General features: G+C 44.5%; 1 protein-coding gene across 4 annotated transcripts; it reads left to right on the top strand.

Moving 5' to 3' along the window:
• The first annotated feature begins 15,830 nt into the window (after nt 1-15,830).
• On the top strand, nt 15,831-70,387 carry ANKRD29 (ankyrin repeat domain 29). 4 transcript variants are annotated; one of them, XM_040264734.1, is made up of 10 exons: nt 15,831-15,944; nt 30,971-31,081; nt 33,975-34,073; nt 36,475-36,591; nt 41,146-41,244; nt 44,481-44,579; nt 54,981-55,079; nt 56,224-56,319; nt 61,845-61,943; nt 69,316-70,387. In XM_040264734.1, exons 1-10 carry the CDS (start codon nt 15,924-15,926, stop codon nt 69,397-69,399), a joined length of 924 nt encoding a protein of 307 aa, XP_040120668.1. In that variant the 5' UTR covers nt 15,831-15,923; the 3' UTR covers nt 69,400-70,387. The 4 variants fall into 4 exon arrangements, with proteins under 4 accessions (XP_040120668.1, XP_040120669.1, XP_040120670.1 ...); XM_040264735.1 differs by having other exon boundaries at nt 15,834-15,944; nt 36,493-36,591; XM_040264736.1 differs by lacking the exon at nt 30,971-31,081 and having other exon boundaries at nt 15,835-15,944.
• Nucleotides 70,388-72,089: the final 1,702 nt, after the last annotated feature.

The raw sequence follows: 72,089 nt of genomic DNA, 5'->3' as shown, positions 1-72,089 counted from the left end.
ACCTTCTGATTCTCTGTTCCTGTTCCTCAAGGACTCTGGGGGGAACCCCATGTGAGGTGTGAAACCTGCAGAAGTATCCCGAGTGCAGGAGGAGATATTGGTTTACCTAGGTCTAGAGGGGTGGGTGTGAGAGACATGCATAGAAGTGGGTAAACAAACCCGAACTAACACAGTGAATTTGGGGTTTGGCTGACCTCCTAATACTTCAGAAGTGATTCATGCATAGCTATGTCCCTCAGATCTTAACTTAGAAATGCGACTTGCCATGCCATTGTTGCAAAATATTTCCCTAGTATCAACAAAGAAGACTGCAAGTGTGGTAAAGGCACTGTTCACCAAGGGCATAATCAAACTGGACCATGTTCTGTTAGTTCCATTATGGGCCTAACATTATACTTATGACTGGCGCTCCTTTAGGTGAAAGCATGGATTTTCTTCTTCTCCTTCCTCCCCGCCCCCACCCCCAATATGGCAGCCCTTTTCCTTTTGCCCTGCCAAGTCATCCTAGGAATATGAACTGGGATTATAAATCCCAGGTCCTGCTTATTATTAATATTACTATTCTTCTTAAAATTGTATTGTTAAACTATACCTTACCATTGGCTTGGTTTCATTTTAAAAACAAGTTGGGACTTCCCTGGCAGTCCAGTGGTTAAGAATCCACCTTTCAAAGCAGGGGACTCGTGTTCTATCCCTGGTTGGGGAACCAAGATCCCACATATGTGGGGCAACTAAGTCCTGGAGCCGCAACAAAAGATCCTGCAGCAACTAAGACCCAACGCAGCCAAATAAATAAATATACTTTTTTTTTTTTAAGTTACACTTTCCCACTTTTATCATCACTTCATAGAAAATACAATGACATCTTTCTAAGCCAATAGCAGTATGTGGGTTACAGCCAACAGCAGTATGTGGGTTACCGCCAACAGCAGTGAAAAGAATATAAACAAAATAGAAAAACAGATGGCATTACTGCTGCTTGCAAAACTACACACCTGCCGAGGCCTCCCCTTGAAAACCAGAGGGAACTAGATGATGAGGAAAATTTTGCTGTGCAACTGGTCAGCCTGACTGCAAACCCAAAAATGGAGAGTATCCTTTGCAATCCAATCATTCTATCATAAAATATAGGAATATAAGGGTATATATGAATATCCTTTTATTATACTTTTCCCATGACCTTCTGCTTTGAAAGAATATCACTACCTATATTTCCTAAATATTTTCCATGTTATCAAAGATCTATATAACTGCCAGTATAGGCTTTGGCTTAGCATGAAGTCATTAACATGACCACGCTGAGCTTTAATCATTCCAGCTCAAAGTGGAGAAAGGGCGAGGGTCCATTATTCTATGTTGTTAAACAAAGGCAGGGTTTCTGCTGGTCATTTTGAAAACTGAGAATTGCCCCTAGGCCCCTAGGCTTTGGAAAACACAAATAGAATACCACCCACTCGTAATTTATAGATAAGAGGTCAAAGTTAAGGGCTTGACCAAGTCCTCATCACCACGAAATGGTGTCCAGAACACAGCCTGTGCCTGCAGGATTACAGCACATCTCACCCCCACTGCCTTTCATGGTGAGCCTCCTGCCTTAGGCCTCTAATCTAATGTGTGTGTGTTACTCAGTCATGTCTGACTCCTTGTGACCCCATGGACTGTAGCCCGCCAGGTTCCTCTATCCATGGGATTCTCCAGGCAAGAATACTGGAGTAAGTTGTTATTTCCTTCTCCACCTAATCTCATGGCTTCTTATAAAGTAGTGATCCTCCCTTGGCACGTGGCCTGGGTCTGGCTCATAATCTCAGCTCAGAAACCCCGGTGTTCACCAAACCGATTGGAATTCTCAGTATCCAACATTTCTACTCACTGCAAGCAGATCCCAGCTTCAGCTGGAACCTTGACATTAGTACTGGGCATTAGGGCACTCCCTGGTAGTCAGCTCTGCCAAAGACCCTATGAAGCACTCACATTCCAACTGCATAAATTTCCTCTCCAGCTCTTGTTTCACACACTCCAGTTTGGCCTTTATATGAAGTATGCAGTTGGGCAGAGCAGGTAATTTTATACATTTATACATTACTAAGGAGAATTCCTTTTTCCTCGCCAGCTGTATGTTACTAGAAGCAATGGGGCTAGGATAAAAGAAAGTCTGTACCTAGGTAATAAGTACCTTTTCTTAACAATGAAATTTTTCCCTGTCAGCCCAGAGCTCACCCTGAAAGGTAAGTGGGCAGAAGTCATTATTCTCATTTTGTGGATGAGTGAAAATAAGGTAATGAGTAATTAGACCATCTGGCTCAGGCGTAGTGGAAATTTAAGAAATGGAGCCTTCATTCTCTTGACATGAAGACTAAGTAATTTATCCGGCGGAGATTTTGAGTGAAAGTTAGAAAGCAGCCTCTAAATTATCCCCTTAAGTCATTTTCTCATTTTTCCCCTTTTGTGCCACCCTAAATTTAAGGATTTGAACCCAGTTGAATGATTTCTGTGACCACAAAATGTATCCAACTGGCAATGTTCAGCCACACTGCAGTTTGTTTCCATGTCAAAAATACCTCACGTCAGAGACATGCATTTTGGTAAGAATTTGTCCAACAGGTCTAATAGAGGGTTGGTTCACAATAAAATATGAAAACTTTTGTGAACAGAGACTGGCCCAAAGACTTTTTTTGTCTCTTTTGAGATCTCTATAGAAGTGAGTTATACCAAGCAGCAGATTGGTAAATACTTGTCAAAATTCAGATTGAATTAATATTACTTAAATACTAGAACATAGAGTTAATAGGTAATTTTGTAAACCATATAATCACTGAAATCTCTCATCACTTAATGCTCTTTAATAACCATCTTAGTGCTGAGCAGTTCACAGAACAAATGAGGGTGTTAATTTCAATACTTCTTTATTTAATTGAAAGAAAGTAAAAGTGAAGTCGCTCAGTCCTGTCCGACTCTTTGCGATCCAATAGACTGTAGCCTACCGGGCTCCTTCATCCACGGGATTTTCCAGGCAAGAGTACTGGAGTGGGTTGTCATTTCCTTCTTTAGGGGATCTTCCCAACCCAGGGATCAAACCTGAGTCTCCCACATTATAGGCAGACGCTTTACCGTCTGAGCCACAAGGAAAGTCCTCTTTTTTTTAAATTAATTAATTTTAATTGGAGGCTAATTACTTTACAATATTGTAATGGTTTTTGCCATACATTGACATGAATCAGCCATGGGTGTACATGTGTTCCCCATCCTGAAGCCCCTCCCACTTCCCTCCCCATCCCATCCCTCAGGGTCATCTCAGTACACCAGCCCTGAGCACCTTGTCTCATGCATCAAACCTGGAAAGCCCTCTTTATTTAATTGAAGTATAGTTAATTTATAATGTTGTGTTAGTTTCAAGTGTACAGCAAAGTGATTAGGTTATACATGCATATCTATTCTTGTTCAGATTATTTTCCATTATAAGTTATTATAAGACATTGAGTATAATTCCCTGTGCTACACAGTAGGTCCTTATTGCTAACCTATTAGGTATATAATAGTGTGTATATGTTAATCCCAAACTCCTAATTAACTCTCTCCTGTTCCCCACTATCCCCTTTGATAGCCATAAGTTTGTTTTCTATGTCTGTGAGTCTATTTGTCTTGTAAATAATTTTTTGTATCATTTTTTAGGTTCCACATATTAAGTGATATTGTTAGGGGAAGGACACTCACTGAAACCGCCCATCCTGGCCAGGCCCTTTAGTAACCATTTTCATGAGCTGTTTTACAACAGGAGGTCCTGGTAAGGAACACGGAACTAATAAGCCACCACCAACCTGAAGAGTTCAGGAAAGGTCAAAAGGAGACACCACATATCCGACCACCTCCCACAGTCCTTCTCTTTGGCATCCATCTTGGCTGAACAAGGCGTGCACCACCAGGAAGGACTCTGAGTCAGAATAATTGGCCAAAGACCACCCGGAAACTAATCCCATCACCATAAAACCTGAGAGTGCGAGCCACGGGGCAGAGCTGTTCTCCTGGGTTCCCTTTCCCTACTGCTCTCCAGACAATTGCCCTTTCCCAGTAAAATCGCTTGCTTTGTCAGCACATGTGTCTCCTCAGACAATTCATTTCCGAGTGTTAGACAAGAGCCCAGTTTGGCCCTGGAAGAGGTCACCCTTCCTACAACAATATCATATAACACATTACTTTTTAAGAAAGTGTAGATTCAACTTTCTCATTTCTCTATTTTTTTAATCTAGATTTATAATAGAGTTCCAAATGATGCTTATGGGACTCACAAACTATTTCCTTATCTCATACAGTGAGCTCTTCATGGAAGTAAATTCCAAAGATGATTCTGAGTGGCTGGTTAGACAGCCAGGCCTATAAATCAACCAGAAAATATGAGTATAACTTCATTAGTGACCCTGAGGAGGTGGGAGGAGGTGAGAGAGGGACAGAGTCAATAGTATGTAAATAATATGAAGAGATGAGGAAAAGACATACCCAAAAGTCATGGGAACTCTTAACATAATCTATGCAGGAGACAGAAATGACTAGCTGCCTACCAAGGCTTGGTTCTCCCCTTCCAGAGTATAAAATTGTTCTGGAAAGTGGCTGCTGGCCCCAGGAATACATTTCCCACCCTACTTGCATCTAGGTGGGGTCATTAACTGATTTTGAGCCAATTGAAAAGTGAGAGGTGATCCATAAAAACCTTTTGCATGATCCTTCACATTTTGCCTCTTTTCCTACCTGGACGCTCAGGGCTCCAATGCCCTGGGAGCTGATTATATTCTGTCCTACACTGTTTCCAACATTAAATATTATTTGTATTCAGCTCCATTGTAGGTTCCCTGGCTGCAAGAAAAGATGTCTCTTACACCACCTTGCAGAGTGGTGATGACTTAATAGGTGCTCAATAAATACGTATGACTTGATCAGTTGGTTTGGTTGGTGTAATCTGGTGTAATTTTATAGCTCTTCATGCCATTAATTGTGTGCCACATGTTCAGTTGTGCCTGACTCTTTGCAACCTCATGGACTGCAGTCTGCCAAGGTTCTATGTCCATGGGAATTTTCCAGGCAAGTATACTGGAATGGGTTGCCATTTCCTCCTTCAAGGGATCTTCCTGACCCAGGGATCAAACCCACATCTCCTGCATTTAAATTCTTTACTAATCGGATCCTTTACCCACTGAGCCATCAGGGAAGCTCCAGAGCATTCCCAAATACTGATGCCATCTTCCAATCTTTAGAACATCAGCTCTATTTTCCAAATATCATAATTCTGCCTTATTCAGAAAAAAATAGAATATGTATAACTTTTAAGCACAATTAGCTAATTTCTTTTAAAATTTTATTATTATTACATTGGTGGCCCTCCAGTGAACCACATCTCTCAGAACTTCTGTCCTTGTGTTGTTCCTTCCCATCCTTAGTCTGAGTTTGGTCTGATGACTTGCTTTGATAAATGAGATATTAGCAAGTTTGAAGCAAACAGAAACTTGACAAGGGTTTGCCATCTTAGAATTCTTCTTCTTAGAACACAGACCAACCAATCTGCTGGAGAAAGAATGTATAGAGAGGTCCTGGAATATGTGAGACCATGCTAAGCATTGTGAGTAAAGCCAGCTTGGTCTTAAAAGCCCCATTCAAGGCATCAGTCAGCTCAAGCCACTGGCAAGAGAGATCCCAGGTGAGACCAACAGACCCATCTAGCTGATTCCAGCCTAGGCTGCTGAATCATGAACAATTGAAAAGTTGTTTTAAGCCACTGGCTTTAGTAGTGTTAGTCGCTCAGTGGTGTCCGACTCTTTACGACCCCTTGGACCGTGGCCTGCCGGGCTCCTCTGTCCATAGGATTCTCCAGGCAAGAATACTGGAGTGGATTGCCATTCCCTTCTCCAGAGGATCTTTCCAACCCAGGGATCAAACTGGGTCTCCTGCATTGCAGGCAGATTCTTTACCATCTAAGCTACAGGGAAGATCCCACTGGCTTTAGGGTGGTCTATTACACAATAGCAGATAACCACAATAGTCAGAATCTCATTTCTTATTCGTCAATATGCACATTCTAGTCTTAAATGCCTTGAGTTAGCATTAACAGTAAAATATATCAATAGAATACTCTTCCCAATTAGAGTGAGGAAGTTTTTTTTCTAGACACTTCTGGGAAACAGATTTTAGAAACTGATTTTTGCATATAGATTTTTTTTTCTATGTAGTTGATGTCTTGAAGACAAATAAAGTTTATCTCTACTTATTTTTTTCCTGGCTTTTTACCCCTGGGTAAGCATCTAGGGAAATGAAAAATTTGATCTCATGAATTTTATGCCCTGTTTTTTGCTCTTGCCAAAATGCTCTGCTACTTCATTCCAAGTTAAAAAAAAAAAGTTCTTGTAAATATGCTATCTGCCACGGCACCAAGAGGAATGCCAGAAAGGACAATTCTATAAAAATAGATTTCTTCATTCTGTATCTATGTGATTCCACACAGTCAGAGACTCTGTTAGTAGCTATCTTTCGAGTCATAGTTTTCCTCTGAAAATAGGATTTTTACCGTTTGTGAGACTTTGGCCTCTTTTTTTCCCCCAACTTGTGTTGGTGTTGTACATTTCCTTCTTTCCTTCTTCATGTACCTTTCATAGGTTGGTCTCTAAAGGAAGTATTTCTCCCTTATCTTTCAGTTAGGAAAAGTGTAGTTTGCCTTGAGAAAGAGTTTCTTTCATAAGTTCATCAAGCATTGGAAAATTCAAGAACACGGTAAGAAAAAGTATTTTAAAACTGAAAGAAAAAGCAGCAAAAACTAGTTTTTCAGTTGTTGAGATGGTTTTAGAATGATCAGGCCTCGTTTAAATCACTGCTAATCAAAGTGTGGTCTGCGGACCCTGCTAGTCCCTACACTGTCATTGCAAAGAGAAAAATACAAAAACTGAGTGTTTATAAATATTTTTAGCAATTTGATATTCCCATGACATCCAACCATGTGATCATTTTTCTCATAACCTAGTTTTATTTTATATTACAAAATTCTGGTTAACAGTCGATTGGAATGTTTAAAAACAGTCTTTCTTCATTGCTTAAAAAGCACTAGTGTAAATGATCTCTCCAAATTATCTTCCAGCCTCAGACCTAGAAAAGTGTGGAACCCAGAGTCGGTAGGTAAAAAACATTTGTTGATTGATTGCTAATGACTTGATAGGCAGTTTCTAGTCCCATGATGCTCTAATAGTAAGTTAAATCTTTACCATTCACTAAACAATACATACAGCAAACATAAAAAAAGTCAGAGTTTCACCAAGTTTTTTTTTTTAAGGGCATGAAATAACCTGCCTAATTCTCTTGGCTTCGTATGAGTAATTAATTATACCCACATTTAGAGAGCTCAAAAGAAATGACACATATGCTAAAGGTAAAATTAGCTTTCCCTTACTCCATAATAGCACCGACTGATTCAGCTGTCTTTGAGCAAACAGAGATGGTGTAAGGTGTTGAGCTCAACGTAAGGACAAAACCCATGACTCATTCCTTAGGAAGAATAAATGCATCATTGGGTTAAATCAGGTGAAAGCCACTCCTTACACTTAGTACAGGAAATCAGACTCCTTGAAGTTATGTGTCTTCAAAATTGCTTTCTATCCTAGAACACCTTTATTAACTCAGATTCCAGATTAAGAAGGCTGAATATACGCTAACTACTACGGTGTTTATCTGTAGGTCTCTTCCTGCCCCACAGCACCACAGCTTCAGGGCAATCTTGCTGTGGGTTCTGCTCTGACCTCTGCCCTAGTCCCATTAATTGGGTGATGGCCTCCTTCCTGTAGGGCTTCCCTGTTGGCTCAGTGGTAAAAGAATCCTCCTGCAACGCAGGAGACGTGGGTTCCATCCCTGGGTAACCCACTGCATTATTCTGGCCTGAGAAATCCCATGGACAGAGGAGCCTGGTAGACTACAGTCCATGGAGTGACAAAAGCGTCTGACATGATTTAGCAATTAAACCATCACCACCACCTCCTTCCTATGTGATTGTACGCAAGCCAGTTAGTCTTTATATGCTTCAGATCACTCATTGGGGAAAAAAATACAACTTTTCAAATAAGGACAAGGACACTGTGAAGAGTAATTGACATAAGGTGTGAACATGTCTGTGATAGCACTGGATGGGCCCCAGTTGGGGTTCACCATCCTTCTCCCTTCACCTTGCCCTTGCTCCCCTGACCAAGCTTTCACCATGTAAGGCAGTGAAGTAGTTAAGCCCACAGACTTCAGTGTCCTAGACTTGGGTTTAAATCTCAGCTCCCCCATCTGCTAGCTTCTGTGACTCCCTGACTTTGGGCAATTTACTGAAGCTCTGTAAATCTCAATTCCTTCATCTGAAAATTTTTACCCCTGGCAAGAGATTTGTGACTGTGGAATGAAGACCTTCTTAAGGGTTGAAAGCAATGCTAGCACAAAGCACGCCTCCGATTAGGCCAGCTATTGTTCTTTTCCATCCAGTTCCAGCAACAAGCTTCGATCCATTGTGTCCTCATTTCTGGCCTGGGGCCTGCCTAGGATCCCGATTACTCAGAATCTGGAAGCTTTCTTTGCTCCTGCCTTTAAACACCAGCTCTTAATGACTGACTTTCTGTTTCTACCTGCTGACCCCCTCTGCTGCTGCACTTTGTATCTCACCAGAGCTCCAGCAACCTAGAAGGCTGCCAGGTATCCTATGGAAGCTCTCATTGCCTTAGGATCCCCCGGTCAGCTGTTCTACCTTGCCCACCACCTACTTTGTGCTCCTAGACCCTCCAGGACACTGCTGTCACCCCCAAGCTTCTCCACTTTCTGTTGGTAGCTCCTGGATCCCTGCCTCTCCGTGAGCCCAACCTGCCCAGGGATTGAGCCAGAGGGGCCTAAGCCCCGGTTCTGCCAGCACTTGCTGTGGAACAAGTCAGGGCATGGATCCCATCCTGAGACTGGTACATCACCAGGGGGTCAGAATGCCAGCACCAGACTGAAGGCAGACGTTACCAGAACTGTTTTGTCTAAAAACCATGTTCGATTATGGCTCTTCTGGGAGCTTCTGCTGACATTTCTCTTTGCAATGAAATCCTTTAAATTTTTCCATATACATTTTTCCTTGTACTTTTGTTTAAGTTTCCTTCTGCTGCCCCATCCCACTTCTGGGGGAACTGAGACTCCCATACCTGCATAAAAGTCATCGAAGCGAGGAGTGGTCAGTGACCTAAGCATTCATTGAGCTGCACCTCTGCAGAGATGAGGATGGTGGTTCCGTACACCATGAGGTCTCTCATTCAACTCAAAATTCTAGAGTGCGTGTGTGTGCATGCGCGCTTGTATACAGAGGGCGTGCACACACATTCATAGAGTATTAGTTAATTTTAACACACATGCTGCTAAGTCGCTTCAGTTGTGTCCGACTCTGTGTGACCCTGTAGACGGCAGCCTACCAGGCTCCTCCATTCTAGGGATTCTCCAGGCAAGAACGCTGGAGTGGGTTGCCATTTCCTTCTCCAATGCATGAAAGTGAAAAGTGAAAGTGAAGTCGCTCAGTCGTGTCTGACTCTTCGCGACCCCATGGATTGCAGCCTACCAGGCTCCTCCGTCCATGGGAGTTTCCAGGCAAGAGTACTGGAGTGGGTTGCCATTGCCTTCACATAGAAACACACAAAGATGAAGTCACAACCCCTTAGCAATCACTTTCAGGCCCCTCAGGCACATTTCAGCTCCATTTTGGGGCTGAGTGATGACTTGAGGTATGGGGTGGGGTAGCTCTGCTTTAAGTAAAATCATGATGGTTGTTTTACCAGGCAGTAGCCCTAGTGCAAAAATAGGATTTTTTTTTTAACTGCCCAATGGCCTCCCTTATAGGCTAGTATCTACATGCCTTAGATTCCTGAGTAAGAGAAGAAATTCATCAACACAGACTCCAAATCTCATTAGAGAAAAGTGCATCAGAAGCTTTGGTTTCCGGTCTGAGAAGCTCGTGGATCCTCAGATAACCTGAGAGAATTCATTCGTTCATTCAGAAATACTCAGTGAGAACCTGCTGTGTCCTAGGATCTGGACTTCTCATTGGAGCTGCAGAGATTGAGGCAGATACCACTTCTGATTTAATGTGACCATATGGCTCATGGTCTAATATTCAGTCTCAGTGAAGTTCCTATAACCCAACACTGCCTTGCAGTGTAATCCTAGACTTACCTGTAGGCTGTAGGAGGTCAGTCAAAACATCTTCACTTGAGGCTCCTGCCACACTTGAAACCTGCCACTTTTAAGACACAGTTCGATCCCTGGGTTGGGAAGATCCCCTGGAGGAGGAAATGGCACCACACCCCAGTATTCTTGCCTGGGAAATCCCTTGGACAGAGAGCCTGGTGGGCTACAGTCCATGGGGTCACAAAAGAGTCAGACACGACTTAGTGACCAAACAACACAGTTACATTACCAAACAAGGGTTCCAAAAGTCAGTCTGTTATCGCCACAAACAAAATTAAACTTGAAGTCCACTCTTGCTCCCATGCTAGACTGTGAGAGAATTTCCATAGCAAAGAAGTCTTCCAGCCCATCTTCCCTAAGGATTGAACTCAACTTTTTTGGTTTCTCTCAAACAGTTTCGGTTCAATTAAACATTAAGTGAAACCAGTCCCGACTTTGCTAATGATTTAGACTGTGGGCACGTGTCTACTGCACTTTTACCCCTGCGAGTTTAACAACTTGGTAATAAAATGTAAGGACTGAGAGTTCAGCTGGTTAGCATTCAGGATCCTCAATTCATTAAAAAATAATAATAATAATAAAGTTCTTACATGGATACTCCAAAGCCTCAGTGGGATGCTTAAGGCAGATTCACTAAGGATGTACCTCTGCTGGGCCCATCCATAATAGCTGCTCTTATTCCCAAGGGCCAGATTACCAGCCCAGTGAGAGAGTACTTTCCAGTTATTAACCGAGACTCCTCAAACAAATGTTGGAAATTGAGGCAGCTGATAGAGTTGCACAAAAATGCTAGACATCCAAATAAAAATCAAACACTGCAGAAAACATCTGGACATCTTACCAATGGATGAAGACTCTGGAGCTGGTATTTTGACCCCAGTGCTTAGCCCGCTGGATCAGAGTAGCATTGAATAGGGGAAGGAAGCCTGGGTCTTTAAAGTCCATGTCAATGGCATGAGATGTGGGCCCTGAAAAGACAGCATGACCTTGGCAAGGTGACTCTCTGCAGTTGAGGCAACCCACTCCAGTGTTCTTGCCTAGAGAATCCCAGGGATGGGGGAGCCTGGTGGGCTGCCATCTATGGGGTCGCACAGAGTCTTATGAAGCGACTTAGCAGCAGCAGCAGCAAGGGGCGAGCAGCTCAGAGTTATCTGCCAACAGCACTTGAATAACTAGGGTGACACATCACAGCCCTGACTACTGCCTCTCGTCTCAGGACTCCAACAAATGCTTCTCCACTCCTCGAGTACCTGTTCCAGAGTCTCCTCATCCTCAGCCAGCATAGCTGCCCATCTTACCTGGTGCAATGACCCAGGTCCTTGTCCCTGAGGAGTGCAAGCCCTGGTCACCATGTGCTTCTCAGGCTGGAGTTTCATCCATGGTCCATTTAACATCAACAGGGGTCAAGAGGCACCAAGTAAAGTGGGGCTTCCATAAGAACTCCCCCTGCTCCCTCTGCTCCACAGCAGCCTCCCTTCCTCCTTATGATCAGGGCCAACTACACTTGCCAAGACGGTGACTCCCCTTCTCCCCTGCTGCTCCTGGAAACGAAGAACCTAAAGTGCCCAGGCCCTGGCCATAGTTAATAGCTCAGTGGAACTATTATTACGCCCACTGGTGGAAGTGTTTTCCCTTTTGGAAACCAGGGCTTGTAAACTGGCTGAGCCTAGAGTTACTGGGACAGGAAACACAAGTGGGTCACTGAGAGTCATGGTAAGTGGGGCCACTCCAGCTCCCACCCCCTGGTCTGCAGCCCCGCGTATTCTTCCTATGGGACACAGCGCCACAGACAGCTCTTTGACTTAAACTGTATATTGTGTCCTAGAAGACAGCACCCTATGCTCATACAATATCATCTCCAGATTAGTGTTTCAGCTACGCAACCCCAACACTCAAGTGATTGTCAGCTTTGGAAAATATGAATGCCACGGTCTTCAGCCCATAAGTGCACCTCTTTTGCTATAAAGTGGGTTTGACCTAACATTACTCTAGATTCTGTGCCAGTCCACTAATCCAACAAACACTCCACAAGCTCCCAGATAGCGGTGCTGGCTGACGCCCCACAGACAGGAATGGCAAACCCACACCTGGAATGTGTCTATTCCTGGCAAAAGAAATCATTGGTTTTCTAGGATGAAATGTATCCAATAGAGTCAATGTGCCACCAAATGACCCGGTGACCTCCTCCAGGGATGATGGCATATTGGTCACTTAGTATTGAGGCTTATTATTGGTCATGTACTGGCCAGAGTAGCTAGATCAGGCTTGGTACATGGGAGCCCCTGCTCTAGGGCCCATTCACTGAACTTCATCCCTCCCAGCATGGCTGCATCACTCACAAGCCCACCATGCCAGCACTGGGGGAGTCCAATGACAGAGGCTGGTTAATGTCAACTGGTAAGTCATTCTGTCTATTTTGTTATTTAGGGCCTTTCTTGTTGAGCATTAATATATATTAATTTTTAAAATTAATGCTCAACAAGAAAGTCACTAGATGATAAAATAGACACAATGCCTTACCAGTTGACATTAACCAGCCTAACATATATTACACAAAGAGGGAGAAGCCTCAGTAAACCAGTCTGACCCACTTCACAGTACTGTCTAGAGCAAGTCCTGCTGCGGCATAAACTGGGACAGTGCAAAGTCGAGAACAAACACATTACAGTCTGTGCTTGTGTAAACCGCAGTGATAACAAATATGGCCTCATTTGAAATGAACACAGATGTCTATGTTTCTGTGTTGTGGGTGTCTGTGGAGGAGTGGTGGGTTTTCTAACAGTATAAAGAACAAAATTCCTGAGTCTATTCAATCAATGATTAATACATTTTGACCACCTACTGTATCTCCAGCTGAAACTAGCCCTTGAAGAAGAGAAAAGACATAAGACTAAGAGTTTGGCTTTGAAGATTTGAAACTCCGCTGGAGGAGTCAGAAGTAGAAGCAAGGTCTAGAGAAATGCAGATCACAAGCTAAGGGATATGGTGCAGAGAGGGATTACAGAAGGAACTCAGCAAAGCTGGGAGAGGGGCAGCTCTGACTGAGGGGCAGAGTTCGGGAAAGGGCTTGACCTGGGAGCAACTCTGCTAGGTCGGGACTGGGGTTAGGGCAGACCAAGAGGGGAGACATAAGAGAGCTATGGGGATGGGAGGGAGGGTGGTAACAAGGCGAATCCTCTGACAAGCGTGGAGCCCTTCTGTTGGAGGAAGAGAAAGTTTTTGAATATGGGGATGGGGCCACAGGGCTTCAAGTTCCTGTGTGAGGGCTGGTGGATCCCTGGAGCAAGCTGTTTTAGAAGGAGGTGCCTGGCCGTGAGTAGGAGAGTTTTGCTCTGTTTGGGGGCTTCTTCATGAGGATGAACTGAGCCAGGCGTGCCAGAGGGTGTACAGGCACACTCTTTCCTGTGACTTTGACAAGAATTCCATCAGCAGCCTGGCCAGAGATGATGTTCAAAACAACTCTGAGTGGCAAGTGCAGTTGTGGAAAGGAAACAGGTGTTGGAGTCTGAAAGTCTTCAAGTTCTAGTCTGATCGCTCATGAGCAGGTGACTTCATCTTTCAGAACCTTAGTTTTTCCAACTATGGAATGGGCATAACACCCATCTCATAGCATTCTTACAAAGGAAGCACATTAGCACTCAAAGTACTCTATAGCACTCAAAATATTACTTCTTCTCATTCTCTCTTTTTATCAAAACTTCTGATGTTTGATCTTATATAGTAATGTCATGTCAAAACTGTCTCATCAACTTCAAAACTATCTCATCCATAGAGACCAAATGCAGGGTAAAAGTTTTGAGTCATTCTTAATTTTTTTTAATTTCATTATTCTTGGCCACACCACATGGCATGCCAGATCTTAGTTCTCTGACTAGGGATTAAACCCAGGACCCCTGCAGTGGAAGTGCAGAGTCTTAACCACAGGCCCACCAGGGAAGTCCCTCTTTCTTGATTTAAAAAATTAGAAGTTCCTATCAAATTATGGAACACTGTTTCTTAAAATCGTTTTAAACACAAAGTAATACAATTTATCCACCATATGTATACAAGATAAACATTTTATGTCTTTTATGATCTTGAACTTGAAGCTATTTTTTTAACTTTTAAATTAAAAATTCATTACAAATTTATTTGAGGAAAAGGAAGAGGCTCAAACAGAGATGACAGGGAGAATGAATGGATTCCTGTAGTAGGAGGGTGTGAGATGTCCATTTTTTACTTTAGCATTCAGATTTTCTAGAAAGGCTATTACTGCTTTTTATACTTTAAAAATAATATATTTTTAACTTTTAAGAAATATGACTCTTCCACTTTTATTTCCCTCAAATCAGTCCTGGGCAATCAGCCAGCAGTTTGTATGAGGGAGTGGACAATGCCTGCCATACATACTGTGGGTGTGCAGGAAAGGTCAAGAGGAGGAGCTGACTGTGTGATAAAAAAAAGTGGAGGAATATGTGTATATTTCAAATTGTGCCCTTCCCCATCAGAAAGGAAAATACCATTTATCACTCATTCAATCAAAAGGCTTTTTTCCCATCTCTTTTCTGCAAGAGGAACAAAACTCAGATTATTAGAAAACAAAAAGAAGAAAATGAAAACCTAGAAGGACAGAAAATAGCCATTTGAAAGAGTTGTGAGATGATGGGTGAAGTTTTTTTCTCATGTTTCATTTCCATCATCATCATATTTGTGCTGTAATGAAGGTTGAGAGTCACCTGCTGCAGACTGTGCCCTACTGGAGGCTTTGTGTGTGTGTGTGTGTTTGTGTGTGGATGTGTGTGTAGTGTGTATACATGGATGTGTGTGGATCTATGTATTGATTGTGAACCTGTGTGTGTGCGCGATGTAGAGGTTGTGTAGAGACTGCAGTGTGTGCAGAGGGTGTGTGTGTGTGAGACAGAAATGTGGATGTGCATGGAGTCTGTGCATAGGAGAGAGGGTGTGTATGTGAGGGGTGTGGGTGTGTGTTTTTTTCCTCCTGAACCAAAATTTTAAATTATTAGATTTTTAGTGCATACGAAACATTTTCATAACGTGGGACATATAAGGATGTCAGCACATTGAACTACAACAGAAAATTTCTTATACAACTTTTGAAACTGATATGCTTTTTTCTCTTGTGTATGAACGGCACCGTTAGCTTAAACCAGCTTTGTCGTGGATTATCAAGCAGGTCAAAAGCAGAGCTGGGTTTCCAGCTAGGGTTGAAAACGTGGCTAGGGTTGTGTGTGTGTGGAGGCTGGAGAGTGTGCACAGAGTGGGGTGTTCAGTTTGGAGTGAGACAGTGAGTCTGGATGCGTGCCGAGTGATGTGAGGTTGTGAGTGTGCAGCGGTGCGTGCATGAACCTCGTGTGTGTGTGTAGTGTGTGCACAGTGCGAGCGGAGTTGGGAGTGTCTGTGTGGCAGGTACGGGGGTGCGGGTGGGGAGGGGATGGGAGGGTAGGGGGATGGGAGAGGGTCGTCTGAGGGGGTGCCCCGCCCCTTCCCTCCCCTCCTCCGCCCCCTCCTCTCCCTCCTCCGTCCCTCCTCCCACCCTCCTGCTTCCCCTCCCATCCCCCTCCTCCCTCACCCGGCCCGGCCCGGTCTGCGGCGGCGGGAGCGCGCGGCGCCGCGGAGGCCGCCCCTCTGCGGAAGGCGGCGGGAGAGGGAGGGAGGCAGGGCCGTGCAGGCGTCCAGGCCGGAAGCGCGCGGGGCCCGGCGGGGCGGCCGCGGACATGTGCAAGATGTCGTTCAAGGTGAGCGCCGCGCCTGCCGGAGGGCGCGCCGGGCGGTCGGCCGACCTGCAGCGGCGGGGCTGGCAGCCTCCGTCCGCCCGGAGCCGCTGCGGGCCCGCAGGATGGGGTGGGCGCCGCCCCGAGGTGGGCTGCGGGGACCGGGAGGAGCGGCCCGGCAGGGCTGCCCCTGTGGTTTGTGATCTGGGGGCGCGGGCTCTGCGGGAAAGGCTTTGCGCACTACTGGCTGCAGGTGTGGTGAGCCGGGCGGCGGGGCGCCGGGCGGCGGGGACTGTCGCCGGGGTAACGGGCGGGCGGGGGCGGGGAAGGAGCCCTGGGTCTGCGCTCCTCGCAGGAACCCAGGCTGCGGCACCGATTCCTGCGTCCGTGTTCCCGAACGCCAGCCGCCCACTGCTGCTTCCTTCCCGGAATACTTTTTCGACGCTGGAGCTGAGGGACCAGCGCAGAGCGAGCTGCAATTGATTACCAAAGAGTTTATTAAAGTCATTTATTTAACCCCCGCATTTTCGGGTTCATTTCGGGAAAATGAGGTTCATTGACTTGCCTCTATTGAAGATGTTTTTAAAAATATATTAGTTAAAATGTACTGAGCACATAAAATGTGCCCGACTCTGATCCAGGGGCTCCACGGTTCAAGTTCTGAATCTTCCGGAGGAATCGCGAGATGGTACTTTGCCCCCACCCCCATCACCATCACCACCACCTTTTCTAAGTAAGAAAAGTAAAACATGGAGAAGTTAAGTAACTCTTCCCACAACCGTGCAGCCAGTGAGCGAATGGTGTTCAGACTGAAACCCTAGTGAGTCTGGCTCCATAGCAAGTGTGATCCCAGCTCTTACAATAGCTTATTTAAGCAGAGGAATGACACGGTGAGATTTGCATGTCAGAAAGATCTCTGGCTACAATTTGGGGTTGGGCTTCCCAGGTGGCTCAGTAGTCGAGAATCCGCCTGCAATGCAAGAGACACTGGTTTGATGCCTGTGTCGGGAAGATAACCCTGGAGAAAGAAATGGCAACGCACTCCAGTATCCTTGCCTGGGAAATCCCATGGATAGAGGAGCCTGACTGGCTATGGTCCATGGGATCACAAAAGAGTAGGAAATGACTTAGAGACTAAACAACAACAGTTGAGAGAATAGAACTGAGCTGGGAGACCAGCCAAGACTGTGTTGGGGACATCTTGTTAAATGGTACCAGACTAGGGCACAGATTTTGAGAATGGAAGAAAACAGACAAACGTTGAGTGACTTAAACATTTTTAATCAGCAGAATTCAGTGATTGATGTTATTCACTGGGTTAGGGAAGGGCAGAGAGATAAAGATAAAATGTTTGTTGTGGGACATGTAAAGTTTCAGGATGGAGGTGAGTCCAGGTAGAGATGTTGAATTAGACAGATGTGCAAACTGGGAGCCCAGGAGGGTAGTCTAGGCAGGAAACAGAGATGACATTTAAGAGTGAGCAGTGTTAAATGCTCATTGAACCCATGGGAATGAATGTGGCTGCCCAGTGAGATCATGTAAAGGTAATAAATTAGAGGACTGAGAACAAATTCTTAAAGAACCTCAGGACTTAATGAGCAGAATAAGAGAAACCCATTGAGAAATCAGGGTAGGGGATGGTGGGGGAAGGCAGACAGAAATGTATGAGAAAAATCAGAAGCATGTGCAGCCATTAAGCCAAGAATCTCTAGCCTTTCAATAAAGGTGGAGAGGGATGCAGAATTAAATACCTCAGAGAAATCAAACAAGCTAAGAATCGAAAAGTGCCCGTTGAACTCGGTAACAGAGCAGGCTCTGGTGACCTTGCTGAGAACAATTTCAATGTGGTGTCATGTTCAGAAGCCAGGCTGTAATAGCTTAAAAAGAGAGTGGGTGGAAACCACAAATGGAGAGAACTCTCAAAAAATTGGAAACAGTGACTGTGGTGGGAATCCAGACTTGGCCAAGGGTTTGTTTGCTTTAGAATGGTAGAGACTTGAGCATCTTTATTTTTTTATTATTATTATTTTTGGTTGCACCCCACAGCTTGGAGGAGCTCAGTTCCGCTGAAAGTGAAAGTCGTTCATTCAGTTATGTCCAACTCTTTGCAACCTGATGGGCCATACAGTCCATGGAATTCTCCAGGCCAGAATACTAGAGTGGGTAGCTGTTCGCTTCTCCAGGGGATCTTTCCAACCCAGGGATTGAACCCAGGTCTCCTGCATTGCAGGCAGATTCTTTACCCTCTGAGCCACCAGGAAAGCCCAAGAATACTGGAGTAGGTAGCCTATGCCTTCTCCAGTGGATCTTCCCGACCCAGGAACCGGAGTCTCCTGCATTGCAGGTGGATTCTTTACCACCAAGGATTGAACCTGAGCCCTCAGTGAAAGCGTGGACTGCCAGGGAAGTCCTGATCATCTTTAAATGATAATAGACATTTCAACAGTAAACAGACAACCCAGTTTTGAAATGGGCAAAGGATCTGAATAGAAGTTTCTCCCAAGGAGATATACAAATGGCCAATGAGCCACTGAAATGATATTTGACGTCAGTAGCCTTTCACTCTTCACTTTCATGCATTGGAGAAGGAAATGGCAACCCACTCCAGTGTTCTTGCCTGGAGAATCCCAGGGACGGGGGGAGCCTGGTGGGCTGCCGTCTATGGGGTTGCACAGAGTCGGACACAACTGAAGCAACTTAGCAGCAGCAGCAGCAGCAAGCAGAAAATGCAAAGCAAAACTGCAGTGAGACACCACAGTCACACCTTTTAGGATGATTACAGTCAACAAGACAGACAGTGACAAACATTGGCAAGAATCTGGAGCAATTGAAAACAACAAAAAGAAGAATGTGGAGAAATTGAAAATGACAACAACAAAAGAACGTGGAGAAATTGGAACCCCCCTATATTACTTGTAGGAATGTAAAATGATACAGCAATAATAGAGAACAGTCTGGTCATTCTTCAAAAAAATTAACCATAGAGTTGCCATATGACCCAACAATTCTGCTTCTAGATGTATATGCAGGAGAAATGAAAACATATGTCAGGAATTTATATCTCATGGCTGTAGAGACTGGGAAGCCCAAGATCAAGCTGCTGACAGTTTTAGTTTCTGGTGAGAGCTTACTTCCTGCCTTGCAAGCAGCTACTTTCTGAATGTATCCTCAGATGAGTGAGAGAATGAGCTCCAATGTCTTTCTTTCTTTGTAAGGGCACTAACCCCACCATGGGGGCTCCACCCTCATGGCCTAATCTAAACCTAATTACCTCCAGACATCACATTGTGGGGTTAGGACTTCAATATATGAACTCGGAGAGGAGAGGACACAAAGATTCAGACCATAACATGGTGTATCCATATGATAGATCATTCAGCCAGCAAAAGGAATGAATCTCTCATACATGCAGCAATGGGGATGGACCTTGAAAACATTGTTAAGTGAAAAAGGCCAGACACAAAAGGCTCCATGTTACAGGGTTCCATTTATATGGTTTTAATCACTCAGTCATGTCCGACTCTTTTGCAACCCCATGGACTGTAGCCCACCATGCTTCTCTGTTCATGGAATTCTCCAGACAAGAATACTGGAGTGGGTTGCCATTCCTTTCTCCAGGGGATCTTCATGACCTGGGGTTCGAACCTGGTAACTCCTGCATTGCAGGCAGATTCTTTACCATCTGAGCCACTAGGGAAGCCCTCCCCACCCCATTTATATGAAATGTCCAGAATAGGCAAATCCATAGAGACAGAAAATAGATTAGTGGTTGCCAGGAGCTGGGGGAAAAAGGGGTAATGGAGAGTGATTGTTAATAGATATGAGGTTTCTCCTAGTTGATGAAAATATTCTGGGATAAGGTGATGGTTATAAAACCTTGAGAATAAAATAAAAACCACTGAATTATATGGTTTAAAAAGATGGGTTTTGGGGGCAGGGGTTGGCAGTCTATTTGTTTTTTTTTCTTTTGAATTTTTTATTTTGTATTGGGATACAGCCAGTTAACAATGTTGTGATAATTTCAGGTGAATGGTGAAGGGACTCAGCCATACATATACATGTATCAATTCTCCCCCAACCCCCCCCTCTAAAAAGATGAAATTTATGGTATTGGGTTGGCCTAAAAGTTCATTTGGGTTTTTCATCATAGTTATGGAAAAACTTAAATGAACTTTTTGGCCAGCCCAGTATGTAAAATATTAGTTCTAAAACTAAAGTAAGTCATATCTGACTCTTGTGACCCCATGGACTGTAGCCCACCAGGCTCCTCTGTCCACGGGTTTTCCAGGCAAGAATACTGGAGTGCGTTGCCATTTCCTTCTCTAGGGAATATTGCCCACCCAGGATCAAACCCGGGTCTCTTGCATTGCAGGCAGATTTTTTTACTGACTGACCCAAGTATCTCAGTACAGAAGTGTTTTAAGATGGCAGCAGGGAGTGCTGAGAACGCTTCTGCATGGAGAGGATGGTTGAGCTGAGTGCTGGAATTCTCAGAGGTGGGAGAGCAGAGACACTGATCGAAGGCCAAGATGAGCTCAGAATTTGGGGTGGGCAGAAGGGAAGGTGCCAACATTTTCAGTGAAAAAGGAAAAACGATCCAGAGGCCACAGCTACCTTGAGGTGAGGCAGAGGATGATAAGGTGGGATGGCCTGAGTCTTGAAGCAGCAGAGATGTGTACACCTGCTGAGAAGAGGTGTCTGGAAGCCAGGTGATGAGGGTCCAACCCCATTCCCCATCCTAGGGTTGCTATGGGAGCAGGTTCAGCATGCCCTCTCCACGCTCCCCTCCCCCACACCCCACCCAGGGAGACAGGAAGCTTGATGCTAGGTGAAGGAGGAAGGCGGTTGATTTTTTAGAAAGTAGAGGAGTTCTAAAAGGCACAGAGAGAAGATTTGAGGGGCAGTGAGGGAGAGTCGCAGGCTGGCTGACTAACTGTGTACCAGCCCCAGCTAATATCATGTCGTTTAGTCACTCAGTCGTGTGACTCTTTTACGACCCCATAGACTGTAGCCCACCAGGCTCCTCTGTTCATGGGATTTTCCAGGCAAGAATTCTGGAGTGGGTTGCCATTTCCTTCTCCAGGGGACTTTTCCCAACTCAGGGACCAAACCCGTGTCTCTTATGTCTCCTGCACTGGCAGCTTTACCACTAGTGTCAGAAGGTGCCCACAGCTTATAAAAATACAGGATGTCCCTGGTGCTCTAGTGGTTAAGACTTCCTCTTCCAACGCAGGGTGTGTGGACTTGATCCCTGGTTGAGTAGCTATAAGATTCCATGTGCTTCTTGGCCAAAAATACAAGACATAAGACAGAAGCAGTATTGTAACAAATTCAATAAAAACTTCCAAAAAATGGTCCACATCAAAAAAAAAAAATATTTTAAAAAAATAGCAACTTTGGAGAATTCTCTGGTAAGTCCTGTGGTTAGGACTCAGTACTTTCACTGCCTGGGGTCCATCCAGGTTCAGTCCCTGGTTGGGGAACTAAGATCCCACAAGCACTTTTATTGTACATTTTTGGAAGGGTTTCTACAATATTGCTTTTAAAATTATTTAGCAACGAATAATCTTTATATTAGACTTCTCTGGTGGCTCAGTGGTAAAGAATCCACTTGCCAGTGTAGGAGACACAGGTTCGATCCCTGGGTTGGGAAGATACCCTAAAGAAGGAAATGGCAACCCACTCCGGTATTCTTGCCTGGGAAATACCATGGACAGAGGAGCCTGGCGGGCTACAGTCCCTGCGGTTGTAAGAGTCAGACATAAATGAGTAACTAAACAACAGAAACCTTTAATTTACATTTGCCCATGCTGCTGCTGCTGCTGCTCAGTCGCATCAGTCGTATCCGACTCTGTGCGACCCCATAGACGGCAGCCGAGCAGGCTCCTCCGTCCCTGGGATTCTCTGGGCAGGAATACTGGAGTGGGTTGCCATTTCCTTCTCCAATGCATGCGTGCATGCTAAGTCGCTTCAGTCATGTCCGACTCTATGCGACCCTATGGACAGCAGCCAATCAGGCTCCTCTGTCCATAGGATTCTCCAGGCAAGAATACTGGAGTAGGTTGCCATTTCCTTCTCCACATTTGCCCATGATTTTTCTGCAATTCAGTAGTTCTTGTATAGTGGGAAAATCAGACCTGCAGATTATATTGTGTCAGCAATATTGTGAATATCAGTTCTAGCAATTGACATGTTAACATTTTGTAGGTATTGAATGATGTTTTCATTGACTCTGTTTTGGAGCCATTGTTTCATTTCCATAGGTGACTGAAAAGCTTGGAGGCCCTAGGCCTTTTGTTTCCAAGGCCTGCATTGAAAAGACTCAGCTGTTGGCTGAGTCTGTGGGTGGATAAACAGGGCTTTAGAAACCACAATTTAGCTTCTTCTCGATGACTCAGAGTCACCACTTGTAGGACTATTTGCTTCTGAACCACCAGGACACTCGTTTTATCCTTTCTCCATTATGTTGTCAACAGTCTCTTCTCACTGGTAGTGCTTTGCCTTCAGTAAATTTCCTCCATCAACGTTTTGTTGTTGTTCAGTTGCTCAGTCCTGTCCAACTCTTTGCGACCCCATTGACTGCAGCATGCCAGGTTTCCCTGTCCTTCACCATCTCCCAGAGTTTGCTCAGACTCATGTCCATTGAGTCGGTGATGCCACCCAACCATCTCATCTTCTGTTGCCTCCTTTTCCTGCTTTCAATCCTTCCCAGCATCAGAGTTTTTTCTAATGAGTTAGCTCTTCTTATCAGCTTTGGCCACCTCATCTGAAGATCTAACTCATTAGAAAAGGCAACTGCTAATTTGTTCTGGTTGGGAAAAGAGATACATGTTTTCTGGAATTATTTTTAAAGTAAAAAGAACTCAGATTGCAGGTCTGAGTCTTTTTCGTGGAAGAAAGCTCATGGATTTCAGTACATTGACTTTTGTCTTTCGGTTCAATTCAGTTCAGTTGCTCAATCATGTCCGACTCTTTGTGACCCCATAGACTGCAGCATGCCAGGCTTCCCTTTCCATCACCAACTCCTGGAGCTTGCTCAAACTCACGTCCATCGAGTCGGTGATGCCATCCAACCATCTTATCCTCTGTCATCCCCTTCTCCTCCTGCTTTCAGTCTTTCCCAGCATCAGGGTCTTTTCCAACAAGTCAGTTTTTCCCATCAGGTGGCCAACGCATTGGAGTTTCAGCTTCAGCATCAGTCCTTCCAAAGAATATTCAGGACTGATTTCCTTTAGGATTGACTGGTTGGATCTCCTTGCAGTCCAAGGGCCTCTCAAGAGTCTTCAACACTACAGTTCAAAAGCATCAGTTCTTCGGTGCTCAGCTTTCCTTATAGTCCAACTCTCACATCCATACATAACTACTAGAAAAACCATAGCTTTGATTAGATGGACCTTTGGTGGCAAAGTAATGTCTCTGCTTATTGATATGCTGTCTAGGTTGGTCATAGCTTTTCTTTTGTCTTTATAACAGCTATTTCAACTACCCAGGATTTATTCTTCTGGGCTGAGGTTGCCAGAAGTCCAGCACAATTTGTAAGTTAGACCCTAACCCAGTGAGGGGGAGTCACTATTTCAGAGGATAGATCACTAGATAAAGAATAATACCTGGGTCTTTCTTAATCATGTCTCACTGGAGAGGATTTGTTGTTGTTTAGTTGCTGAGTTGTGTTCAGCTCTGTGACCCCATGGACTATAGCTTGCCAGGTTCCTCCATCCATGGAATTTCCCAGGCAGGAATACTGGAGTGGATTGTCATTTCCCTCCTCCAGGGAATCTTCCTGACCCAGGGATCGAACCGGCGTCTCTTATGTCTCCTGCATTCGCAGGCGGGTTCTTTACCACTGAGTCACCAGGGAAGCCCCGAATGCCAGGTTCCATATTGGTGGTGGAAATTTATCATGCCTTGGCCAGACATACAGGAACTTACACTTTCGACCCTTCCTTGTTCTGAAAGTATGTAAGTTATCTCAGAATCAACTCCAGTTCATCAATCATCTGAAATTACTTGGATGAGCCACAGGAAAATAAATCAACAAAGCCATGTATTTTTCTTGACAGCTTTATTGAAATACAGATCACATACCATATAACTCACCCAGTTAAACTGTCCATTCTGGTGGCTTTATTTTTTCTAGCATATTCAGAGTTCTGCAACCGTGAGTACCATCTATTTTAAAATATTTTAATCAACCCCAAAAGAAACCTGTTAGCAGTCACTGTATTCTTCTAAATAGCCTCGTTTCAGAAAACTGCTGAACTACTTTCTACCTCTATCAATTGGCCTCTGCTGAACATACATGTGTTACAGACTTTAAACATGGTCTTGAATTCTGAGTTTGGAGACACCTGTGTTATACAGGGCTACCTCTATGGCAGAATGCCTGAGTAGACAAATCACTTACTTTTTTGTGTGTGTCAAATGTTTAGCTTTTTGAGAAAACCACAGTTCAGTTCAGTCGCTCAGTTGTGTCTGACTCTTTGCGACCCCATGAGTCGCAGCACACCAGGCCTCCCTGTTCATCACCATCTCCCGGAGTTCACTCAGACTCACATCCATCGAGTCCGTGATGCCATCCAGCCATCTCATCCTCTGTCGTCCCCTTCTCCTCCTACCCCCAATCCCTCCCAGCATCAGAGTCTTTTCCAATGAGTCAACTCTTCGCATGAGGTGGCCAAAGTACTGGAGTTTCAGCTTTAGCATCATTCCTTCCAAAGAAATCCCAGGGTTGATCTCCTTCAGAATGGATTGAATGGATCTCCTTGCAGTCCAAGGGACTCTCAAGAGTCTTCTCCAACACCACAGTTCAAAAGCATCAGTTCTTCGGCGCTCAACCTCCTTCACAGTCCAACTCTCACATCCATACACGACCACAGGAAAAACCATAGCCTTGACTAGACGGACCTTAGACAGCAAAGTAATGTCTCTGCTTTTGAAGATACTATCTAGGTTGGTCATAACTTTTCTTCCAAGGAGTAAGCGTCTTTTAATTTCATGGCTGCAGTCACCATCTGCAGTGATTCTGGAGCCCCAAAAAATAAAGTCTGACACTGTTTCCACTGTTTCCCCATCTATTTCCCATGAAGCGATGGGACCAGATGCCATGATCTTCATTTTCTGAATGTTGAGCTTTAAGCCACCTTTTTCACTCTCCTCTTTCACTTTCATCAAGAGGCTTTTTAGTTCCTCTTCACTTTCTGCCATGAGGGTGGTGTCATCTGCATATGTGAGGTTATTGATATTTCTCCCGGCAATCTTGATTCCAGCTTGTGTTTCTTCCAGTCCAGCATTTCTCTAATGTACTCTGCATAGAAGTTAAATAAGCAGGGTGACAATATCCAGCCTTGACATACTCCTTTTCCTATTTGGAACCAGTCTGTTGTTCCATGTGCAGTTCTAACTGTTGCTTCCTGACCGGCATACAGATTTCTAAAGAGGCAGGTTAGGTGGTCTGGTATTCCCATCTCTTTCAGAATTTTCCACAGTTTATTGTGATCCACACAGTCAAAGGCTTTGGCATAGTCAATAAAGCAGAAATACATGTTTTTCTGGAACTCTCTTGCTTTTTCCATGATCCAGCAGATGTTGGCAATTTGATCTCTGGTTCCTCTGCCTTTTCTAAAACCAGCTTGAACATCAGGGAGTTCATGGTTCACGTATTGCTGAAGCCTGGCTTGGAGAATTTTGAGCATCACTTTACTAGCATGTGAGATGAGTGCAATTGTGTGGTAGTTTGAGCATTCTTTGGCATTGCCTTTCTTTGGGATTGGAATGAAAACTGACCTTTTCCAGTCCCGTGGCCACTGCTGAGTTTTCCAAATTTGCTGGCATATTGAGTACAGCACTTTCACAGCACCACAGTGTTTTTTAATTATTTTTTAATATTTTATTTATTTGGCCGCCTTGAGTCTTGGTTGCATCATATGGGATCTCTCGTTGTGACTCATGGACTCTCTAATTGTGGCACGGGGGCTCAGTAGTTGCAGTGTACAGGCTTAGTTGCTCCTTGGCATGTGGGATCTTAGTTCCCCAACCGGAGATTGGACCAACTTCCCCTGCATTGCAAGGTGGATTTTTGACCACTGGCCCACCTATGGAATTCCCCTAAATTATCTACTTTTTCTCTGTGGTTTCCTATCATTTACGGAAGTGTAATGATACTTGCAACACAGGTTTAACAGTCAGTTAATGTTTTTAAAGTGATTCGGTAAATTTCAGCCATTTAGTACAAAGTGGAATGGTAAGATCTCAAAAACCTCCTTCTGCACAGTGGTCTCTCCACCCTTCTTATCTCCTCATTTAATGTGGCTTCTAACACCAGAGAAATTCATCATTGAACAAAGCCAGTGTTCTCTTGATTAAATTAATTATACACACTTAAAATCCACATGATTCTCAACTGTTTTTTAAGCCAATAATTGAGATCTCTACCCCCTCTTAGCTTTTAATCAAAATTCCATTTCTGTACAAGTAACAACTTCCCTTCTGTGTTTCTCTCCCCTTCCTTCCTGTATTTAATTTCTGGTAGTGTGCTAATGAGCAGTGTGTGAGCCAAAATTCTAGCAGTAAAGGGGGGCTGGGGGAAGAGAAGAGAAAATGGCATATGTGGAAGGTTGTGCCCTGGTTTTCTCACAAAGTATAAGATACAGGATCTCAGACTCTGGACCCAAACAAACTTAGCTTTGAATCCTAGCTCTGTTACTTTCTAGCTGGATGACTTTGAGTAAGTCATTTCTGTGCCTTAGTTTCCTCAGCCTAAAATTGGAAACAGTAGCATCTACCTTGTGAGATTGTTCTGGGAATTAAAAGTGTTGAGAGCAATGAGAGTGCTCAGCACGCTGCCTGACACAGAGCACTACCCAGCATAGCTTGTCACTGCTGTTAACTCGTCATATCACGCCGATAACCTGATGCCAGAGACGCGGAAAACCAAGAAAGAGGTTAAATAATCATCACAGTGTTGGTGAAGTGCCTTAGGATTTGTGTGAGGCATTTTCACATGCATCGGCTCCTTTCAAGGCTTAAGGGCTGCCCTTTATAAACTGCATTTTAGGATTATGTGCCTATTGTGCCCAGAGGAAGTTTGGAAGTTTACGAAGCAATGTGGTCTGTAAAGAGAAAGAAGGCCAGGGGACTTTCTCTGTTGGCATAAGAGGAGCTTGGCATGAGGTTAGGAAAGGGGTCACTGGGAAGGCCACTGCCTGTTTCTTGCTGTCTCAGGAGGAGACTTCTGCAGGAGGCAGGCAGTGGGATGGCTGAAAGCCTAGCCTCAAGCTCCAGACTGCCTGGGGCTGCAGCCTGCCTTGTTCTCACTTATGTCATCTGAGCAGTGGGGTAGTAATGTTCCCACTTCACTGAGCTGTGTTGCAGACAGTGTGCCAGTGGTATGGAATAAGCACTTGGTAAGAAATAGCTTGGGCTTCCCAGGTGGCGCTAGAGGTAAAGAACTCGCCTGCCAGTGCAGGAAACATGAGACACAGGTTCAATCCCTGGGTGTGAAAGATTCCCTGGAGGAGGGCATGGCAACCCACTCCAGTCTTGCCTGGAGACTCCATGGACAGAGAAGCCTGGTGGGCTACAGTCCACAAGGTCACGAAGAGTCGGACATGACTGAGCAACTAAGCACAGGAGGACTGTGTTTTTAGAGCTCACATTTCTGGAGTGTTTACTATTGAAGTCCATTTGCACATATTACCTCATTTATCCTCTAACAACCCATGACAGAGGCACAGTTGACCCTCTATGTCTGCAGATTCTGCATCTGTGGATTCAACCACAGACCAAAAATATTCAGAAAATTTCAGACAGTTCCAAGCAAGAGAGCTTGAATTTGCCCTGCACTGGCAACTATTTACATAGCACTTACATCATGTAGGGTATCATAAGTAACCCACAGATAATTTAAAGTATATGAGAAGATATGTGTAGGTTATATGCAAATACTATGCCAATTTATATAAGAGACTTGAACATCCACAGATTTTGGTATCTGCAGGCAGTCCTGGAACCAATCCCCCAAGGATATTGCCTATACTAGCAGATACTTTCCTGGGACACAGGACTTAAATAACCTCCCCAAAGTCACAGAACAGCGAGGTCAGGACTTGAACTCGGCTCTCTCTTACCCCAAATCAACAACTTTCTCATGCCTCCACCTGCCACTAAATCAAGCCCTGGGGGGGAAATGAAAGATTTACACCTTTTCCCAAAGCTCAGTTTCTGGAACCTTCTACAAAATGGGGATATCTAGCCTGTGCAGGAGAGGAATCCCCGAGGCTATTTTAAAGGCAGGAGAGGCTCCTGGCCGGAGAGCTTGTTATGACAATAGAAGCTTGTGGTTTACAGATGGTTTTTGAAAGGCATTTGGGGTTAAACTGAAACAGAATCACCGAAAATGATTTACAGTTTACTTCTCTCAAGTTCTCATGTTTCCGGAAAAGCCAGCAGAGCTGTTTCCATGGTGCATATTAAATTCTCTTCCTGATTCACCCTCCCATACTTCATCCTGGCCTTGTGCAGTGTTTCTTATTAAAGGGGCATTGTTTCATGATTTATATACAAGTCAAACCAGCCTACCATGGCTTCTCGCAGTCAGAACTGTAACATCAGGCCCAGCCTGGTGTAAAAGCCACAGACACTGGGTGTGAAAACTGAGACAGTACAGTTTACACCTTCAGGGGAAGCAAATGGTTCACCTGCAATTTAAGGTGAATTTTTCCCCTCCTAACAGAGCCAGGAAAGCATTGCAAGTATGTTTGTAATCTGCTTATCACTCCTGCTTCGCCACACTCTCATCCAAGAATGCACAAGAACACTAAGTTGGGTACGTGCTGAAGGGCTTCTCAAGTGAAATCCTCCCACCCCAGATGCTGCCACCCCTCTGCCACCCCTGGACTTTCACTGTGTTGGCTCCTCGGAGCAGCCAAAACTGTTGGTGTCTGCTTTTTAACTTATTGATGGTGAGTTAGGCACTGTTAGGGTTTCCCTCATAGTTCAGTTGCTAAAGAATCCGCCGGCAATGCAGGACACCCCGGTTCAATTCCTGGGTCGGGAAGATCAGCTGGAGAAGGGAATCTAGTATTCCTGGGCTTCCCTTGTGGCTCAGCTGGTAAAGAATCCGCCTGCAATGTGGGAGACCTGGGTTCAATCCCTGGGTTGGGAAGATCCTCTGGAGAAGGGAAAGGCTACCCATTGCAGTATTCTGGCCTGGAGAATTCCGTGGACTGTATAGTTCATGAGGTCGCAAAGAGTCGGACACGACTGAGCAACTTTCACTTTTCACTGGGTCTGTATGTAAAAACATATCAATATTCTTAGAAGACATATTGCATGTAAGACTCTCTGGGTCAGAGGAGTGCTTTGAAGAAAGAAGGTGTTAGTCGCTCAGTCATGTCCGACTCTTTGCAATTCCATGGGCTGTAGCCCACCAGGCTCCTCTGTCCATGGAATTCTCCAGGCAAGAATACTGGAGTGGGTAGCCTTTCCCTTCTCTAGAGAATCGTCCTGACCCAGGGGTCAAACCCAGGTCTACCTGCGTTGCAGGAGGATTCTTTACCATCTGAGCCACCAGGGAAGCCCTGAGATGAGTGCTTTAAGCCCACTGAAAAAAAGTATTTTTGTTAATTTGAATACTAAAAAGTTTCCTGTGAATTCGTCATTAGTAGCAATACTCTGATTTTAATTTTGCCTGTTGGTTCTAACTTTGTAAAGAAAGTGGATAGAAGGAAGGAAACTAGCGTTTATAAGCACATATAACATGCCAGATACAGTATTAGCCAATTAACCTACATCATTTTTTAAATTTACTTCTATTTTTTAGTTGCAGTATAATTGCTTTACAGTTATATGTTAGTTTCTGCTGTACAACAGCATGAATCAGCTGTAACTATACATGTTAATATATCCCCTCCATCTTGAGCCTCCCTTAACCTACATCACTTAATTTTTACCATAAACTTCAGGGCATGTCATGTGATCTCCATCTAAGCAAGAGGAAACCAGGACTTATGGGGCCAGTCCATTGCCTAAAGCCAGACCTGAAACCCAGAGCTGTCTGGTTCTGCCTGTCCTTCCGCCCCTACCATGGACTTTTCTCTGCAAATCCAAATTAATGCATTTTAGAAAAGAAGGTGGTGCTTCAGTCAGCTCTGCCACTCTGATTCTGGAGAACTGTTCTCCACCTCTGTTCCTTCCATAGGCATGGTTTCAGGGTTAACTTAGCAACTTTAAAAAGACCTCACACTGGAGTGAAAAATCCACCTGAGGTCACATAGCAACATTTCCTGCCCAGAGTTCTTTGTTCTCAACAGAAACCTCTGGCAGTTCCAGCTGAATCAAAGAACTTTTGGTAGAGGGAGAGTGAGGCGTTTACCCAGGCGGCTGGAAGTGAGTAGAAAGCATTGACTACACAGAAAGTTAGTTGGTCTCTCACTCAGTCATACCCACCTCTTTGCAACCCCATGGACTGTAGCCTGCCAGGCTCCTCTGTCCATGAGATTCTCCAGGCAAGAATCCTGGAGTGGATAGCCATTCCCTTCTCCAGGGGATCTTCCTGACCCAGAGATTGAACCCAGGTCTCCCACATTGCAGGAGGATTATTTACCATCTGAGCCACAGAATGATGCTGGTAAACTCAGAATTGGGAGCGATTTCCCTCCGCTTAGAGATAAGAGACATTTGGGAACATGGCAGGGAAGAAATAGCAGTTAAGCAGAACCTTGGCCTTGAAGGATGGGGGAAAATTCTTTCAAGCAAAAAAGAAACTGTGAACAAAGACACAGAAGCAGGAAAGCGAGACATTGGTGGGAAATGAAGTATATTAATAGTGCTGCGTAATCAACAACCCTGCTCTCTGCCACAGCGCCAGGGCTCGGGTTACTCGCATCCCACAGCCAAGTATACAACGATGACCCGCTGCGGGAGGAGCACTCTTTCCAATGATCAGACACATCTGGAAACTCTCCATTTTGAATGGCAGGACGTGTTTACATAGCAATGGTCACATTAATGAAGGTCAATTTTAAAGATTCTGTTTCATTTTGCTTCTGCAGAAGGAAACCCCGCTTGCCAATGCGGCATTCTGGGCAGCGAGGAGGGGCAACCTGACTCTGCTCCGCCTGCTACTGAACAGCGGCCGTGTGGACGTGGACTGTAGGGACAGTGTATGGACCGGTTCATTCGGTACCCGCATGCTAGGAGCTGGCTGTCCCCCGCTGGCATGAGAGCGCCTGCTGAATACCCTGCCCTTCACAGCGCTGGTCCCCTTTTTCATGCGCTTGTCCCCTTTACCATGTGTTTGCTTGCCTCATCCTTTTCAACAAGTCCAAAGCATCACTGTTATTGTTCAGTCGCTCAGTCATGTCCAACTCTTTGTGACCCCATGGACTGCAGCCCGCCAGGCTTCCCTGTCCTTCGCTATCTCTCCTGGAATGTGCTCAGACTTATGCATAGTACCATGGGGAAGCATATCGAGGAAACCGTTATCTGCATCAGACAGGAGGGATCACAGTAGGGGAAGAGATAGGTCACTGGGAAATCAGAATTGGCCCATTCCAAGAAGAAAAGGGGTAGGGGGTGATTCAGAGTAGAAGGAGGCTGCCATGGGTGGAGGAGTTGGATTTTTTCTGCTGAGAGATAAAAGGCCCCCACCCAACCTCATTTCCCTCTACCTTTGCAAACATCAATTCACTCATCAGCGATGGCGGGGAACTAAAACAGGTCCTCCCACCCGCTGGCAACATCACTTGCGGAGTCCTTCCCTCCCCAGCCAGAGGCAGTGATCTCTGTTCTCAGCAGGACTTCACGTCTCTGGGGACTAAGAGGAGGAGAGAGAGGAGAGGTTTTGATTTTAGGGATTAAATAGAAATGTTTTCACAGGAGGCTTCTTGTTTTCCTGAAAACAGGGTGCGCCATTTCCAGCTTTTATTACACAGATTTGGTAGGTGATATCAGCCACCAGCCCAAGTGAGGTATCAAAGTTTGCTCCCCTTTGCCCCCTGGAGCATTGGCACAGGACAGCTCAGGGTGCACCTCTGGACTCACGTGTAATTTCCTCCCCACTTGCTCTGTGTCCCAGAGTCAAGCTCTCTGGCTTGCCCTCAGGCACTTACTTTCCTCCGACTGCCAGTAGGGTTCGGCCAATGGGAGCGTTGGTGGGAATCAGAGGCTGGGAGCGCAAGGATGTTGGGGAGCCCAGCCCCCGTGTCGTGTCGGGCAGCAGCACCCTCACCCTATCTGTCCAGGGAGCCACCACCTGCCTCTCGTGCTTTGGGGCCTGGGCTGGTATCAAAGCCTCACTGTCCCTCCCTCCCAGTCCTGTTCTTCGTGGTTTCCTTACATCCAGAGCAGAGCTTTATAAATAGTCTCTTTATTATGCTTTCTTCCAGTTATCCCAGTTTGAATGTACCATCTGTTCTTTGCCAGGACCCAGACTCATACGGGGTCTTGGGCATCTGTGAACTGGTTGTCTGGTCTTACTGGGGGCTTGCTGGGCAGCAGTGCCATACTGGATAGATCTGGAGTGGGAACACCCGAGTTCATTGTGGTCTCACCCACTGACCATGTTGATGACCAGTAACTCCTTTTTCTTAAAGTCACCCCTTTCCAGACACCCCTGACTTCCAGCTTTGTGTCCCTTCCTAAATCCACAGATCCCACTTCTTCATTCTCTTTCTCCTTTGTCCCAACCTCTGATTTTTTTCTCAGTTGACCATGTTATAGAAGTGAAATGCAATCCATAAGGAAGCATTTGAGGGTAATTTGTTTTATTCATCTTCCCTTACTTTAATATAGATGAAGCCTGACATTTAAAATTTTCTTTGTGAAATGTCCAAGTTAGGTGCTCTGTACTTCCTCTAGCTCTTGATTGATTTGTATTTTGAGAACAATGTGCCCATGATAGAAAATTTTTTTTTTTAGTTAATTGTAATTGGAATATAGTTGGTTGACAGTGTTGTTTTTCTGCTGTACAGCACAATGAATCAGTTATACGTATACATGTATCCCCTCTTTTTTTTGGATTTCCTTCCCTTTTAGGTCACCACAGACCATTGAGTAGAGTTCCTTGTGCTATACAGTGGGTTCTCATTATTCAAGTCCTTGAATCACTTTTTAAATTATTTATTTATTTTATGTATTCATTTTGGCTGTGCTAGGTCTTCATTGCTGTGCGGGCTTTTGTCTAGCTGCAGAGAGCAGGGGTCACTCTCTAGACACTGTGTGCAGGCTTCTCATCGTAGTGGCTGCTCTTGTCGGACCACAGGCTCTAGGACACGAGGGATTCAGTAGCTGCAGCCCGTGGGCCCCGTTTTGCAGCTCTGGGGCTCTAGAGCAGAGTCTCAGTGGTTGTGGCAAATGGGCTTAGTTGCTCTGCGGCATGTGGGATCCTCCAGGATCAGGGATCCAATCTGTGTCTCCTGCTTTGGCAGGCAGATTCTTTACCACTGGACCACCAGGGAAGCCCCAGGTCCTCGAACCTAAAGGTAGCGAAGACCTTGGCAATCATCTCATCCAATCCGTCATTTTAAAGGTGAAGCAAATGAGCCCTGACAGTTGTGAGCAGTGTGCCTCTCGGTGTGCTAGTGGCCCCCGGGGCTCCTGACTGTCACTTCTGTCTCTCATTGCATCTTTACCTGAATCAGTTTGAAGACAAAGAATTCTAAACTCAGAAAACCGACTAGTGTCACTCAACCCACCTTTTTGCATTAGTAATGGTGTTTTGGCTCAGGAATCATTTCATAGGAGTCATAAAATAAGGCCATTCCATTGCTGATTCCTCAAAATACAGTAGCCATGGCTCACTTGGGCTGTGTTTCTGACGGTAATGGAAGTAAGCGAACGTTTAAATTGAAAACTCCAGCCTCAGCAGTTTGTCATTTTGCTTTCTCCGGCATCGTCTGCATTATAAGATTATTCATGAGGCAGTTTTCTTTACCGTAGGAGCTATTGCGCTCAGCTTAGCCGTGTCCTGGGAGGAGCTGACCTTGGCAGCCTCTTCTCCGGGTGCCTCTCTGATGTCATGGTGGCCTAACTGCTCACTGTCTCTCCTCCCCCCAGCATGGCACCACGCTCCTCATGGTCGCCTCCTACGCTGGCCACATAGACTGTGTGAAGGAGCTTGTCCTGCAGGGAGCGGACATCAATCTCCAGAGAGAGGTAGGTCAGGTTGGCACGTGAATAATAGTCATGCTGGTGACACAGCTGTGAAGTTTACACAGTAGTGAATTGCTAAGAAGGACTCAATGGACATGAATTCAAACAAACTCTGGGACATAGTAGAGGACAGAGAAGCCTGGTGTGCTGCAGTCCATGGGGTCGAAAAGGGTTGGACACGACTTAGTTATTGAACAACAAGGACTAGAGTACAGCCATCCCAACAAATCTGGGGGGATTGGTTCCATGACACCCCCCCCCCATCCTGTGGATACCAGAAGCCACTGATGCTCAAGTCCTTTATATAAAATAGCATAATATTTGCATATAACTATACACATCTTCCCATATACTTCTAACATCTCTAGATTACTTATAATACCTATGCTCGGTTGCTTCAATCATGTCCAACTCTTTGCAACCCTATGGACTACAGCCCACAAGGCTCCTCTGTCCCTGGGATTCTCCAAGCAAGAATACCGGAGTGGGTTGCCATGCCCTCCTCCAAGGGATCTTCCCGACCCAGAGATTGAACCCACATCTTCTGTTCTCCTGCATTGTGGATGGATTCATTACCCACTGAGCCACCTGGGAAGCCCACTTATGTAAATAGTTGCTGTTGCATGGGAAAAAAAGTTAGAACTTTTTCAATTTTTTTTCTGTGGTTCATTGAATCCACGAATGCAGAACTTACTGATACTGAAGGATGGTTCTAATCGTTGCTTTCTTCCTATGTGACATCAAGCCCAGGTTGCAGACTGTGTTGTGTCTAAAGAAGGCCCAGGAAGGGACTATTGGTTGTACTTTAACTGAACAAAACTTCTCAGGCCCTTGTTGCATCTGACGTGACCAAACCTCCTTAAACAATTCATATGGTTCACCCAGAGCCTAAGTCAGTTCTTCTTTCTTCCCTGGGATGAGATGTTATAGAATGTATAGGATTTTCATAGAGATCTTTATACTTTTAGAAGGATCAGGTCACCCACCTGTTGTTAGGGAGGCTTACTGGCTAACCTACCTCAGCCATCCTCACCAAACTGTGTCTGCAGAGGGCTTCTCTGATCAGCCATGTATTAAATAGGTTTTCCCCCCAAAATACCACATGGTGAATATCAGACTGAAATGGGAGCCTGTTTGCACACTTATTCAAGGGAGTCCCAACCAGCCAGAGGGTCCAGTCTTGGTCTGATGCAGAGAAGCAGTGGAAGGCTGGGCATTCAGGCCTGGGGAGACTGCATGTATTTCCAGACCAGTCCAGGGCCTGATGAGTTCACCTTTGTGGAGTCACATCCAGAGTCACACTTAGTGTGAACGTGACCTCAGTCCACAGTGACTCAGACCTCAGGTGGGCATCCATGGGCAAGCTCCGATGAGACAGAGTGCTTGGTTCTCCTTGAGGCACTCTTATTGGAGGTCCTGCCTTGTAGTTCTTTCAAAGAGAATGGTCCCCAGAATTCCCTGAGCCAGGCCAGTCTGGAAACATAGCCAAAGAGAGGCCCTGACCTTACCCTGCGGGTTTTGAAACCTGGAAGAGAGTGCCTGGCAGTGCTGTGGAACTGACGCTTAGAGCAGACTTCTTCTTTGGTTCATTTGTAACCCGTTCTGCAGTATCAGAATATTTGTCTCCTAAAGAAGTACTGCCATTGTTTTCTTTATTTTTCTATCTAGACACGTAGAGTTTGCACACTTTGGCAGTCTCTAAGATTCATGTTTATTAATAGGATGAGGGGGCTTCCCTGGTGGCTCAGTGGTAAAAAATCTGCTTGCTGATGCAGGAGATACAGGTTTAATCCCTGATCCGGGAAGATCTCACATACCTAGGAGCAACTAAGCCTGTGCCCCACAACTATTGAGCCTGTGCTTTAGAGCCCAGGAGCTGCAGCTACAGAATCCCACATGCCTAGAGCCCATGCTGTACTAGAGAGGCCACTGCAATGAGAAGCCCATGCATTGCAACTAGTGAGTGACCCCTGCTCGCTGAAAATAGAGAAAAGCCTGCACAGCAAGGAAACCCCAGCACAGCCAAAAATAAATAAAATTATTTAAATAAAAAAGGAGGAGGAAATTCTCTGGTGATCCAGTGGTTAGGACTCCACGCTTCTACTGCAAGGGGCATGAGTTCAATCCCTGGTCAGGGAACTAAGATCCTGCATGCTATGCAGTACAGGCGGAAAAAAAAAAAAAAGAGTTTTCCCATTCTAGCCCAGTTTTCTCATCCAGACCTTGTTACATCTTAAGGTTTCTGGAACCCAGCATTCTCCACACTGGTCACTTAACCTGAGCAAGGAATAGTCTGTTCAAAGGTAGTCCCTTCAGGCTAGAGTTTTATATGTAAGGATTTTGTTTTGTTTTGTTGCAATCATGTCAATCAAATGAAATGTAACCAAATATCTTTTAAAATCAGCACCTCTCTCTCTCTCAGTCAGGTACAACCGCCCTTTTCTTTGCTGCCCAACAAGGACATAATGATGTCGTGAGATTTCTCTTTGAATTTGGAGCATCCACTGAATTTAGGACCAAAGTAAGAGAATTTTCTTGATTTTATACCCTATTGAAGAATTTCAGCAGTTACGAGTATTCATTTCTCTTCATTTGTAGTATGAATGTTTGCTATGCTATTTACAATATTCACAAGCCTAAGAAGTTGGGTTTCACAGGGTTAAGTTGTAATGATTCAGGGGTAGTCCTAGGAATTCAATTCCAAACATGACATTTTTACCCTAGGCTAACAATTAGAGAATTTGGCAGCAGGGGGGCGGCTTACATTCTTTCTTGTATTGGTAACTTTCTACTCTGGGACACTAAATTTTGTTATCACAGTGGATACAGTAGTAGGTGCTTTATGACTTTTCCTGTTCTCTTTTGCTTTTTTTCTGCTCCAGGGTTAATCCCAGTGCTGTGATAGGAATTATTGGAAATATTAAGCCAATCCTAGTGAATCTTGAGAGATTTCTAAGGAGGCTTTGACAGGCAGTTTACTTTCTGAGATGTCACCACTGAGATATATAACATATGATTCCAGTTCATATGGTTGGGTGAGGAATTATGGTTCTTCCTCAAAGAAGTCATTACTTCTTCACATTTGACATGTGAATAAGAAAACTGAGGCTGCAGAAAGATCAGTTTGTCTTCACAATATGATTTTTCATAATAATATTTTGTAGCAGAAGAATTTGAACTGTCACATTTTTATAATTGAAAACTTCTGTCTAGCCCAGTCATAAAAGATTCTTGAAAATTTGCCCTAGTTGGAAACTTTTAGGTTTTCTTAATTCATTGTATGTGATATGTTGATATCAAGGGAGTTTCCAATGGGGTTTTTTTTCCTGTTAAAACACTATGAAGTAGATCTGAATTTCAGAAAGGGTTTCTGTCCTTTCTAAAACTTGCAGTCAGATTGTGTACATGCCCCTAGACATGCTGAGTATAATGCACAGTAATCTAGTGGAGGTGATGGAATTCTAATTGAGCTGTTTCAAATCCTGAAAGATGATGCTGTGAAAGTGCTGCACTCAATATGCCAGCAAATTTGGAAAACTCAGCAGTGGCCACAGGACTGGAAAAGGTCAGTTTTCATTCCAATTCCAAAGAAAAGCAATGCAAAAGAATGCTCAAACTACTGCACAATTGCACTCATCTCACACGCTAGTAAAGTAATGCTCAAAATTCTCCAAACCAGGCTTCAGCAATACGTGAACCGTGAACTCCCTGATGTTCAAGCTGGTTTTAGAAAAGGCAGAGGAACCAGAGATCAAATTGCCAACATCTGCTGGATCATGGAAAAAGCAAGAGAGTTCCAGAAAAACATGTATTTCTGCTTTATTGACTATGCCAAAGCCTTTGACTGTGTGGATCACAATAAACTGTGGAAAATTCTGAAAGAGATGGGAATACCAGACCACCTGACCTGCCTCTTGAGAAATCTGTATGCAGGTCAGGAAGCAACAGTTAGAACTGGACATGGAACAACAGACTGGTTCCAAATAGGAAAAGGAGTACATCAAGGCTGTATGTTGTCACCCTGCTTATTTAACTTCTATGCAGAGTACATTAGAGAAATGCTGGACTGGAAGAAACACAAGCTGGAATCAAGATTGCTGGGAGAAATATCAATAACCTCACATATGCAGCTGACACCACCCTTATGGCAGAAAGTGAAGAGGAACTAAAAAGCCTCTTAATGAAAGTGAAAAAGGAGAGCGAAAAAGTTGGCCTAAAGCTCAACATTCAGAAAACGAAGATCATGGCATCTGGTCCCATTACTTCATGGGAAATAGATGGGGAAACAGTGGAAACAGTGTCAGACTTTATTTTTTTGCGCTCCAGAATCACTGCAGATGGTGACTGCAGCCATGAAATTAAAAGACGCTTACTCCTTGGAAGAAAAGTTATGACCAACCTAGATAGCATATTCAAAAGCAGAGACATTACTTTGCTGACTAAGGTCCATCTAGTCGAGGCTATGGTTTTTCCTGTGGTCATGTATGGATGTGAGAGTTGGACTGTGAAGGAGGTTGAGCGCCGAAGAATTGATGTTTTTGAACTGTGGTGTTGGAGAAGACTCTTGAGAGTCCCTTGGACTGCAAGGAGATCCAACCAGTCCATTCTGAAGGAGATCAACCCTGGGATTTCTTTGGAAGGAATGATGCTAAAGCTGAAACTCCAGTACTTTGGCCACCTCATGCGAAGAGTTGACTCATTGGAAAAGACTCTGATGCTGGGAGGTATTGGTGGCAGGAGGAGAAGGGGATGACCGAGGATGAGATGGCTGGATGGCATCACTGACTTGATGGCCGTGAGTCTGAGTGAACTCTGGGAGATGGTGATGAACAGGGAGGCCTGGCGTGCTGCGACTCATGGGGTCGCAAAGAGTCAGACATGACTGAGCGACTGAACTGAACTGAACTGAATCCAAACCACATGTGTTCATACTTTTTATGTTAATTATCATTTAATTTTTAATTATAAAAGTGACACAACCAAAAATAAAATGTGGAAGTTCTACAAATCTCAGGCTCAACTCTGAACTAAGTCAAATGATTGTGTGTGACCAGATGCTTCATTCTTCCTGGGTAACAAGTTAGGGCTGGCCTTTGTACCTGAGCCAGACTGTGCTACCTTGGAAACCCATGGAACACAGGCCCAGCACAAGCAACTCCACGTTATTTCCATTAGGACAGCTGCAGGTGGCCAAGAACTTTCTCTGGGAAGAAGACAGTGTTGGGAAGCTTTGGGTTTTAATACAGTCCTGTCATCCAAAATTGACTTTGTATCAACAACTGTTCTCATTGTAATTAAACTTGCGTGCGTGCTAAGTCATTTCAGTTGAGTCTGACTCTTTGCAACCCCATGGGTCAAAACTAACCAATTTCTTGATGCCCAGCCGCCCCACGCCCCGACCATCTCCACTGACCTCAGCCTTCTAATCTCTCTCCTTCATTCCCTACCCTTCAAAATGCCCCTCTTTCCCAGCACTCGCTGAAGCCCTACTCAGCCGCGTGCATCCTCCAGCATCTTGCAGCTATAGCAGTGTTTCTCCAAGGGAGCCCTGCCCCCTGGCACCTGCACCTCACAGTCACCTCTCATGACTGGTTAAAACCCTATATCTGGGCCTCACTCCAGATCTACTGAATCTGAGGGTGTGGCTCCAAGGGTAGGCATTTTGAACAAACACTCTATGCCCAAATTTAGGACCCACACTGTCTTACATTTATGATTTGTATTTCAAAACCAGATTCCACATTCTTGCATTATTTATAATTAGCTCAAATGTCCAAATACCCATTCATAGGGCCAAACAAACAACACAGCAATCCTAGATGGAGAAAGAAAAAACCTCAGCCCAGCACCTGAGAAAAACCATTAAGGGCTTCAGTTGACCACAGACTGAGTCAGTAGTGTGGTGTGGTTGGCGTCAAAGCAAATTCTAATTTAGACGCAGAGATAAAAGCAAGAGTTGATGGAACCAAGGAATGTCCCGTCAGACCACGTCTACTTTGCAGTGCTCTGTTGAGTCCCAGCATCTGCGTTTTAAGAGGTTTGGGCAGATTGGCACATGTTCAAAGGAAAATGCAAAGTAGGAGCGTGCGAAGCATATGGAATATGCTGTAGTTATCCCTGCTCTAAGTGCATGTATATCTCGTCCAAGAAGGCAGGGGTCCAGAGAGCAACTCCCTAAATATACCTTATTCTCAGAGGCCTATAACTGGGCAGACCCACAGGAGGAAGCTAGTTACCATTCTGGTAATTCCAAGACACAACTGGTTGGTACAGTCTTTCTGTTTTTTTTTTTTTTTTTTTTCCTTTACTGAGAGACAAAGAGATGATTCTGCATTTGACATGAGAAATTTCTAAATTAATTATAATAACTTAGTCAAATATCTTTAATGTATCTCGAGCAAGTCACCCGAGTATACAACATAGTGATGTCCTTAAGACAAACTCTAGGGATTTCCCTGGTGGACCAGTGGCTAAGACTCCACACTCCCAATGCAGGGAATCCAGGTTCAATTCCTGGTCAGGGAACTAGATCCCACATGCTGGAACTAAAAGAGTTCTGCTGCTGCTGCTGCTAAGTCACTTCAGTCATATCTGACTCTGTGCGACCCCATAGATGGTAGCCTGCCAGGCTTCCCTGTCCCTGGGATTCTCCAGGCAAGAACTCTGGAGTGGGTTGCCATTTCCTTCTTCAATGCACAAAAGTGAAAAGTAAAGGTGAAGTCGCTCAGTCGTGTCTGACTCTTCGCAACCCCATGGACTGCAGCCCACCAGGCTCCTCCATCCAGGGCATTTCCAGGCAAGAGTACCAGAGTGGGGTGCCATTGCCTTCTCCGAAGAGTTCTAGCGCCACACTAAAAAGATATTGTATGCCATAACTAAGACCCAGAGCAGTCAAAACAAAAGATGAACTGTCATGATTATAAAGAAAAAAGTAAAAGAGATCGAAGAGGAAAAGTCAGTTTGTTATTATATATGGGAAATGCTTTTCCAAAATTCTCACCACGCGAAGAGCATATGCCTGGTAAGGTTTGTGCCTGCCCTGTTTCTAATGCATTCATTCTTTGCGTGACCACAGGATGGAGGCACTGCCCTCCTGGCCGCCAGTCAGTATGGGCACATGCAGGTGGTGGAGACCTTGCTGAAGCACGGAGCCAACATCCACGACCAGCTCTATGTGAGTGTGTTTCAAGGGGGCTTCCGGGGGACACTTGCTCATTGCCTCAGCACATATAGCATCACAGTCTAAATTCTGATGGTGGAGGTGGCATCTGAGCCGTAAAGGAAATAAGAGAGTTAACTTTTCTGTGTAGAAATCACATCATCTTTATTTATCTTTGCTCTTTTAAGTCTCTCGTACATATGAAGTATTTCACATACCTACAAAATTAAGATCTTCAAAAATCATGTGATACATATTTTATTTATAACAAGCCCAGCGTATGGACTTGCTGAAAACCAAAAGAAACTCTCCTATTGTAGAGTTATTTGGGAGGAAGAACACACACAAAAAAGGAAAAATCAAGTTGTTTGGAAGAGAAGTGAGGCTGGATGGAGGAAGATCTCTGAAATACGTGCATGCCATTGACCTTGAAAGGCATCCACTACCGGCGTGGGTCTGTTTGCATTTATTGCCATGTGGGTCTGTTTGCAGCTAATTGGCAATTAGCACATTACCCAAGTACTCTTAATGGTCACTGTAATTCTGTAGAATTTATGGCAAATGTTATTCTGGTTTTGGAGTAAGAAGTAAAATATGGGGAGATGAAGTGACTGGGCAGTCTCATGGTGAGGACTGCAAGAATCCCTGCTTCACTTATCTAGGAGCTGTTTTTGAGGCTCTTATACCACCAGACATGAACCCTGTGCCTAGGAGCACTAGACTTTCATAGACCTGTAATGAGATGTGTGGGTGTGAACTTTTCCATTTGAACACCCTTTCCAGAGTCTACACAGAACCTCTAACAGATCACAGGCCTCTTTGAAGTGTAGTGGAACTAGACTTAGCCTTGGCACTTCAAAACCTGCTCCCACTCTTTGAGCCAATAGCATTCCTGGTACCATGACTGAGCTACTTGACCGTGGTCTGAAAGAGTGATTCTCAACTCTGGCTGCACAGGAGAACCACCCAGGAAGCATTGAAAAATTTCACTTTCTGGGTCCACCCAGGCTTTCCCAGTGGCTTGCTGATAAAGAATTCACCTGCAGTGCAGGAGATGAAGTAGATGCGGGTTTGATTCCTGGGTTGAGAAGATTCTCTGGAGGAAGGCATGGCAGCCCACTCCAGTATTCTTGCCTGGAGAATCCCATGGACAGAGGAGCTTGGGAGGGTCGCAAAGAGTCGGACATGACTGAAGTGACATAGTACATAGCACAGCATAGAATTTGAACTATTGGATAGCATTCTTCCATAAGGCTCATTGAGGCAGCACTTAATTTTAGAAATGTAGAGTTTCTAAACTCTTCTGTGATAGGGTAACCTAAAAATTCCATGCTCCAGAACTTCCATTTTATGTTTAGACTTTTACCCTTACCTGAACAGTCCAAAATAAATGTTTCCATTAATAACAGTTGAAATACGGGGCCAGGGAGGTGGCATCAATGATTCCTGAAAGCTTTAGGAACAGAACTGTGTAATGCACGATAGAAAAAAAAAAAAAAAATCCAATGAATGCAGGGAAGATCCGTTTTGGAAAATTTGTAAGAGTTAGCACTTCTATGTCATGGAAGCCTTTCTGTGGCAACACAGTAAGGAACAGCTGAAAATTGTATCCCCGTATCAAACATCTGCTTTAAAATCTGTCCAGGCTGATTAATTTCCTAATGATTGGGGGGCGGGGGGGGGGTGGTCTGACTGCTGACAGCCAGTGGAAAGCCAGCACCCTCTACCTGGTTGGACTTGCAGGGAAGCTGCTTTGAGCGTGTGGTTAGTGTTCCGACGGGAGGGGTGGTTATTAGCTGGGAGAACTAGTTTTCCACTGTGCATCTGAAAGTAACGAGGCTCGCCCTGTCCTGTGGGTGCTGTCTTTGTGGAGAGGGCACCTGGCAGGAGGCATACTCTGGATGGATGTACTTGCTGAAATTAACCAATGGTGCATCTTCAAGAAAAAAACACCCAGGAGATGTAGACACCCAGTTAAAAAGAGAACTGAAGAAGTTGGTAACAAGCAGTTACTTTGGGTTTTCGTGCAGGACTGCTTAGTTGTGTGTATAGGTATTGTTGGAGTCTGCCAGCCTGGCAGGGAGAAAGTTCATGGACATTCTTACGAGGGTGGGTGTTCTGAAAGCATCTTGTGTTTTAAAGCATAGAGAAACTGAAAGTCTGGAGAACAGATAAGGCAATACAAAAGAGAAAGCAGTAGGGAATATCTAATTAAAAGGATGGGGCTTCCCTGGTGGCACAGTGGTAAAGAATCAGCTTGCCAATGCAGAAGACGAGGGTTTGATCCCTGGGTCGGGAAAATCTCCCAGAGAAGGAAATGGCAACCCACTTCAGTGTTCTTGCCATGATAATCCCATGGACAGAGGAGCCTGGTCGGGTACAGTCCATGGTGTCCCAAAGAATCGGACACACCTGAGTGACTGAACAGCAACAAACAAAAATTAAAAGGATACTGTTCATACCCAATTTGTAAAAGTATGCAAAATAGATTTGGGGGATTTGGTTGTTTTTTTGTTTTTTAGTTAACATGCGTTTGTGTGTGTGTGTGGTGTTTTTAGAGTTTTAATGTTCTTAAAAGTTTTTTAATGTTCTGATGTGCTTTCTAGAGCACAGGCTCAATAGTTGTGGTGCATGGGCTTAGCTGCCCCAAGGTATGTGGGATCTTCCCAAATCAGGAATCAAACCTGTGTCTCCTGTGTTGGCAGGTGAATTCTTTACCACTGAGCCACCAGGGAAACCCTTTGTTTTTGTTTTGTAAATGAACAACTTAGCTCTTAGTGACAAAAGGATTGCAATGGAAAATTGTATTAAGTGTGTATTTTTTTTTATCCTAAATAAAAGAGAGTGGACTCTGAGATCACACAACAAAAGCAGAAGACAGCTCATGAGAAAGCTGTGTGAGAAAACTGATGAGAGAAACTGAACAGAGAAAAATGATGACTCTTTGGAAAACCAGAGTTGTGCAACTAGATATATCATAAGCTCTATGACCAAGATTTTATAGCGTGAACAGTCATTGCATATGTTGTAACTCATCCTTATACAGCTGTCTGTTTTAAACTTTCCCTTTCCACCTGACTTAGTGTGATGTTTTAGAACTAGTCTTCAAAGAATAAAATACCATGCATATTAAAAAGGGGGAAGGGAGGGTGGAAGTGAAAACTTGTATTAAACATATGTATCAGTATTATAAGATCGAATTGCTTTTAAAATAAATAATTTCTTAACACTTTACGTTTGCTAACTTTCAGGATGGAGCCACTGCACTCTTCCTAGCAGCCCAAGGGGGTTACTTGGATGTGATTCGATTATTGTTGTCTTCAGGCGCAAAGGTCAACCAGCCGAGGCAGGTAATGTTTGCGCGTGCGCATGCGTGTGGGGCGGTGGGCAGGGTGGGCTTGCAGTCCTGCAGTAGCACCTGCCTAAGATAACCAGTCAGATCTGGGTCTCTAACGCCTTTTTGCCTCTGGATGAAAGTTCATCCTTGATCAAGCTTTCTCCTGTTCTTTGCTTTGGGCTCACCTGAAAGCCTGTGAAATCAAGCTGACATCACCATTCAGTATGTTTGGTGTCTGAGGCCAAGTACATACTCTGCCACCTCCTGTTCAAATAAATGATGTTGGTGCACTGAGGTCAGGAGAGTAGGCTAGACTGGGACGTAGGTAAATTGAAGCAGGTCAGGTAGACTTGCCCTTGCTCAGCCCCTCTGCTCATATGCTGACTTATCTCTTCCCCACCACTTCTTGTGCTGAGCCAAAGGTGTTCTTAGTGGGTTCTGTAGTTTCGTCTCTCAGATTACAGCACTGTTGAGACTTCATTTACCAAAAGCCAAGATGTCATCTGGAGAATCAATTAACTGATACTTAAAGAAAGGACCACAAGGTAACTAACCCAGGGCTTCCCTGGCGGCTCAGCGGTAAAGAATCTGCCTATAGTGCAGGAGACACAGGTTCAATCCCTAGGTGGGGAAGATCCCCTGGAGGAGGGCATGGCAACCCACTCCAGTACTCTCACTTGGAGAATCCCCACGGACAGAGGAGCCTGGTGGGCTACAGTCCATAGGGTCACAGGGTCGGACATGGCTGAAGTGACTTAGCACGCATGCATGCACGAGGCCACGTTTCTAAATGGTTAAGAACCATCCAAATGTAAGGCTTTATGATTAGCCTCTCTTCTATCAGAACTATTTCTTCACTAATTCATTTGTTTTTAATGAAACGTTTCAGATTAAGGTAACCTTACTTTTAAAGGTAGTTTTCTAGGGAAAAGGGCAAGCTGATAACTTGCCAGGAAATTACACATAGGCAGATTTCCACTGTGATGTGGCCCTGATATGGGAAGGCCTGTTTGAGTAGCCATGGGAACCTTGGGGCTTCCCTGGTGGTTCAATGGTAAAGAAACTGCCTGCCAATGCAGGAGACATGGGTTCAATCCCTAGATAGGGAAGATCCCCTGGAGAAGGAAATGGCAGCCCACTCCAGTGTTCTTGCCCGGAGAATCCCATGGACAGAGGAGCCTGGTAAGTTACAGTCCATGGGGTCACAGAAAGTCAGACACAACTTAGTGACTAAACACCAGCAACAACAAATGTAAAATGAGTTGTGTGATGATATGAAAACCAGGAAGTTAAAGAGTAACCCAGCAGTGCCGTGGTAACCACAACACACCGCTGCTGTTTTTCATTCCTCAGGAATGAGGATAACCTGGGCGAGGTGCGTGACCCAGCCTGGGAATGGGAGGACCCCACCCTTGGGTCAAGGGTCAAGTGACATACCTTCCCAACGACTACATCTAATGCATCTGTTTGGAATTGTGAGCATCCGGCTCCGAAAAGATTGTTATTTAGGGAGAGGTGTTTTATAAAATAAGAATCACCATGGCGGTGGGGGGCCTGTGGGAAGCAATGAAATTTTTCCTTTCTATAGAGTGCGGTAACCCCCTTGTACCCTCAAACCGTAATCTTTTTATTGCCTTCCCACAAGCTTATAGTTAAAGGTTATCTACCTAGGTCAGACTAGTCCAAATTCTGTCTTCTCTGAAAGAGTAAACTCTGCATATTTAATTCCATTTCAAGAAACAAGAAGTGTCAGAAATACAGAAAAAGTACTATCAACCTCAGCTGACTTTGATGAAAGTTATAAAGAGGTTAGGGCTTCCCAGGTGGCTCAGATGGGAATCCGCCTGCAGTGCAGGAGATGCAGGTTCAGTCCCTGGGTCGGGAAGATCCCTGGGAAAAGGGAATGGCAACTCCAGTATTCCTGCCTGGGAAATACCATGGACAGAGGAGCCCCGCAGGCTACAGTCCATGGGGCTGCAAAGAGTCGGACTAATGCTTTCACTTCGCTTTCATGAAGAAGTTAAAAAATATCTGATTGAAAGTTCCCATTAAAATGGCCTGCACATGGTAGACATTTACACAAGTAGGACATTTGGAAGCCAATATTTTATTCTGAAATCTCAACTGACACATTGAATCATTGTCTGAATATTCTTGAGTTTACAAAATAAGGACAAGGATATTTGCCTAGTTTAATTTCTTAAAATTTTTAGGTAAATCTGATTTCTAATTTTTGTTTCACCATCCCATGGAGTCCTGACATTGTATGATAAACTCTGCCAGGATGTGAACAGAGCTGCACTGAAATTATTCAGCTAATATTGGATCTGAGCTGCAGGGAATCCAAATAGTAGTAGGCAAGACTTTTCCTTGTAATTCTATCACTGAAGAACTAACTGAAAAATTCTTTTAGTACTCTTATAACTCTTGTGAGAGCTGCTGCTGCTGCTAAGTCGCTTCAGTTGTGTCCGACTCTGTGTGACCCCAGAGATAGCAGCCCACCAGGCTCCCCTGTCCCTGGGATTCTCGAGGCAAGGAGTCATTAATCATAAAGCAAGTCATAGGCAGGTTTGGGGAAGACTAAATTCTTTTCTTCTGTCTTTTTTTTTTTTTTATTTTTTTATCCCTAGAAAGAGCTTGAAAAACTTCCCTTTTAGGTTGTCCTAAATAAAGAGGTCAAGAGTCACAGACATACGTGAACTCCACTGTTGAAACCTCATTTTCAGTTCTGTCTATGTGTCCTCACCAAGCAGAGTTGATACGACGCAGACGTTTTTAATCAGTAGCTGAGATGGCTAATTAGTGTGTTTTTCCACTAACAAAGAGTTTCTCAGGTGGTGCCAGCAGTAAAGAACTCGCCTGCCAATGCAAGAAACATGAGTTCCATCCCTGGGTCTGGAAGATCCCCTGGAGAAGAGAATAGCTACCCACTCCAGTATTCTTGCCTGGAAAATTCCATGGACAGAGAGAGGAGCCTGGCAGGCTGCACAACATGGGGTTTCAAAGAGTCGGACACGACTGAAATGATTTAGCAAGCCTACCAATATACTTTTCCCATCTCAATTCACACAGCCTATTAAAATGATGCTTTTATGGAGTGGCGAAGGTCGGTCTCTATACCTGGAGATGAGGTTGGCCTGTCAGCAGCTCATCTCTATCTAGTTCTCTTAATGTGCTAATCAGCATTTCTTTGAAGCCTGACCAAAAGGTCATCTCATAAAGTGCCTTTTCTAATAGAAGCCTTGGTTTGGACTTGTATCCATCCAATCCAAGAGAGATGCTGGGACCCAGATTAGATTGGACTCAGATCCTTTCTCCCAGGTTGTAAGCTTGGAGGGCGACCCCGAGGTGGGCACTGGGCAACGTGGAGTCATCAGATGGGTATGGTGTCCTGAGGGCTCTGAGATGGGAGCAATAGGGAGATCCACCTGGTTGCATGTCCTCTGTTCTCAGAAAAGCTGTGTTAACCACCAGAGGACAGCCTATGGCGTGGACAGAGTTCCCACGAGGCCTAGAAGGCAGTGCATGGTAATCAGTGACTGGGAACTGGAATCAGGCTCTGATGTAGGGCCCAGGCTCCTGGGCAGGACACCAGTCCCAGGAGCATTCCAGGAGCCAGACCCAGACCTCAGGGCTGGGACCAGGGGTGGAGAAAGTAAGCAGCTTGGTGGTTATGGGAATATGGACAAGGAAATGAAACATAGTTTCAGTTTTGCTTAGTAACTGTGTGACCTCCAGCAAATTTGCTTACTCTCCCTGAATCTCATTTTTTAAAACTGTAAAACCATGATCATAATGGTATCTTTCCTTTGGAAGTACTGTGAGCATTAAAAAAAATAATCCCTGCAAAACTTCCTGCAGTGGCCAGTATACACCAAGGGCTTAGTGAATGTTAGGTTTTGCTGTTTTCTTTCCTAGTCCATCCAGGCCTTCCTGCCTCCCTGGAACAGAAAACCCATCAGAAATCAAGGCTGTTTTTCTCTCGTAGGCCAAGCAGTGTCTGTCTTCTCAAAGTCCTTTCTTGCCTCTCTCTCTCGCTCCCCACTCCTTTTTATTTTGATCGGCTTCCTCTGTCCACTTATTTTGTATGTGGTCCCCAAGTTTCCAGGTCAGATTCCCAAACTCTTGGGGTAGCCATGTCATTGAAGCTCATCCCTGCTCCCTAGGCTGTGGCTGGCCTGCCCATCCTTGGTCTGATCACCTGTGGCTGGGAGAATGGGTCACAGTGTGGACAGTGCGAGCATCAGGTAACACAGTCTCTAGACTCGCTTGCTGGACCAGGGACACAGAAGAGAAGGACAGGTAGCATCTTCCCTAGACTCGCTTGCTGGACCGGGGACACAGGATAGAAGGACACAATACTGAGAAATGGCTCCAGGTCAGAGCTCCAGGGCTGGTAGCAAAGTTGTCTCCATATTGAACCCCCTGTGTTACTGATGAGGTAATCTCTTGCATGTGGGCATGCTAAGTCGCTTAGTTGTGTCTGACTCTTTGCTATCCTATGGACTAGAGCCCACCAGGCTCTTCTGTCCACGGGATTCTCCAGGCAAGAATACTGGAGTGGGTTGCCCTGCCCTCCTCCAGGGGATCTTCGGGACCCAGGGATCGAACTAGCGTCTCTTACATCTCCTGCATTGGCGGGCGGGTACTTTACCACTAGCGCCACCTGGGAACCCCTGCTGCTGCTGCTGCTGCTAAGTCGCTTCAGTCGTGTCCGACTCTGTGCGACCCCATAGACGGCAGCCCACTGGGCTCCCCCATCCCTGGGATTCTCCAGGCAAGAACACTGGAGTGGGTTGCCATTTCCTTCTCCAATGCATGAAAGTGAAAAGTGAAAGTGAAGTCGCTCAGTCGTGTCCAACTCCCAGCGACCCCATGGACTGCAGCCCACCAGGCTCCTCCATCCATTGGATTTTCCAGGCAAGAGCACTGGGGTGGGGTGCCATTGCCTTCCCCGTGGGAAGCCCTAATCTCCCCCAATTTAGATCAGAATTGGTCTTTAGCACTTTGTCTGTCTGGAGCCTGCACGTAAAGTAGCCTAAGTGTAGGTGCTAGAAAGCAATAGAAGCAAAGAGCTGCTGCTGCTGCTGCGAGGTCACTTCAGTCATGTCCGACTCTGTACAACCCCACAGACGGCAGCTCAACAGAATCCTCCATCCCTGGGATTCTCCAGACAAGAACACTGGAGTGGGTTGCCATTTCCTTCTCCAATACATGAAAATGAAAAGTGAAAGTGAAGTTGCTCAGTCATGTCCGACTCTTAGCGACCCCATGGACTGCAGCCCACCAGGCTCCTCCATCCATGGGCGTTTCCAGGCAAGAGTACTGGAGTGGGGTGCCATTGCCTTCTCCAAAGCAAAGAGCTAGTACCGCTTCATATACTTATTGCCATGTCTTCCTAGGTGGCTCACTGGTAAAGGATCCACCTTTACCAAGAGGTGCAGGTTTGATTCCTGAGTTGGGAAGATCCCCTGGAGGAGGGCATGGCAACCCACTCCGGTATTCTTGCCGGGAAAATCCCATGGACAGAGGAGCCTGGCGGGCTGTAGTCCATGGGGTCACAAAGAGCTGGACTCAGCTGAGCACACATGAATGCACATGGGAGATAATGGCTTTCCTTCTTTTTTCTAAATCATCTTTAGGAGCCTAAACAGACCGAATAAAATTTAGTCTCTAATACAAGCCATGTCATATACTCCCATCTCATGCTGAGACCTCTGTATAAAAATAGAGGATACTTGAAAATATTATCTGAACTGGAATGAGGGGATGACAGAGCTGGAAGGAACTGCGAAAGTCCCCTATTTAACCATACATCGGGTATAGAAGCTGTTTGGTGATCAGCCACTGTCAAACCCCTCCAGGCATGGGGATCTCATTACTACTTCGTCAGCTTATTTAATCTTTAACCAGCGCACCTTATCATTCCTTTTTTGCACTGACCCAGTGTATCACTTGGTATGCAAAATAAGTCTAAACTGTTTTCTACTTGACATGCACAAATAGTAAATGACAGCTGTCATGATCCCCATGAATCCCATCTTCAAGCTAAATGTTCTTTTTCTTTTTCTACCTGCTGGTGAAGTTGTAACTTCTACTTCATGAAAGTTTCTTTGATTTAATATACTTTGACTGTATGTTTTTGTCAAGAAACATATTTAAAACTTAACATAATTTAAAAATTAACATAATTTAAAACTTATATAAATATTTTCAGATGTTTTTCCTACTCCTTTTCTCCTGAAAACTCTATAAAAAAGCACTAAACTGACCTGATTGCCATCAGTTTTATTACATTCATTGTCACAATGAAGATTCTAATAGAAGGAAAATATATGAAAAAGCAAAGACTGTGGTGTAGAGAAGAGGAAAACCTGTCCTCTTCACAGACTAGATAATCAGCTGATAAATAATTGAATCACATTCAGCTTCCTGGGTTCAAAAATCAGCTTTGGTGGTAACATAAGTGAGAAGGAAATCCAAAAAAAGGGCATATATGTATGATATAGCTGATTCACTTTGCTGTAGAGTAGAAACTAATACAACATTCTAAAGCAACTATACTTCAAAAAAAATTGATTTTTAAAAAAAGCCAAAAATACAAATCAGCTCTGGAGAAGTGAGCACCAGTAAGGAAATACATAGCTTTCCCCCAAATCTCATTTTCTCAATCAGTCCTACCTGCTCAGTCAGTTTTCACTTAGGGTAACTAGGAGAATCAACTTAAAGTACATGGAATGCTATGTAAACAAAAGTTCAAATTAACTTACTGTTTTTCATGATAAATAATATTCAGGTCTGGTTACCATTTTCTAAGCATCTGTTGGCCACTCATTGTGCTGAGCACATTTCTGTATGCTTTCTCCTTCCCAAATATCTCTGAAGCTAAGTTTTTGCAGAAGGCTGACGAGGCTCAGAGGAATTTGTCTAAGTTCTCTCAACCAGGAAGTGGTGACTTCTTTTTCCACCTACCATGACTATTGCAATTAAGGTGACGACGTTTGAGTGTTATCATCACTGTTACGATATTAGTAGTTGTTGCTAATAAAGCACCTCTCAGCACTTTTCCACGTATTAGTATCGATTAATGTGTGTATGCTAAGTTGCTTCAGTTGAGTCCGACTCTTTGCAACCCTATGAACTATAGTCCACCGTGCTCCTCTCTGTCCATGGGATTCTCCAGGCAAGAATACTAGAGTAGGTTGCCATGCCCTCCTCCAGGAGGGGATCTTCCAGACCCAGGGATTGAACCTGGGTCTCCTGCATTGCAGGCTGATTCTTTACTTTCTGAGCCACGGGGGAAGCCCCATGTTATTAACAGAGTTTAACTAAAAACAACAAAGCCCTTGAAAAGCTTAGTTGGGAACTAATGGAACAGTGCGCTGGCTTTCTTTCCTAGCCTGCCCTCTGGTGGCCATAACGGCAAAGAGCAGATGAGCCCAGAGCTGGCTCCATTAGCACCTGGGGAAATCTTTGGTGGAGCCCAGACTCTCTGTCCTGTCTCCTGAGGCCCCACCCATATCCCCCGAGCTGTAGCCAACTGACTTTCCCACCCAGCCTGAACCAGCCACGCCTATCCACGCCACTGTGACTGTAAATGTTCTTCCTTCTACGTAGAAGACCATTTTCCCTCTTTCCCCCCGGGCAAAATTCTAGTCCTCCCTGGAGACCCAGCTCATACCACCCTATCTGAGAAGCTGACCCTGTCTCCCCCATACAGTAAGAGGGAGAGAGTCCCTCTCCAGGTTCATCCTGGGCATTTTGTCTGTACTTTATTCTGGCCCTGCAATCATACTGATATTTCCGGGTCTCTTCTCCACTAGGCTGCATTCCTTTGAGAACTGAGACCAGATCTTGTTTTTAGTACTCCTCCCGAGACTTAGAAGATGCTTAATAATTGTTGGGTGTTTGAATGAGCAAACAAAAGATTGGTTGAATCCTGAATTGGGAGAATCGAATTAAACAATGAGTGCAGAAGTGCTTTGTAAACTCAAAGTACAGATGAAGGTATTATTTATATTGCTAATGATAAAGAATATACAGTGATGTCTCTGAAGGTCCAATGGTTAGAACTTTGCCTTCCAATACAGGGGGTGTGGGTTCAATCCCTGGTTGGGAAGCTAAGATTCCACAGCCTCATGGTCATAAAACAGAAACAATATTGTAACAAATTCAATAAAGACTTTAAAAGTGGTGGTGGTTTAGTCACTTTAGTCATTAAGTCTTGTCCTACTCTTACAACCCCATGGACTATAGCCCGCCATGGGATTTTCCTGGAATGCATTGCCATTTCCTTCTCCAGGGGATCTTCCCAACCCAGGGATCGAACCCAAGTCTCATTGCAGGCAGATTCTTTACCCACTGAGCCAGAGGGAAAGCTGGTGGTCCATATTAAAAAAAAAATCTTAAGAAAAAAGAATATTCAGATTCAGGGATATGTCTAAGAGGCCCTTGTAGAGCATAAAGTAGGTCAGGGTGTCTCCAGCCTTCTTCCATCCTTTGTTCTAGCACCTCTTCCCTGTATCTCCCCCAAGACAGTGGTGTCAGTGTCCTCTGACCCCCCTCAGCACTACTAGATCCTTCTAGGCTCCTGGTTTGCCATCACCCACCACCTTGGTCTTCTGTCCATTTCAGGACAGCAGTGGGCAGTGACCCTGTGGCTGCTGCAGGCGGTAACCTGGAATGATATCCTTCAACAGAAAGTGAAACTCTAGACTCTATACCTGATTCATCTAGCTCTTCAGCCCACAGCCCCAGTGATGAGTAATTTAGTCTGATGTGACTAAAGCCATCTCTTTGGGTTCCATTACTTTAATTACGTCTGAGGTTAAGGTTGGTCAGTTCCGGGTTCTCCCTCCTGCCCATCTCTCCAAGTGACCCAGGCTCTCAGAGGTCAGAGTATCACTGTGGTGTTGGGGTGAGGGTGAAGATACTCTTGTCTGCTTCCTCTTGTCCAGCTCCCTAGCCTCCAAACCTCTTGTGCTGGTCCCCTGAAGGGGCAACTGGTCTACCAGACACAGGTCCTGCCATCACCTATGCTCTTGACATTCTGTAGCCTTGTCTCCCCGACCCAGACTCACTCCAGGCTGCTGTTCAGCTAGCACTTCTGATGTCCCGCAGGCAGCCTGGGACTCCTGGGTGGGTGTGACCAGGGGTATTGGGGGCCATGTCCAGCATTGGTCCAGACAGCTCCCATAACCATTTCTCTTCTACCCGTGAGGCACCAGCCAAGTGCCGAGCTCCTCTAAGGGGGCTGCCGTGTTCCTGGGTTTCATCTCAAGAACAGGAGAAAGTCCTTTCCCATCTGGAATTCGCCATAACTGATCTGTTTCTGGCACCCGAACTTACCAACAGAGATTCAACCCAGAGCTGGTGGAAAACACAGACACTCGTGACCCCGCCTCCCCACTCCCTCTCTAGTGAGTCCTTCCCGGCACTAGCAGAGTTTTCTAGTTTCCTTTCTGACCAGCAGGAACCACCCTCCTTCCTGCCAAATCCTTCACTGTCTCTGATGTTTCACTTTTCCTTCTCTGGAGCAACACACTTCAGTTTCATGACCCCAGTGTTCACAGGGAAAAAAGAATCGCAGGGAAAATAACACTCAGGAAGTGTCACCAAAACCATCGCTCCGCTCTAGCTGGGCAGTGTTGCAGCAACCCCCAGAAGACACAGCGTCACATCCTGCATAAAATTATAGTCCCTGGAAACCACGAGGTGATGGTGGGGCATTCCAAACACAGAAAAAGAGTGGGAGCAATGTCTTTAGCTTTCTGACACTCAGACGGGCCTCAGAGGAAACCACCCCCTCTTCTGGGAGAATGAGGGGCCGCCACGAAACACAATGTGTGTGTGAACCCGCCAGTAAAGCAAAGAGGTAGACTTCGGGGGAAATAAGGACAGGCTGGCTTCGCCTTCGGCTTCCCAGGTGGCTCAGTGGTAGAGAACCCACCTGCCAGGATGCAGGGAGCCGCAGGAGACGCGGGTTCGATCCCTGGGTCAGGAAGATCCCCTGGAGGAGGGCATGGCAACCCACACCAGTATTCTTGCCTGGAGAATCCCATGGACAGAGGAGCCTGGTGGGCTACAGTCCACAGAGTCGCAAAGAGTTGGATCAGACTGAAGCGACTTAGCACAGCCCGCATAGCTTCTCTTCCCCGGGGCTATCAAATTTGGTTCTGCCTGGTGTGAACGCAACTCGGCCGCTTCCCACGCGTCTTCCCTGGAGCTCTGCACACCCTTGAGTTTTGAGAAGCCAGAATCTGAATTGGCAATTTCCCAAGTGGTCCAGGCACTGCCAAATGCCAGTCTCGGTAGGTGGGTAGAATCGCCCTCGTTGTGTGTGGTCGGGAGCCCTGCCCGGCCCCTAATCACTTTTTGCATCCACCCCACCCCGCCCCGTGTCCTATCCCCGCAGGACGGGACAGCACCGCTGTGGATCGCCTCGCAGATGGGCCACAGCGAGGTGGTGCGGGTGATGTTGCTGCGCGGGGCCGAGCGCGATGCCGCCCGCCACGTGAGTGCGGGGACCACCACGCGGGAGGGCGGGGAGGCCTCCCATCGAAGCGTCGACCCCCGAGCCCAGACGTGCGGAGAATAAAGACGCAGCTTCATTTTGTCTCTAATTCACTAGGATTTCCTCCCAACCTCCTCCTGCTCTTTAGCAGAAAACCCAGGGAAAGGTTTGAATTCATTGAAACCTAACAATTGCTGCTCGGTCTCTAAGGGGAAAATGTTAAATTCCTCGAGAATATTTCTCCAACCGGAGCTAGCCTCTGGATGACCCGCGGGGATGGAGGTAGGAGACTCGGACCTCGGCGGCCCTTGGGGATGCGTCCCCGTTGGCTGCTGATCCGCCTGGCACTGCGCCTCCTGCTGGCCTCTGGGCCGCAGTGCAGCTGGCTTGCGGGGGGTCTGTGGTTTGGGGTCCCTGCGGTGCCCAGGCTCCCCAGGAAGTAGCTGCACCACAAAGGTGATTTCCTTATTATAGAAGTCTGTGAGCAAGATCGTCCAAATACAGCAATTGATGTGTTCCAGCAGGAGAAAGGGGGAATTGGAAAATCTCTTCTCAGGCCAGAAAAGGATGACAGAAACGGAATATTAATTTTTGAACTTGTCTCTGGATTCTTTCCTAAAGATTTCAGTCTGCCACTTTCCTGTTCTCCCCACAACACCCATGCACCCAGGGCAGACTAGGGCAAGAGTATGTGCATGGAAAAGCACATTTAAATTTTCAAAACTGTAGATACAGTTCAAGTCATAAAAAATTTTAAATTTAAAAACTTTAAAAAAGCAGTTCAACAATTAATTTCTAAGTTATGAACTGCAGTGAATGCCTCTTTAGTCCATCTATGTTCTAAAAATATCCTCCTGAAATTCCCCAATATTCTAAGGGACTAGAAGACCTTGAATTCCTAAACGGCAGGGTTCTAAGATAACAGAATAAGTCACATATTTTGTCTGGTATTCTTTCATGCAGAGTTAACTGTTTAATATGCTCTAAAATGATTTTAGTTTAAAAGACATGGCAGCCCTGTGCTTTAGTTTACATATTTTGCCTGTTTCTGACAAGCATGTTCCCAGTTCTCAACAAACATTCCATTCTTAGCCAACACACACATATGTTAATAATGAACTTTTCTTTTCCTTTCTCTGTAAAGGATGGTACAACAGCTTTATTGAAAGCAGCCAACAAAGGGTATAATGATGTTATAAAGGAGCTGCTGAAATTCTCACCCACCCTTGGTATTTTGAAGGTAAGACTTGCAGAAAAATTTTACCAAATTGTAAAAGAGAGGGGTTAGAAATTTGAGAAGTCCGCACTGGGGAATGCAGTAGAATCCAGGTAACATTTCCTTGGTTAGTTGTATTCTTGAGAGAACATACCTACAATTTCTTAATTTTGGAGATTCCTGGGCACTGGTAGAAATGGAAAGTTAATAAAAAGGGTGAACCAGAGTCTATAGGTAACCTAGTTTTCTAGGGGGAAGAAAATCAGACAATAATAATGAAATGCTAAATCAGAGAGGCAACCATATTAATATTAATATATCATTGGAAGATTGGTGAAGTCCTTCACAAGTCATGACATGATTTGTGTCTCAGAAAACATGAAGGACGGGTACATTCTTTCTCTTCATTACCTGATCAAAGAACCACACTGTTAGCTTAGGTCAAATGGAATAAGCTTCAAACATCTGGACACCTCAGAGACTGTTGTCATCCTGGAGGGCTGGGTCTTCCAGAAAACAGAGCCCTCAAAATCCTTTATTAAGTTGTAATTTGAGTTAAAATATTCCTAAACTGGAGGATCTACCAGAGACTGGCAGTCTTTTTCAATAAAGGACCAGGCGGCAAATATGTTAGGCTTTGTAGGCTGTATAGTCTGTGTTGGAACAGCTTCACTCAGCAGTCGTGCAGAGCAAGCAACCATAGAAAATACAACAACAACAAAAAGTGTTGCTGCATCTTATCAGACTTCACTGGGGGATATTCTGTTTCCTTTTTTCAATTCCTTACTTAGGCTTTTTATTTTTGGCTGCTCCGGGTCTTTGTTGCTGTGTGCGGTATTTCTCTAGTTGTGGTCCACATGCTGCTGCTTACAGCGGCTTCTCTTGTTGGGAGCACGGGCTCCAGGTGCCTGGGCTCAGTAGTTTGGGCTCCTGGGCTCCAGAGTGCAGGCTCAGTAGTTGTGGTGCACAGGCTTAGTTGCTCTGCAGCAGGTGGAATCTTCCCAGACTAGGGATCGAACCCGTGTCCCCTGCATTGGCTGGAGGATTCTTAACCACTAGACCACCAGGGAAGTCCTGTATTTCTGAACTTCCATATTTTCACATATCACAAGATAGTCTTCTTTTTAACATTTTTAAAATTCTGAGCTAATCAGGATGTAGAAAAACAGGTGGGCGGGGTGGGGGGTCGCACCAGAGGTGGTGAAAGAGGCTAGATTTGGCCTGAGTGCTGTCGTTTGGTGATTCCTGGTATACACACTCCTGTTTTTGTTGGAGAGATGACACCAGAACCTGTTGTAAACTTGGGACAGTCATTTAGCACTCTGGGGATTTATTGATGTATCTGAAGTACTTGGCCTTAGATGACCCCAGAGGCTTTTTGGATGCCTTGTATCTGACCTTTATATGTTTAGGCTCCAAGGCTGATGTCAGCTGATACAGAGCTCCTGTTTTCAGTCCTGGCCTCTCTCACCCCAATGAGCTAATTGACCTCCCTGAGCTTGGAAGTCAAAAAACTATACTTTGTAAAAACTGTTTCGAAAGTGAGAATAAACAGTCTGTAAAAGTGAATTATCTGTGAATAAAAGAAATAAGCTTCAGAAATGGACTTTGCATATCTAGTCTTGTTTCAGACAACTCTTTCTTAGCTTTTACATTTTTATGCTTAGCCATGTTGCACATAGGCAACATTGAGAGATTGCTTAAGATTTAAGTAAATGTCATGTTATCAGATTAGCATATTGCCGTGCATGGTAAACATGGTAAAGCAGACATGGAAAACTGCTGCCTTGCTGAAATTTTTTTCTGGGTATGATATTTATTTAACTTGTCTACAAAATCAGAAGGTTTTATATGTACATATACAGTAATAATAAAATGCACTGGTCATAGCAAACACCCTCTTCCAACAACACAAGAGAAGACTCTACACGTGGACATCACCAGATGGTCAACGCCAAAATCAGATTGATTATATTCTTTGTAGCCAAAGATGGAGAAGCTCTATACAGTCAACAAAAACAAGACCAGGAGCTGACTGTGGCTCAGATCATGAACTCCTTATTGCCAAATTCAGACTTAAATTGAAGAAAGTAGGGAAAACCACTAGACCATTCAGGTAGGACCTAAATCAAATCCATTATGATTATACAGTGGAAGTGAGAAATAGATTTAAGGGCCTAGATCTGATAGATAGAGTGCCTGATGAACTATGGACGGAGGTTCGTGACATTGTACAGGACACAGGGATCAAGACCATCCCCATGGAAAAGAAATGCAAAAAAGCAAAATGGCTGTCTGGGGAGGCCTTACAAATAGCTGTGAAAAGAAGAGAGGTGAAAAGCAAAGGAGAAAAGGAAAGATATAAGCATCTGAATGCAGAGTTCCAGAGAATAGCAAGAAGAGATAAGGAAGCCTTCTTCAGCGATCAGTGCAAAGAAATAGAGAAAAACAACAGAATGGGAAAGACTAGAGATCTCTTCAAGAAAATTAGAGATACCAAGGGAACATTTCATGCGAAGATGGGCTCGATAAAGGACAGAAATGGTAAGGACCTAACAGAAGCAGAAGATATTAAGAAGAGGTGGCAAGAATACACGGAAGAACTGTACAGAAAAGATCTTCATGACCCAGATAATCATGATGATGTGATCACTAATCTAGAGCCAGACATCTTGGAATGTGAAGTCAAGTGGGCCTTAGAAAGCATCAGTACGAACAAAGCTAGTGGAGGTGATGGCATTCCAGTTGAGCTGTTTCAAATCCTGGAAGATGATGCCGTGAAAGTGCTGCACTCAATATGCCAGCAAATTTGGAAAACTCAGCAGTGGCCATGGGACTGGAAAAGGTCAGTTTTCATTCCAATCCCAAAGAAAGGCGCAATGCCAAAGAATGCTCAAACTACCGCACAATTGCACTCATCTCACACATTAGTAAAGTAATGCTCAAAATTCTCCAAGCCAGGCTTCAGCAATATGTGAACCGTGAACTCCTTGATGTTCAAGCTGGTTTTAGAAAAGGCAGAGGAACCAGAGATCAAATTGCCAACATCCGCTGGATCATGGATAAAGCAAGAGAGTTCCAGAAAAACATCTATTTCTGCTTCATTGACTATGCCAAAGCCTTTGACTGTGTGGATCACAATAAACTGTGGAAAATTCTGAAAGAGATGGGAATACCAGACCACCTAACCTGCCTCTTTAGAAATCTGTATGCAGGTCAGGAAGCAACAGTTAGAACTGCACATGGAACAACAGACTGGTTCCAAATAGGAAAAGGAGTACAACAAGGCTGTATATTGTCACCCTGCTTATTTAACTTCTATGCAGAGTACATCATGAGAAACGCTGGACTGGAAGAAACACAAGCTGGCATCAAGATTGCTGGGAGAAATATCAATCACCTCAGATATGCAGATGACACCACCCTTACGGCAGAAAGTGAAGAGGAGCTAAAAAGCCTCTTGATGAAAGTGAAAGAGGAGAGCGAAAAAGTTGGCTTAAAGCTTAACATTCAGAAAACGAAGATCATGGCATCTGGTCCCATTACTTCATGGGAAATAGATGGGCAAACAGTGGAAACAGTGTCAGACTTTATTTTGGGGGGCTCCAAAATCACTGCAGATGGTGACTGCAGCCATGAAATTAAAAGACACTTAGTCCTTGGAAGGAAAGTTATGACCAACCTAGATAGTATCTTCAAAAGCAGAGACACTACTTTGCCGACTAAGGTCCGTCTAGTCAAGGCTATGGTTTTTCCTGTAGTCATGTATGGATGTGAGAGTTGGACTGTGAAGAAGGCTGAGCGCCGAAGAATTGATGCTTTTGAACTGTGGTGTTGGAGAAGACTCTTGAGAGTCCCTTGGACTGCAAGGAGATCCATCCAGTCCATTCTGAAGGAGATCAACCCTGGGATTTCTTTGGAAGGAATGATGCTAAAGCTGAAGCTCCAGTACTTTGGCCACCTAATGCGAAGAGTTGACTCATTGGAAAAGACTCTGATGCTGGGAGGGATTGGGGGTAGGAGGAGAAGGGGATGACCTATGATGAGATGGCTGGATGGCATCACGGACTCGATGGATGTGAGTCTGAGTGAACTCTGGGAGATGGTGATGGACAGGGAGGCCTGGCGTGCTGCGATTCATGGGGTCGCAAAGAGTTGGACACGACTGAGCGACTGAACTGAACTGATACAGTAATAAAGTTTAATACTAATGTTTTATTAGTATTATAAAATGTTTTTCCTTCCATCTTCAATATTAAAGTGGCTACACAAAAATTCACCAATTTTAGCAAGTTTTTTTATTTTTTATTTTTTTTTTAGATTTAAAATTTTTATTTTTACTTTATTTTACCTTACAATACTGTATTGGTTTTGCCATACATTGACATGAATCCACCACAGGTGTACATGCGTTCCCAAACATGAACCCCCCCCCCCACCTCCCTCCCCGTAACATCTCTCTGGGTCATCCACATGCACCAGCCCCAAGCATCTTGTATCCTGCATCGGACTGGTGATTTGTTTCTTACATGATAGTATACATGTTTCAGTGCCATTCTCCCAAATCATCCCACCGTCTCCCTCTCCCTCAGAGTCCAAAAGTCTGCTCTACACATCTGTGTCTCTTTTAGCAAGGTTTTTTTAATGCACACTGATACAACAGCTATCAGAATGTAATCTAACAAAACTGCTTTGAATGAAGTTAAAGACAGCTAAGTGCTACTAGAACCATCTTACAGAAAAAGGAACATTTTGGCCAACCCAGTATCTAGATATAGTGATTAATTTGAAAGCTAAGCTTGCATTTAGGTGCTATTCACAGACATATGTACCTTCTGGAACAGATATCTTATGATTACCCATTGTTCTTACATCAGGCTTGTTGTATTCTCCTCTTCTTTCCCAGAATCCAGCTACATGCTGTGCATGGCTGCTTCCTTATGTCAATAAAGGTTTGCAGTAAATTTCATAAAATGTCAGCAGCCTATTCACTAGGTCCCCTCTGCACCCAGAGATGCTTCAACTCGGGGCTGAGGGCAGGGAAAGCTCCTCACCCCCACCTGCTCTTACTATTAAGCCCTGTGGCTCCATAGTCATTGTCCTGCCCACCTGTGCATGCGCAGTGAGTGCAGCTGGGCTGACAAGTTGGCCTATAGGTGAGCAAGCTATACCTCCAGCCTTGCAGAAGTGTGTTCACCTAAAGCACAAAGACTCTTAAGAAAAAAAAAAGTTTGACAGAGTGTTGTTGCTTTTCCCACAGCAAGTTCTAATGGGTCTACAATGGACCAAGTGAGCAAGAAGTCATGGACGCACTGGGCAGATCCCTTATTGTTCTTGCAAAAGGGTGTTGGCAGTATTTATACTGACCATCCCTGGTGTCCCTGAGGACACTGTGTTAGATGCTGAAGTGAGTGACTTTGAAAAGGAAAGATAAGGACAAGAAAGGCTCTAGCATTACAGTATCCCCAGTCAGGCTGGTTCATGAGGCAAGGCAAGCTGAGGGCTGATAGCTGTGAGCTCTCACCTAACACACTGTCCTTTTCTCCTAGAATGGGACCTCGGCGCTCCACGCGGCGGTGCTCAGCGGGAATATTAAGACAGTTGCCCTGCTCCTGGAAGCAGGGGCGGACCCAGCCCTGAGAAACAAGGTACCGTCTTAGTCATCTTTTCCCTCCATTGGGGGCCTATGGAAAGAGAGAAGATCACATCTGCTGAAGCCAAGACAGCATCTCTCTGGCTCCAGTCACTAACTTTATCCTTGGGCGTAGTGGTTGGTTTAGTCACTAAGTCATGTTTGACTCTTGCGACCCCATGAACTGTAGCCCGCCAGGCCCCTCTGTCTATGGGATTCTCCAGGCAAGAATATTGGAGTGGGTTGTCATTTCCTCCTCCAGAGGATCTTCCCGACCCAGGGATAGAACCCAGGTCTCCTGCACTGCAGGCAAATTCTTTACCGACTGAGCTACCAGGGAATTCTTTGGGGCATAGTAAGAACATAAAATGTTCTCATGATAGGTTATGAGTGAGCAGTAGATTTGAACCCAGCATGCGTGTGTGCTAAGTCACTTCAGTCGTGTCCAACTCTGTGTGACCCCATGACTGTAGCCTGCCAGGCTCCTCTGTTCACAGAATTCTCCAGGCAAAAATACTAGAATGGGCTGCCATGCCCTCCTCCAGGGGATCTTTCCAACTCAGGGATCAAACCCAGGTCTCCCTCACTGCAGGTAGATTCTTTACCATCTGAGCCACAAAGGGAAGCCCTTTGAACCCAGAGGTTCAAAACCCCTATATCATCAGTGATTTTTAGGTAACAGTGGGGCAGGAGGTAGGGGGCAGTGGTGGGGGGGAGTAAGGTTCTAAGTGTTCTATCATCAGAGAAGTGTCCTGAAAGTGTCAAAATTCTGGTAGTTTAATAACCATCCTCTCTGAGTTGGATACTCATATCTTGAGAATTGCCTGTGCTCTATTTGGTTACAGCAAGGGGAAAGATGTTGCTTTTATATTGTTAACAGAACTTTGACCACAGCTGTAAAACCAACCCCAATTTTTTTATTGAAGTATAGTTGAGCAAAATCAACCCATATTTTTATAGCCCCCAAATAATTTTAGTTTTCTATTAAGTCAAACTTGGAGGTGGGAGGATGCACAGTAACCGCAGGGCGGGAAAAAAAAGGTTATCATTGTGTTCCCTTCTACTGAACAGCTGCCTAAGCAGTCAGATATAGAGACTGAGGGCAGAAGGGTAGCCTGGGAAAGGTCTGGAGCAAACAACTAAACTACTGACTTCTGAAGGAGGAAGTAGGATGGGTGCTTATCAACAGGGGAGGATATGAAAGCAGTTTCCACTCTATCCTTACATACTGCTTGAATTTAATAAGCATCTACTGCTGTGTTGTGTTAGTTGCTCAGTCGGGTCCGACTCTTTGTGACCCTCTGGTCTGTAGCCCGCCAGGCTCCTCTGTCCATGGAATTCTCCAGGCAAGAATACTGGAGTGGATTGCCATTTCCTCCTCCAGGGGATCTTCCCAACTCAGGGATTGAACCCAGGTCTCCCACATTACAGGCAGATTCTTTACTGTTTGAGCCACCAGGGAAGCCCATTACTGTGTTGGATTTTATTAACAATAAAACCAAAACCATGTAACATTCCATGGTGTTTTTAAAAGAAACCATTTTGAAGTGCAGTTAAACAATGTGCCAAGAGCCTCTTTTTTCTCATTCCACTTAGTAGATGGAATGACTATTTCCCCGGTTCCTATCATTGAAGTGCTTGAAGACAATGTTGCTACTTATCTCTTCCTGAAATACATGGATTTGTTTTCCATTAGAGGACCTGATTGTATTATGAGTCCACAAAACCACAACTGCTCTCTTATCTTTGCATCTTGGACATGGACATCCTAAGATGTCTTCATGGCTAAGCCATCCTGTATTGAGTTAAATCAAGGGGGAAGCTTTAGTATCTTTATATAGAAACTGAAAGATGCAATTCTTCCTGTGTCTCCTGGAATCTCATCAATAATGGTTATGGGGAATTTCCAGTAACCAAAATGCTGGACTTTGGACCCTTCCTAAAGCTGTAAGCCAGATGGCCTGGAAAAGCCAGGCTCTTTAGAGGCAGCTTCAGGAGCAAGAGTGTTGGGATTCCAGCAGCCACTCAGGACTCTTGAGGATGTATCCTTGACCTTCATTCATTCATCCAGCAAACACTTAGTAGTGCCTGCTAGATATGCTAGTGGTAAAGAACCCATCTGCCAATGCAGGAGACGTTAGAGAAGTGGATTTGATCCCTAGGTCAGGAAGATCCCCTGGAGGAGGGCATGGTAACCCAGTCCAGTATTCTTGCCTGGAGAATCCCAGAACAGAGCCTGCTGGGCTGCAGTCCATGGGGTCGCAGAGTCCAACACGACTGAAGCGACTTAGCACACACAGATAGCATGCAGTGTCCTGTGAACCTTATCAATGGAGAGATCTTGGTGGAAAAGATTCACATAGTGTCTGACTTCATAGGGCTCACAGTTTACTGGGGAATAGGGATAATCGAGCAATTGCAGAAAAAAAAAAACATTGCAGTACAGCGTGACAAAGGCAGTCAGCAGGAAGTAAAGAAGGCTCCTGAAGCCTTCCCTGGCAGAGAGTCACTTCTCAGCTAGTACAGAAGCACCCGTTTGCTCTCTAGGCTCCAGGACTTCTGCCCTGAGGCAGATGCCCAAGGAGAGGGTGACTGTGGCTTTAGTAGCCTCCTCCCCCCACACCGTGGCCTTTTCCATGGGTGCTGGGATCCTGTGTTCCTGGTACCCCACCTGGGGACTCAGCACACATCTTTTCCCAAGAGCAGTGGGGGCAGAGTGATGTGATGCTGTGGCTCATGAATATGGACCTGTGGTCCTGTACTGTCATGAATAAGACGGACATTAGGGGCAACCTGGGTGCTAGCCATCGTAGCAGTTGGCACAACCTCAGCAACCTGGGGATTCAGTGGGGACCCACTGGGGGAAAGGAGGAATGAGACCGGGTTTTTAAGCCTGTATGGATGACACACAGAACAGTGATGCGATTGGCCAAGACTTTGAGAGTATAAAGCCTATTTTAATGGTAAAGGATACAGACATTGATGGAGACGGACACACACATTACTACTCAACAAGCTTATTAACAGAGGTACAGCTTCTTAGATCTGTTCCTCTTCCTGACTGTGGAGGACCCCCCTGGCTACCTGCCTGCCTGTCAATCAAGGACCAACAATTGATGCCAAACAGTGAGTTCTTCTGAGGGTTACTCCAAGACTGGATGGCGTGCAGGTTCATTCTCTGTGAGCATTTTTCTCAGGCTCGGGCATTAAGCTCATACACTGTCTGCTCCTGCAGGAACTAAGCTAATAGTAGAATTGATCCCACAGTGGGGCCTCTGGCCTCACAGAGACTCCCATCTGTCAGTCCAGCACCAGTGTCAGCAGTCCTGTGGGTGGGCAGGAGTGCAGCTGCAGGACGAGGTGCACAGCAGGACCATGGTGGCAAATTCATCATTCCCAGCAGGTGGGGTCAGGGAGCAGGATCCAGTCTAGAAAGTGGGGACTGCAGGAACTTCACCTGACATCCAGGTTTCAGATGAAGCAGCTAGGGCTCCAGGTTTAACTGCAGGGGAAAATAACTACCTCTGAGTTCTCTCCCCAGTTTGAGTGCGTTTCTGCACTTGAATTGCCTCCCCTGAATTCCCAAGAACATCCTTTTATTCATCTGTAGCAACTGTTCTCAAAGTGTGGTCCATGGACAGTTGGGGTATCCTCCAAACCCTAGGTTGAACCTCCAAACCCTTTGAACCTCAAAGGTTCTAATAAGTCAAAACAATATTCTTGATAATACAGAGATGGACTTTCCTGGTGGTCCAGTGTTAAGACTCCACGTTTCCACTTCAGGAGGCATGGGTTCGATCCCTGGTCAGGGAAGTTTATAAAAATTAAAATAAATAATAAAAATAGAGAGGCCCTATTTGCCCTTTTCCCTGTGCTGCCATTGGCTGGGCTTCCCAGGTGGCGCTAGTGGTAAAAAAACAAACAAAAAAAACTGCCTGCTGATGCAGGTTAGATGTAAGAAACACCAGTTCCATCTCTGGGTCAGGAAGATCCCCTGGAGAAGGGCACGGCAACCCACACCAGTATTCTTGCCTGGAGAATCCCATGGACAGGTGAGCCTGGAGGGCTACAGTCCATGGGGTCACACAGAGCTGGATATGACTGAAGCAGTTTAACACACACAGCCATTTGCTGTAATGGTGCAAAGACAATGGTGGAAGAAACCATTGGTACCTTAGTACACATCAAAGCAGAGTTACAAACTGTGGCTGAAAATAATTTTACAAACCTCTGTAAGTTATTTTACATGTTGTAAGTTATTTTATAAAAATTCCAGTTTTATTGGTTGCCAGGGTCCAGCCCTGGTGGATCCAGGGTAATTCGAAGGTGGGGATGGAGTCGGCGTCCTGGAAAAAACTTATTTAATTACAGATATAGAGGAAGATTAGAAACAGATAGTGTAGTAGGACCAGATGGGAATTCAGCCAGGAAAATGGGGAGCGAGAAAGAAACGACACGGGGGAATCAGTCTTTCCAGAAACTGATCCGATTTCTTTATTTTTCAGGTTTGTTTATATACCTTTTTGTTATACATAGGGATGAATACAGAGTCATGCGGGGGTCAGCAGACCTGACCCTTGTCACAATCAGGTGCTTCATATAAAATTATACAAAGATCTTATGAGTTTCATCACCTTCTGGCCATGAGGTCTGCTGACATTTTATGGCCCTTTCTGATACCGGTCAGTTAACCAGAAAACTTATTTTTCCAGGGGTGATTTTTTCTTAAATCAGGCTCCACCCTCCAAATAAAGTTGCATTCCTATAGGGTGAGGGTGTAGTGAGTTACAATCAAGAAAGGAATTTACTTAACCTAAGGTTTAACATGAAAGGTTAATATTTATTTCTCTTATATGCTAGTTATATTCATTATAAGGGCAGGAATATGGAGATTTAGCAGCAAATATTGGCTCAACAAATGTAAACCCTTCACCAATGTTCCCCTTAAGATCTATTTTGTCTTAAGATAGTGATAAAGTTACATTTTTACATAGCATAGTGATTTATAGTGATTTATAACAAAGTACAGTGATCTATAACAAAAGAGAAGATTCATTAACTCAAAAAGTCTAGTATTGCTAACATCAAAAAACTACTATATTTCCTTTTCTATATTCCAAATACATTGATTAATATACTCCCAGGTGCCTAAGGATATGGAGGCCTGATGGCAATCATTGACTCATCAATGAAAAAAGCCCTATGCTGATACTCCAAACTCTGTGCCGCTTATGGTTGAGAGGCTGTCACACAAGCTAGTCTGTCAGCAGAGAGGTTTGACCTGAGACATCCTTGTCACACCCAGGGCAGGGAATTAGCAGTAATTATTGGCACGACAAATGAAAAAACCCTTCACCAATATAATTCCTAATCAACCCACTATACTATACTAATGATCTTCTAACTTCTCAAAAGAGTCTGTATTTAGAAAGTTTTAAAACATCCCGTGCCTCTCACAGTTGGGAGGCTGTAAACAATCACATGCGGCCGGAGGAGCCTGATCAGGCAGGCCAGAGAACCTTCAGAGTTCGTAAGTTGAAACACTCTTGTCACGCCCAGGAATTTTTATTAACTGGAGCTGCAAGTTAACTCCTTCTCTGAAAGAAATGGTTATGGGGGAGAGCTCCCCGTAAAGTACTCTGGTTTGGGGGGGTAGATGCTCGGGAACAGGGGGTTTCCTGAGGCTTGATCACGCCTTTGCGTATGCCAAGCTTCCTTCCTCATGACCTTTGCCATGGGCGGAGTTCCTCACGCTGGCTCCCAACAATTGGTATTTTCTAAATGACTAGTATGGGATGTTACAAATCAAGCATAGGTTTAAACAAAACAAAATCCACTTGCGGATAGATAGACCTATGGATTTTAATGCATCAGAGTAGAAAAATTCATTGATGTGGTTCCAGATTGCACACAGCAATTAATCTTTAAGAAATAGCCACTTGTCCTGTATTGTTGAAGCATCAAAGAAAAATATCTACTATGATCCAAAAAGGCTATTAAAATGTTTCTCTCTTTTCCAACTACCTGTCTGTATGAAGCTAAATTTTTTCCATATACTTCAGCCAAAACAACATATCATAGTAGATTGGATGCAGAAGCAGATATGAGAATCTAATTGTCTTCTTTTAAGCTACATAGTAACAAAATATGCAAAACTGTTAACCGTGCTACTCTTCTAACTTTTTTGTTTTTGAAAATTTAGTTCTTCTTCAAAATGTATTATTTATGTTAACCTTAATAGGCTTATTATTTTCAATGAATTAATAAACATACTTATTTTTTTTCAGTTTTCACTTTTAATAAGTTAAAAACAAAAGCTCTTTAGAGTCCTCAGTAATTTTCAAAAGAGTGTACAAAAGTCCTGAGACTGGAAAGTTTGGGAACCATTGTCCTGTCATGTCTCTTTCTTGGACTAGAGACTCGCTCACAGTATAAATGCTTAAAGAATGCGTCTCAGCAGCACTGTGAAAAGAGAGGACGTGGAGTGAGGCTGAATCAGGCGGGGCATGGGGGACACTGAAGCTGCTCTTTCCTGTGTGTCTTACATTCTGGCTATTTCCTGACTCTGCCTTTTCATCCAACAACGTATCTCCCACTGCAACTACCGAAGCCCACATGCCCAGTGCCCATGCTCTGCGACAAGAGAAGCCACTGGAGTGAGAAGCCCCCCCGGCCGCAACTAGAGAGTAGCCTGCGCTTGCTGCAAGGAGAGAAAGCCCCCGCGCAGCAATGAAGACCGAGTGCAGCCAAAAATAGTACATACATCTTAAAAAAAATTAAAAAATAAAATATGATACGAATGAACTTATTAAAAAACAGAAACGGGCTCACAGATATAGAAAAGAAACTTCTAGGTACCAAAGAGGGAAGTGGGGGAGGAATCAATAAGTCAGGGATTAGCAGATATGAACTACTAAATATAAAATAGATAAACAGTAAGATCCTACTATATAGCACAGGGCACTATATTCAGTATCTTATAATAAACCATAATGGAAAAGAATACGGAAAAGAACACACACACACACACATACACACACACACACATACACACGCACACACATACACACACACATATCTGTATATATACCCACACATGTCTGAATCACTCTACACCTGAAACTAACACAATGTAAATAAACTCTACTCCAAAAATTTTTTTTAAAAGAAAGAAAAAGTACTAACAATGAGGTAAGAAAGTAACTGGTGATATGTACATTTAAGTATATTTTAAAAAAACCTTTAAAACCTTGATACAAAAGACTAAGTCCAGTGGGATTTTTCATCAGTGGAGGAGCAGGTCTGGGTGAGGGACCCCTCTTCAGAGTCCCTAAAACCACACCAATGGTGGTTGAGAATTCACTCATGCCTCTTTTATTTTCTTTCAGGCCAATGAACTTCCAGCAGAACTAACCAAAAATGAACATATACTGCGTCTCCTCCGAAGTAAAGAAGGACACAGGAAGAGCTAACTCAGTCCCATATTTGACTGAAAGATAGAAACCTTAATCATACTGTCCAAAAAGAAATTGCTTTTCAAATAGTGTTGGAAATTCCTGTAAGAAAGAAAATGCCCAGAACGCCCACCCGGGGTCCCTGACCAAGAAGAGCCGTGTGATCTGTGTGCCGAGTGGAGAGCAGAGCGGCTCAGGGACCCTTCCCATGCAGCGGACTTCTCGCTCTGGCCTCCAGCCCCACTCCAGGGGGCCTGGCACGTTCATTTGGGGATTCCACAGAAACTAGTTTGAAACTACATCAACTTGGGTCTCTCAGCTAAACTCTAAGATAGAGTTAAACCCTCTTAGAAACAGAAATAGGAAACAGGAAGCTTTGTTCCTTTAAAAAGACTGAAAGTCTGACCTTCAGTGAATTGATGCTCTTTTGCTTTTGTGTTAAATATATGTAAGCTCAAAGATACGGTTCTATCATATTTTACATGTATGTGTATGTCATTCCAGTATAAAATGTTCTCATCCACCCAAGGGTCCTGGCCATGGTTATTGTGAATCAATAATGGGTGAAGTTACATTATTAAAAAGCCACTTCTGACCTTCCAGCACGTGCTTTCCAAAGATGAACTATGGAACTATAAAAAAAGACAAATTGTTCATTTAGTCCTCATCTTATTCCTCATATGTAAAAGTCATTTTTACCTGGAGTCAATGTTGTTGGTATGGTAGGATACAAGCGACGAATTTGGAAATTCAGAAAATCATAAGCCACAAGAAATGTAGGCTTATCTCTTTGAGCTGTCACTCTGGGTCTATTGCTGGGAATCTACTTCCTGTGCCGTAACTAAGTAGACGACTTGACATGCTGTGGAATCTTGAGTTTCCAACACCACATTGCTTGATACGATGACTTTGGAGTCCTTGGCTATAATGTGATCTATGTAAGTACACTGTGTTGCTGTTACTATTGAAGGAGTATAAGTAATAAAAGACTGTTACTAGTATTTAATAAGTGTTCATCTGTACATGTTCTTGACCTGACTGATTCCAAGAAAGAAACCTAGGTTTTATTCCTTTGAGGGGGGTCAGAATTTATATTCACTGCAGTTTTTAATCAGTGGTGTCTAAACGCCTCAGTCAGTGCCTAATTGCACACACAAAAATTAAATCTTTCTGTAACCTACCATAATAAACACTGCTGGCATTTCGATTATTTAAACACATCTTTAGTTTTCTTGTTCATGTCTGCTCTGGTTTCCAGACAGTGTTCCATGTGAAAACACATTAAAATGGAGGGAAATGTTTTAAACCTGATATATATACATATATATTTATATATTTAATCAACTTGCAGTAGTACTAAAAGCATTATCTTTAAGTCAGTAAATGATGAGTTAATAGTTTTGACATTAGAAGAGATTTTCTTAAAGTTTATTATGATCAATAAAACCGTCATCAAAAAATCAGCTTATTTTAATCCATATAACAACAAAGCCAGTAATGAGCAAGGCACAGAGCCCCCAAAGATGCCTACAACCTAACCAGCCAAGCAAGAAGACTGCAATCTAATTTCGCAATAAAAAATTAGAAAGCTCTGTCTGTATTGCTAAAACATCCAGATATAAATATCTTAATAGTTAAAAAGCAGTGCCAGTTTCCTCACTGGCTTTCTTTTATTCAGCAAAGTTGTACAAATACATCTTCTTTCATGGGAACTTCATAAAGCAAAATGGCTGTCTGGGGAGGCCCTACAAATAGCTGTGAAAAGAAGAGGAGAAAAAGAAAGATATCAGCATCTGAATGCAGAGTTCCAAAGTATAGCAAGGAGACAGAAGAAAGCCTTCCTCAGTGATCAATGCAAAGAAATAGAGGAAAAGAAGAGAATGGGAAAGACTGGAGATCTCGTCAAGAAAATTAGAGATACCAAGGGAACATTTCAGGCAAAGATGGGCTCGATAAAGGACAGAAATGGTCTGGACCTAACAGAAGCAGAAGATATTAAGAAGAGGTGGCAAGAATACACAGAACTGTACAAAAAAGATCACGACCCAGATAATCATGATGGTAGGATTACTCATCTAGCCAGACATCCTGGAATGTGAAGTCAAGCAGGCCTTAGAAAGCCTCACTACGAACAAAGCTAGTGGAGGTGATGGAATTCCAGTTGAGCTGTTTCAAATCCTGAAAGATGATGCTGTGAAAGTGCTGCACTCAATATGCCAGCAAATTTGGAAAACTCAGCAGTGGCCACAGAACTGGAAAAAGGTCAGTTTTCATTCCAATCCCAAAGAAAGGCAATGCCAAAGAATGCTCAAACTAACACACAATTGCACTCATCTCACACGCTACACAAGTAATGCTCAAAATTCTCTAAGCCAAGCTTCAGCAATATGTGTACTGTGAACTTCCAGATGTCCAAGCTGGTTTTAGAAAAGGGAGAGGAACCAGAGATCAAATTGCCAACATCTGCTGGATCATGGAAAAAGCAAGAGAGCTCCAGAAAAACATCTATTTCTGCTTTCTTGACTATGCCAAAGCCTTTGACTGTGTGGATCACAATAAACTGTGGAAAATTCTGAAAGAGATGGCGATACCAGACCACCTGACCTACCTCTTGAGAAACCTATATGCAGGTCAGGAAGCAGCAGTTAGAACTGGACATGGAACAACAGACTGGTTCCAAATAGGAAAAGGAGTACAACAAGGCTGTA

The sequence above is a fragment of the Oryx dammah genome, unplaced genomic scaffold (assembly GCF_014754425.2).
Source record: "Oryx dammah isolate SB20612 unplaced genomic scaffold, SCBI_Odam_1.1 HiC_scaffold_22, whole genome shotgun sequence".
Taxonomy (NCBI): Eukaryota; Metazoa; Chordata; class Mammalia; order Artiodactyla; family Bovidae; genus Oryx; species Oryx dammah.
Note: the sequence above shows the minus strand (reverse complement) of the source record. Positions and strands in the feature narration are given on the sequence as shown.

Coding starts and splice junctions, on each gene's coding strand:
- ANKRD29 (XM_040264734.1), top strand. CDS start 15,924: ATGTGCAAGATGTCGTTCAAG. Junction 31,082..33,974: donor ACGTGGACTGTAGGGACAGT/GTATGGACCGGT, acceptor TCCTCCCCCCAG/CATGGCACCACGCTCCTCAT. Junction 55,080..56,223: donor AGCGCGATGCCGCCCGCCAC/GTGAGTGCGGGG, acceptor TTCTCTGTAAAG/GATGGTACAACAGCTTTATT.